Below are 60,948 nucleotides of genomic sequence, written 5' to 3' on the forward strand. Positions count from 1 at the left end.
TATTAAAATTTAATTCTTTGTTGATCCTCAAATTTTAATCAAATTAAATTCACTTCTAATGATTCTGTGAATATCTGCAGGTGGTTGAGTGCTCCAATTATGGTGTAATGTCCCCATTTCTGCTGTCTTAGCTATTTTATGGGTGAGGAGATTTTTGTTTTCAGGAGTCCAAGTTAACCCCCTTTTTCGGTAATTGCTTCATTAGTATATCAATGTCTTGAAAAATTGCTGAAATTTTTTCTATTGAACCCTTGAATTTAATTGCTTTAATGAGTTTCAAATTATCAGATTCTATTAGAGTCTTTTCCATTTGGAGATTATTAACTATGACTATGACTTGTTTAACTACTGTTGCTTCTGTTGGGATGCTTGAATTTGCTTGAATTTTTTCTGTGAAGCTTAACACAATTCTTTCTCAGTTATCTCTGACTACCACAGATATTGCACCAACAATTCTTTCTCTGTTATCTCTGACTACCACAGATATTGCACCAAAACTCTTTTCTTTCCATAATGCTGCATCAACATTTGCCTTCAGCCATCTAGTTGGAGGAGGTCTCCATCTTACCAGGTTTGTTCTGTTTTCTTTTTCTTTAGGCATTGTTCCTGCTTAATTTTCTTTTGATTTCCAGTAAAGATTTTCTATAATATTTGCTTTCTTTATTGTCCACATTGGATTTATTTCTAGATGTTGAAATAGTTTGTCGTTTCTGGTCTTTCATATTTTTCACATCAAGAACCCAAAATTGCTTATTCTCTTCTCTTGTTCTTCACCTCTCACTGCTCTAATTTTTCTTATATTTTTCAACAATCAATTTTTAATAGATGTGATTGTCTTTTTAGTTGGAATATTTTGACATTCAGTCCAAACCATGTTGCTCTTACCTAATCGCATAGCAAGAAAGTGTGTTCCACTGTTTCCACTTCTTTAGAACAAACTTGGCAAATTAAGTTTTGTATTATCTTCCTCTTATACAGGTTGTGACCCACTGACAATACATCCTGGCTTGCTCTCCATAGCAGCATTTTGATTTTTTGATGGGACATCCATTTTTCATATTTCTTTCCATAGGTCCCTTCTATCTTCACTTGTTGACGAATTTCTTTAGTTCAATTCTTGACTTGCCGTTTTAGCCATATGATATCCTGTTCTGAGTTTTGACTATGTAACTCTTATTTTTTTTTCATGACCAATACAACAGATTTCTATTTTTTTTTGGGGATATTTTAGGACTAAATCCAAACCCTATTAGAACCCATAATTCAAACCGCCCAAACTCTAATCTGATCTTCTCTCTCAAAGCGTTGAATTCTAGCATCAAGAGACAAACTCCCATGGCCTCCACGACATGATGATGTTTTATTTCACTTTTCGATTGATTCTTAGGTTTAGAATCAAGGCGCGATCTGGTTTATGAAGTCCACATTAAATTTCTCTGTTGGCATCACCTCTAGTTCCTGTTTGGGGTTCATGAAGTACATGCATAGTTCAAATGAAATGAGTCAATCTTTAGCCTGTTAGCCTATTACTTTTTTGTCTTTTGGTATTGGTCATGAGCCCAATTTGTAAAGCATAGTTATGTATTTTCCAGTTTTGGTTTTCTCCAAATTTACAATTTTCCTTGCTAAATAGTTTTACTTCAAATAAAAGCCCAAATTAAAGTCCAAACATTGGATCGTGATGAGTCAGAGAACAAATTTATCATGGGCTCGTAGCCCATACCCTATACCCTACAGAAACCTGTTCATTTTAGTATCTTCCCTCTCTTCCACAAAAATGAACTTCTAGGCTGGTGCATATAGATTTGTGCAGAAGTAACTAATAAGACGTGTGTAACACACTTCAAAGCTACAAAGACTTGTGCAACATTTCAACATCGTTGAACAGAATTTGGCAGAAGATTATAAATGACGTTGACTACCTGACTTCTTGTGGAGCTTGAGTGGAGCCAAAAAAACAATGAAAGTTACAGGAAGATGGAGATTGGGGTGAGATAAAGAATTTAATTATTGTGGGAAGGACTAGAAAATAATATTATGATTATACTATGTATATATTAAAATTAATTATTTATTAAAGTCAACTATTAATATAAAATAAATATAAAAATATAAATACATATAAAAAAATTATACTATATATATATTTATATATAAATACATAACTAACTTTAGTAAACGAATATTATTTTTGATAAAAGTGTAAAAAAAATTATAATTTGATTAGAAAAATGATTATTGTAATATAGTTATTGGATTGACGCAAAAGGTAGAGGAATTTGTTATAGAGGAGTGCTACACATACAAGTCATTTTTGTTTACAAGTCTTACAAGTTGGGCCTAACACGCGCGTTACAGAAGAAGAATAAGAAGAAGAAGAAGCAGAAGAAGAAAAGAAGAAGAAGAAGAAGAAGTTGGGCCTAACACGTGCGTTACAGAAGAAGAAGCGTGAATATAAATGACTTGTATGATTTGTATGGAAAAACGTTCTCTCTTTGCCTTCGATCTCCTTCTGTTTTTTTCGATTTTCATGGTTTCTGAAATCAAGTTTTGAAATTGTTTTGAAGATGATAGAACTTTAGAAATACACCCGAACGATTACAAAAATACACCCAAACGATTATAGAAATACGTCCAAAGGATTACAGAAATACACCCAAACAGTTACAGAAATAAACTAAACAATTACAGAAATACACTCAAAGAATTACAAAAATACACCCAAGGATTTAAGAAATACACCTAAAGGATTTAAGAAATACACCAAATATAGGGAGAGACAGTATATTTCTTCTTGAAATCAATACACCCAAAGAATTATAGAAATACACCCAAAGGATTACAAAAATACACCCAAAGAATTTAAGAAATACACCCAAAATTTGTTGAAGTACACCTTATGCATAATTCAGAACTCTTTCTCTTTTTTCTCCTCATCTTCTGCTGCTGCTTCTTCTTCTTCTTCAAAAACGATTTCAGAGCTTGATGTCAAAAAACAATGGAAACCGAGAATAACGAAAAAAGAAAACAAAGAGAAAAGCACGTAAATAAAAAAAAGAACAGGAAGAGGAAGAAAAACGTGTAGCAAGAAGAAGAAGAAGGAGAAAGAGAAGGCAAGAAACATACCTTGAATAATGTTTCTTCATTTTTTCTGGTGATTTTGATGAAGGAGAAAGAGAAAACGAAAAGAGGAGAAGAAATTTCAATAAAAAAAGAGGGAGGAAGAGAAGAAAAAGAGACACGAGAAAGAAGAAGAAGAGGAAGAGGAAAAGGAAGCACGGAGAAAGAAGAAGAAGAAAAAGAGGTACAAAAAAAAACGTGAAACGGTGTGTTTATAAATGACTTGTATGAAAAATCACTTATATGTGGAGAATTACTCTTTGTTATATTATAGCAGCCGCGGTAGTTGCGATTTTGAAGAAGCTTGTTTCCAACATTAATATTAGGGGTGAGTATGCACAGTGGTTATTTAATTATTTGTCTAAATTCGAACAGAATTAATTAAATTGGTTCTAGAACTAATAGGTAATTGAATTAGATCCGAATTAAACTAATGACTCTCTCTAATAATTAGTTCGAATAATGGTTTTGGAAGTGTAGAATTCAAACCAATCCACAGACTTGATTATGTATTAATTAAATAAAAAAATAAAAATTTAAAATATATATGTTTTTTAATATGTTAAAATTTTAATATTTTTTAGTGTTTAATATATTTAAATTTTAATGTGTTTAATTTTTAATATATTTAATGTTGAATATGTTTGAATTATTTTTATTAATTTTACATGTTTATTGTATTTATAGAATATTTAAAATAAAAATTTCATTTTTTTATTTTTTTTTGTTTTATAAATTTTTCATCGAATACTCAATTGTTTGAACCGAATTAATTCGTTTTTAATCGGTTCAATTTGGTTTGAATATATACAGAAAAAAATATAAATTCGAACCAAACTAAATTCATTATTATTCAATTGATTCGATTTTAATTTTATTCTAAATTCAAACCAACTCAACCCGTGCTCAATCTTAATTAATGTATTGACTAAAAGAGTGAAAGGAAAAATTTGCTTGCAAACACTTAGGTCATTAATGACCAACATAAATTTGGAGTTATGGATAACAATACCTAGGTCATTAATGACCAACATATTTGGAGTTATGCATAACAATACCTAGTTAAAAATTATTAGATAATTTAAATATAATATTTAATATTATAAACATTTAAATTATTATCTTTATACAAGGGGCAAGGGTGCAAGTTCTCACATTCATTTAAAGCGGCAATTAGCTATTATTAGCGCGTTTTTCCAACAAAAGAATTTCATTGTTATGCTTTAGCCTGCTGGGAAAGACCAGTTCTGATGAGACCTTGAACTTATATTTTCTTAGGGGTTGACTAAAAAAAACTAAATTTTATTCTTAAAAAATATATCTTATTCGTATTAAGTTGAACAAGGGGGGTTGACGACATTTTTCGCATAATTTCTTTAATCCAAACAGTGCACAGTCTCTGTTTTGAGACATACAGGCTTAATTTTAAGGAAAAAAACACACACAAACAGACATAGTGAAGTGTTATTTAATTTGTAGTGTCGGGAAAAATTAATAATTTAACATCATTCTAAACTCTTATAATCTTTTTTGTTTAGACTTGATTGAATTTCATGCTATATTCTTTTTACGTATTTATTTATATGGTAGTTTTGCTATCGATATTTATTTGGCAAAAAAATATTATTTGTATACTAAAATCAGCCATTAAAACCAGCCAAACAATGTATATAAATACATATATGACTTTAGTGGTGTACACTTAGCATATGGCTGAAAATCAACGGGTAGAATGAGTCTTGTCTACACACAAATTCATCTTTCCAAACAGTCATCATCATCAGCTATAAATTAAGCTCTAATCAATTAAGCTAAGCAATAACGAACGTTCCATCTCTTGTGAATTATCCTATACACAAAAATGGACTTTGTAAGTTGCACAATGATCTTTGTATTGGCATGTGTGACCATGCATGCACTTTGTTTACTCTTTACAAAATCCACAAAACATAACTACAAGCTTCCTCCGGGACCCTCCCGGCTTCCGATAATTGGAAGCCTCCTTGACATGGGGGAAAAGCCTCACTTGTCTTTGTCCAAGCTGACGAAGATTCATGGTCCAATAATGAGTCTGCAGCTTGGACAAAAGACATCAGTAGTGGTCTCTTCAGCCGAAATGGCGAAAGAGATACTTCTAACCCATGACCACCTCTTGTCAAACCGACCAATTCCACAATCCGTGTCGGTTCTCAACCATGAACACTACAGCTTTGCATTTATTCCCATTTCGCCCCTTTGGCGCGAAATGAGAAAAATATGCAACACTCAACTATTATCCCACAAGAATCTTGATGATAGCCAACACGTTAGGCGTAAGAAAATGCAACAACTCCTTAATGATGTTCACCATAGCAGCCAAATCGGTGAAGCTGTCGATATTGGAACACTAGGGTTCAAGGCTACCATAAATCTGTTATCTAACACCATTTTCTCCATAGATTTGATTGACTCTACAGATGCAGCGGGAGAGTTCAAGGATCTGGTTACCAACATCACAAACCTTGTTGGAACACCAAACTTGGCTGATTTCTTCCCCGTGTTGAAGATGATTGACCCACAAGGCATTAACCGAAGGCAGGCTAAGAACGTAACAAAGGTTCTTGATATCTTCGACCGTTTGATTAACCAACGATTGAAGCTAAGAGAAGATGGTTTTCATAGCAAAAATGACATGTTGGATTCTCTACTCACCATTTCCAAGGACAACAAGTTGATTGATAAAACACTCATTGCACATCTATTCCATGTAAGTATGCTACTTTTGTTTTCGAAATTTAAGGACATTTAGTTTAGTTCTATGTGAAGTTATAGCTAAGATTCACTAAATAATTTCACAGTTTAACTAAATTATTATCTAACAATTTTCGACTGTCAACTTCACCTAAAGCTATTGTTTTGATAGGATATATTCGTTGCCGGAACAGACACAACGGTATCTACCTTGGAATGGGCAATGAGTGAATTAGTTCGTAACCCACAAGTTATGGAAAAGGCTAAAGAGGAATTAGGAGAAATGGTTGGCAACAATGGTAGTGTCCCTGTTGAGGAGTCAGATATTTCGAAACTACCATACTTACAAGCAGTAATAAAAGAGACGCTACGCCTGCACCCACCAGTTCCATTCTTGTTGCCACGAAAAGCTGAAATTGATGTGGACATTGGTGGCTACACCATCCCAAAAGATGCTCAAGTCATGGTTAATGTGTGGAACATTGGAAGGGATCCAAGCTTGTGGGACAATCCAACATTGTTTTCTCCGGAGAGGTTCATAGGTTCGGATATTGAAGTTAAAGGAACGAACTTTGAACTGGTTCCGTTTGGTGCTGGAAGAAGAATATGTCCCGGATTACAATTGGCTAATAGGATGTTGTATTTGATGTTGGGTTCATTGATCAACTCCTTTGATTGGAAGCTTCAACATGGAATGAGATTAGAAGATATTGACATGACTGAGAAATTTGGAATTACCCTCCAAAAAGCTCAACCACTTAAAGTTTTTCCAATCAAAATAAGCAACTGATCAGTAATGTTTGTGCTGTGATGCTTGCATGTGGTGTGTTATTATTCTTAAAATTATATTCTTTTGATTATATATATATATATGAAGAAGGATAAAGTCAGAATTATTCGCTAATTTTAATTATATTTCCTTCTACTTGATCTTAACCATTATTTCTTGATAGAGATGATAATTCAGTTGTTATAAGTTGGAAATGTAAAAGAATGATTTCAAACTTCAAAGTAGTATCTCGGGTTTTCATTAGAGCAACTCCAATGCTAAGAAATAGAGTTCCTCTTGTGACATATGGGGACTCAATTACCATTGGAGTGAAAAGAAAAGGAGAGCTCTTCACGTGGATCAAAGTTGAGAGTTCTTCTAAACAGGGACTTGCAACAACCAATAAAATCATGCCATATGGTAAATTAATAAAAAATATAAAAAAATATATTAAATATATATTAAATAATTAAATTATAATTAATTTATTAATAATTATAATAATTTATTATATTAAATACTTATATATCTATTTAATTAATTATTTAATAATTAGTTATATTAAATTATAATTAATATAAATAATTATGTTAAATCAATATCAAATATTATTTATATTGTTATATTAAATCATAATTAATTAAATTTATTTTACATAAAAAATAAATTTAATTTTTACATATTATAAAATAATTTTTAGTTAGATTATTTATTTTTATTTATAAAATTTAAAATACTAACCAAATTTAAGTTATTTATTTTAATATTTTATAATATTAAATTATTTTAAATTTATAGATTTAAATAATATTATTATAAAAAATAATAATTATATTAATTTTAATTACTTTAATTAATTAATTAAGTGGGACCACAATAGGAACTAAAGTTAGTTCCTTCTAATGGAAAAGAGAGAAATTTTTTGAGTTCCTATTTACTGGTAATGATGCAAAAGCTGATATAGAGTTACTTTTTGTGACAAGTGGGCCATAAATAAGGACTAGAATGAGTTCTCTACTGGAGATAGTCTTTTAAGTCTTGGTCAATAAAAATCCACCAACTTTAATTTACTATACAGGATTACATGCCCATGGGGCTACTCAATAAAAATCCTAAATTGGATTTAAGATAAACTGCTGAAATATTTCATTACCTGTTACAGCATGGACACTAAAATAATAATTGACTAGAGGTCCAGCTGTACCTATCTACATATACTAGTATGTCATTGTTGAATAAAACAGTGATGTTGGCCGGCCATGTATTGACTAATAAAATGAGCATGTGTTTGGATTAGTAGTTGCAAATGGATGTTAGTGTTTTATTAAACTTAGATTAATGTCAATATAATTTGTGTTTAGATCATTTTTACCTATTTTTGACAAAAATGAATAATATTGTTAGTCAAAAATATGTTTATATGGGTAATTATTACTAAAAAGGATATAATGGATATTTATTTCTTTTAATATTACTTTTATATTTTATTTTTATGAGTTTTAAATAAAATTAGCGTTATTAAAAAAATTACATAAATATTTATATATATAAAAGAGTAAGAACAGACTAAGAAAAAGAAATGGTATAACAAAGACAAAATGTACCCAAAGTAATGCAAAGGGTTGACAAATTGCAAGGAAGGGATATATAAGGCTTGACTAGTGAAATAAAGTTGACAAAAGATGAATGTAGAAGTAATATTTTGGTTGCTTTTGGAGAATGTGGATTTACACAATGGAATAGCAACCCAAACACATACTAACTAGTTTACTGAGAAAAGTAGTTTGCTTTCTTGCTTCTGTATCTATAATTACGGCTCATTAACTTCGTTCTTAGTTTTTTCATCTAAATACATTAAGAGAAATAAAATGATCAAACCAATATGCAAACATAACTACTTGCAATACATTATGGGAAAAAAAAAATTAAGGGCAAGACAGAGATATCGGATATGGTTTAATGACATTGCCCCTAAAGAAGTAAAGTAAAATCTATTGAGATAGGGGTAACTTGCCATAGCAGTGAATGGAAGATTTCCTTGAGAAAGAAGCATATTGGTGTGGATTATATCGGAAAAGGTTAAAAATCAGCCCACCAATTAAGCAGCACCACACATGTGATATGTCACGCCTCACCCCATATTGGAAAACATTTCAATTCACACCATTCAAAGTGGTTGATGAGCACAATCAAGGTTCAAGGCCAGGTCCACGGACAAGATGTTCCAATTTCAAATGCTTTGAATTATGGGACTTGTGTATGTATTAAAACATTTACAGTTTTACACGAACCTTATTCCCATGTAATTCTCTTCACATTAATATGATGTCAATATCAATGATATATGAAGCTATCGTTGTTGTTTTTCTCCCTAGCTTGGGGTATAAGTTACGCATGAATGAATATGAGATCATGAGGTTTGAAGCAACCACTTATGATTTATCAACATATTAAAGCAAGCACAAAATAAGGCTTTTGAAATCTAAAGTGAAGAAAACTGGAATGGCTATTTGGGTGTAAGTGCAACACTCGCTTCCGTCACTTGTGAGACTTGATCAGCTTTAGGAAGTTTCTTGTATTTGAAAGTATTCGCCTATTTGCGACCTCAGCACTTTCGTCTCTTGTCTTTTTTCTTTTAGATGATTTCATTCCGAGAGATTTGGAATTTCAAATTTTTAAAACACGGAATACTAACTAGAACATGGAATTACCATATAATCTAGTAAATCTACGACCAAAAAGCTACTTCAATGCAAGGATTCAAGGAACAAGATTTGCTCCTGATGCCAGCCGCTTCCCTTTCGAAGGGGGATTAAAAGTCAGAGTAATTGCTAAAAAAAAGATGAGGCCACCATTAAGGTTTTGATTAGCGTAGACTTTTAGGCACGACACATTATATTATGTTCACCAAACCTAAGCCCCTCATTGATTCCTTTTGATTGGAGTTGTTGGAATAGTTAAATTCCTGAAAAATAAAATATGTTTCTGGTGTGAATCAAGTGTGAGATACTAAATTCGTTTTCCACCATAATACTCATTCCCGCAAATTCTTTACCCGATATTTAAAAAAGACACATCCTGTTCTGACAACCACTATAAATTACATACTGGATTTAGCTGGCAAGTTTCTCCGAACTTTTGTTCCCTAGCCTTTGTTACACAGGGTTCTCATCCCACATCATCATCACCCTTCATTTGGAAGAACGCCAAAAAGTAGCAAGTAAAATCAAATAACAGTGCTAGAGGAAGAAGAGTATGATTGTAGGGCCAACCCGAAATTAAAAAACAAACTCGGACGAGATTTCACCATTTATCTCCTTCACAGATCTTTATACCTTAGTCAACAGCTGCCAAGAAACATATTGAACGTTCTACTCTCCTCCTTTTCATTTTTTTTTTTCTCCTTTTCTCTTCAAGTTCGATCACAGGATAAAAATATATAATTGTAAACATAGTAACAGTAAGTCTTTCTACAACTAAACCGAACATTGGTAGATGAGTTTTCTGATGTTTCTTGGCCGTCCTAGTTACCTTCCACAATCGCCTAGTACTACGGGATCAACATTAGAAATACAACTTCTCGCCATGCAGAGCAGGAAGTGGGACAGTAGTTATAATTAACACACAGAACTTCTACCGTTAAAACGGTTAGTGATTACAAACAACATTGAGAAAGTAAATGGGATCAAGGTCGTCATATCAGTGGTTACCATCTTTGGGGATGTCATGTCTATCGGTAGTAAGCCTGCTGATAAGTTGGTGCCATAACATTTCCATAGCCACCATATGCAGGGTAGTTCATTGATGCAGCTGGGTATGAACCTGCCATAGCTGGTGCTGGCTCCGGTGAGTAAGCAGCATAGGGGGGGCTTCTGCTTCCGTACATGTGTGGTGGGGAAGGATATGCTGGAAGAGCAGCTGGGTATTGCCCGTGTGATGGAGACCTAACAAATGCCGGAGCAGCAGGGAAAGATGACACATATGCGTTGGTCAAACGGCCAGCCTTGGCAGGAGGCATTGGGCCACCATTGCTGTTGCTTGCTCTTGTTCTTTTGTTGGCAGGGACAACAACTGGTTTCCTCTTGTCCGTCTTGACCTTCTCCAACTGATCAAGTCGCTTCTTCAGATTTTCGGGAGGGAACTCATCCTCAAGTTTGTACTCCTCAATGCATTTAATCACAGCCCTGAGGGCAGATTGCTCTTTTCTTGCAGCTAGGGTCTGGGAAATTTATGAAGCACAGAGAAAGAAGTCAATTTAAATAGTGAACCTGCTTCAAATAAGTATAGAAAATATAACAAGGCATTTTTACCACTTGGAGCCCTTTCTTCCAACTAAATAAGAAAAAGCAGCACAAATGAATGAGAAGAATCAGAAATTAAATCAATACTGAATAAAAATATTAACACACTGAACTCTGAAGGATTTAACAGTCCCTTCCCTTTTCTAAGATATGCATCTAATGCCGTCTTTCTAAACTTCATACTATATGCATAAAAGAAAAGGAAAAATTCTGGACCTCTATCAATAACACCAGTGATCCAAAATCAAAAGATGTTGAAATCAGCAGAAAATTCAATGAGGAAAAAGACATGCTATTAACAGTGTACTAAACGACAGTTTGGTTTCAACTACATCAAACAAGCAGACTACAAAAAGAAAAAATATCAGTAGGTTACTTAAGAACATAAAAGTAAATTACCGCAGCTCGGCCTGCATTATTAGGATCTTCCAATATAGATGATGCAACTTTCTTTGCATCCTTCAAATAAGATTTGAGTAGCGGAACAGGAGGGAACTTGTCCACAAGACCTACTTCATATGTAAAGTGCACTGCATCAAGCTGCTGGCCTTTGCTGATTAACTCTTCAATCATATCTGCAGTGCATATATCAACAAACATTAGAACTCAGTACCACATGCACTACAGACTATAGTTATGACCAATTGCCATTATGCACAAAACACAAGAGGCAGAAATTGAATAAGCTTAACCACTAGATAGCTTAACTAACAGCACCTTTTTATTTGTTCCCTTGCACACTGATTTAAACATCCTATGGCTAAAATCCGTGAGTCACTCCAAAAGTGAAAGAAAAAGGTTAACAATACTTAAAATCATGTTATTTAAAGACCTCCTAAATTAATATGGCGCCAAAACGAAAGAGATCAGCTACATGTCTTTCCCCTGAATGAGGAAGGAAGACCAGAAATCTGTGACAGAATAGTGGAGACACGCTGTAACTATCTTCTGAAAATCAAACTCAACTAAACAAATACAATATTGCTCACTGTGTAGTATCACTTGACATTTCTCTAGTCATCTTTCATCGAGAGAGAGAGAGAGAGAGAGAGAGAGAGTACCAGGCATTTCATCAGCAAGACCGAGGGAAAGAGCGAGCTTAGGCATCTGTTTCCTCCAGGCGGAGCCAATGACAAGCTTCCTGTACAAATCTAAATCATCCTTCTTGACAATCCCAAAGGTAACAAGGTGCTGCAAGAACGTGTGCACGTCAGGGGTCTTCACGTTCTCGATCCCTCCCCTCTCCTCAAGGCTCGCCTTCCAAGTCTCAGCGATCTCCTTCGCCCTCTCCTTCACTGCCGGCGTCACCATCAACCTCGACTTCCCTATCACAGGGTCCACCACCACCGGGATCAGCGACTCCAGCACCAGCACGCACGCCCAACCTAGGTCCCCGCTACCTACCTTCTCCCCTCCTCTCTTGTCCACAGGAAACACTTCCGATATCGCCTCCAGCACGAACTTCGCCGGATCCACACACTCCGACAGCGCCACCGGCATCTCCGACCTCAGCGCCTCCAGTTCCTTTTTCTTCCCGATCACGAACATCCAAAACCCTACCGCATCCATTCTCAGGCAGAATGACTTCAGCTTCAGCACTAGGCCCTCGCCATTGTCCACCTCACCATCGCCGGCGGCGGAGTCGCCACAGTCAGAGTCGGTAAGAGCGGAGAGCGCAGCGGTCCGGTTGTTGTCGAGTTTGCGGAGGGCGATCTGGACGCTTCCCTCGATGGAGGACTCGCGGTGGTCAAGGAGTTTTAGGGACTGAGCGGTGTGGTTGTCGAAGGTGCGAATCTTGAGCTTGAGTGCTTCTGATTTGCTGACTAGGTCCTTCTCAAGTGAGGAGAAGTGGTCGGAGAGCTCCTTCCAGAGGAGTGTGCAGCTGGTCATAAGTGAGGTCTGACGCTGGAACTCGTCGAAGCTCGGCGGAGGAGCAACCTCGCTCAGCTCGCCGGGATCGGGGATGGACCCCATGGCCGTGGTAGTTGTTTCTGCGCTTTGTGACTTACTGTGGAAACCCTAATTGGAGTCGCTGAAACAGGAAGAAGGAGAAGAAGAAGAAGAAGAAGAAGAGAAGACGAGCGACGAAAGAGAAAAGAAGTGACAGAGAGAGAAAGAGTAAAGGTATGAATTAGAGAGAGAGAGAGAAATAGGGGAACAACGAAGGTTGGTGACGTGGACGGAAGAGACGGGGACACGTGGTTATGTGTCCTGAGAAAGGTAGTTGAGGGGCGGTGCTAGAATGCGCGGCTAGTGCGCAGTGGAGACCTTGGTGTACAGTCCGAGTCTAGGTAAGTAGAGGGGTGGTGCATCAGGGGTGTTCGGTTTGCGATTTTTGGTTTGGTTCGGAATCTTGATAAAAACTCATTCGATCTAATGATATTTTTATTATGCGGTTTAGTTTGATCCGGTTTTCTAACGAGATTATTCGAATCAATTCAAGTCTATTAATATCGGTTCGATTTTTCGATTTTTCAATTAATTTAAAAAAAAAGTTTAAAAATTACAAGAAGTGTTAGAGCCAACACTGAAGTAGAAAAAAATAGTAAAGTACTAAAGTGTAAGCCACTAACAGATACTTATCTGTACACTTCCATTAAATATTCCTAATTTCATGTACTAATTGGAATTAGAATTCAGTTCCAAAAGAAACTAATAACACATAAAAATATAATATTTTTAAATGTAGTACTTATGATTTATTAGTAGTTATTATTTATGTATTTTATAGTCTTTCAAATTGCAGTATTTTATATCATTTAAAAATAAAATATAAAAATTTTTGTTGAAAATTGTATAATTTTTCATTTTTATCATTAGTAATAAAATATTGTGAAGGCTGTGATATTCATGACAAATCAGTATCTTTTTCGGTCAAAATCAAGTTCATTTAATCTTAAAAATGAGTAACGACTGAAAGCTGATGGTGAAGTAAAATACATTTTAGAAGGAGAGAAGAGATAAGAGCCAAAATCATTCCTCTAAAAAATTTATAAAAAAATAGTATAATAATACATAATCAAAATATATAACATCTTAATAATACAAAAAGAAAAATGTTAATCCATTAATGCCAGCATAAAAATAATAACAAACAATCAACTAAAAGGTGAAAATATATGATCTAACATTCTCTGTCGATATATATACTTTATGAGAACCAAGTATATTGGTCCGTGTCTAACCAATAACCAGCAGAAGCAGAAGCAAAAATATCAATACGTTGAACAGAAAAAATCAAGAAAAAAAATGAGGAAAAAAGTATTGTCTAAGAAAAATACTTGACCATGAGTTATCCTGTTTATCATTGCAATATAAACTTAGTGATGGCCTGATGGGATCAGGGATTTATCAATATAAAATGAGTTAATAGTCAAAATCGTTCCTAAAAGATACCTTGATCTCCATATGAATCCTCGAATGATAAAGTTAATTAAAATCGTCCCCGAAAGATGACGGACATGACCACGTTAGTCCTTCCATCAATTTGTCCGCTGAGCTGGCTAACGTTGGGTGATGTGTTATGTTAAGTGCCCGCGTGGCACAATAACAAAACGACGCCGTTTTAAATCAATAGCCTCCAGATGTTGAGACGACGTCGTTTGGTGTCCAGGAGATATTCAAAACGTTGCAACCCATCAAGAAGCTCAGCGGCGGAGGAGGGGCTTCGAACGATTCAATTCAGGGCAGAAATGGATCGGATCAGAGCGGTTATGGCGGCGCCGGAACAAGCGGAACAACGAGGAAGATAAGAGTCCTGGTGGAAATGGTAGCGCTGGCGCCAGAGGAGCTAGGCCGAGGCACCTGCATAGTAACTCCGTCGACGGTTCTACGACAGGCGTGTTCGGAGAGATCATGGAGGCGAAGAAAGCAATGCCTCCTGATAAGCTCGCTGAGCTATGGACCATTGATCCGAAACGCGCCAAGAGGTCTAAACATGATACTCACTTCATTTTTCATTTAAATTTTCTATTTTTTTTATTTTTTATTTTGATTTTGAGTACATGTTTTTGTTTTTGCATTTCGGAATTCGAACAGCGAAATTAGGTTTTTTATGCTTTTACATTGCTGCATGAAGTTTACGAATTTCGTCTTGTTGAGTTAGCTATTGAAAATGAAAATTTCTTGCGTTAGTTTGTGGTGGATAATTGCACTTTTTAAGGTAATGCAATGATTTGTATGCGTGGACTTTTACCGTTGATCTTAATGTTATTTACAAATAATTCCTTTTGGAAAATCTCTGATTCTTGATGTTGGAATGCTGAATTTTGGCAATGATATTTGATTCTTGCCATGTTTTTTCTTAATTTGATGCCTGAATGGATTTTGGCATTCTAGCTCTATTGTAGCGTTGGTTTGTTAACCCTGGAAGTAATTGAAGCATTGGAATTCAGAATCAGATGAGTTGTTATAGCAATTGATAGGTAGTTTTTGAATAGGCACCTTGAAAGTTTTTAAGGTTACATGGCTGATGCAGCTACAATTGTGAATTTATAGCAGAACCTTCAAAACCAATACAAATGCTGTGCAGGCTACAGTTCAAAACCATTTGTCATGAAGACTCTTCCTTTTTAACATGAATTATGCTCAATCTAGTGACATTACAATAGATAATTTATTATTTATGAAAAACAGAGATCATCATGTATCCTCCCATTTTGTGTGTGCTTTGATTTCAAATTGAGATGGGAGAAACAAAAGTGAGGGAAAGTGAGATTCAAGGGACGCTGCTCTTTTGTTTCATGTCGTTTTGTGCTTTCATATCTTAATACTTTCTGTGGATTAGTATTCTGACGAATATTGTTGTATCTTGTACGTACAGAATACTTGCTAATCGGCAATTTACTGCACGTTCAAAAAAGAGAAAAGCCCGCTATATACAAGAACTCGAGCGTAAAATTCAGACCCTTCAGACCGAAGCTACAACTCTTTCTACCCAATTGACCCTATACTAGGTTCGTGCTATCCATCTGAAACCACTTGCATGATTTTTCCATGAAATAGATGAAGCACTCAAGTGTTAAGTTCATCTTTGCTGCAACAAACTGGAAATTCCTTGTACAATATCTCATTTTGTTTATTGAGGACTGTATTTTTCTTGGCTTATATTGAGGACTGTATTTATCATCGCATTTAGGATTAGGGTTCATCATCCAAGGGGCTGATTTGATTTCTTTTAACGAACTTACCTTGTTAGCAAACCCAGCGTACACGTAGGCATCATCGTACACGTCACCCAACGTTAGCCAACTCAGCGAACGAATTGACGGAAGGACTGACGTGGTCATATCCGTCATCTTTTGAGGACTATTTTGATTAACTTTATCATTCGAGAACTCATATGGAGATCGAGGTATCTTTTCGGGATGATTTTTAATATTAACTCAATCTAAAATAAACAAACTAGGTTTAGTCAATTATATAACTATTTTTATGCAAATAGACTGAGCATTAACAACACAATAAAGATTGAAATTATAATAAAATAGAAGATCACATAATCTGCTATTTGGTAAGTTTTTCATAGCATTGGACCCAAATCCTCGATCCAAGCCAATAAATCTATTCCGTGCCGCAATCCTTGCATCAATGAAACAAACTTTCAAAAATCAGAAGCTTACTAGCAATTTCAAAAAATCAACAAATGCATTAAACAATGAACAACAATAAACAACAAATACATTGAACAAATACACTGAATAAATACATTGAATAGAAATTGAATACCTAACTCGGAGGCTCCATATCTGACTCGGCAAAGACGATGGCAGCTACTGCCTCATGGAGGAGATGGCGAGGGAAGCGCGACAACCGAGGAGGAAAGGAGGGAGAGAGAACTGCCCTGACAAGAAGGAAACGCGGCGACGAAAACGGTGTTGTGGCCTGTGGGTGCTATCCTCGAGGTGCGTCCACGAGGTGCTATCTGGCAAGTCATCAACAGTGCTGTGGACGGTGGAGGAATACAGTGTTGTGGCCTGTGGGTGGCTGGGTGCTGTCTAGCAAGTCGGCGACAATGATGTGGACAATGGAAGAAGACGGTGTTGACCGTTGGGAGGAAGGAGTTCTGCAGCTGAGACTTGGGACTTCGTTAAAGAAAGACTGTGAGAGACTGAGAACGGTGCTACTAGGTTTAGATTATCTAGACTTGGGCCTTTGAAAGGTTAGCTTTGGTAAGGTTAGATGAACCAATTTGATTCGGTTCGATTAAAATTTTCAGTGTCAAAATTAAAAACTAAATCGAACTGTAGAAAAAATAGTAAAATGTGATTATTTTTATTTTTTTTAGTTTTTGGTTTATTCAGCTTTTTAGTTTTTCGGTTCAGTTAGTCAATTTTATTCGGTTTGGATTGATTTTGAACACTCATTTATTACATATGAATAGGATACGGAGGGTGGGGTTAATTTGGTAAAAGCACAATATGGGACGAGGATAAACCTGTGTTTCCACTTTGGCAGTATTATCATATCTATCATATGCCATCACCTCAGATTTTTAATCATCTTGTATCATATCATAGACATACTATACTCAACTCAACTATGTAACTAATTATACATCTGCTTTGCTATTTTCTTTAGTTTTGACTACATTGATTAACTCTTGAAAACTGGTATTAATAATTTTTAACCATGTACGATAATCAATTTTAGTTACGTAATAGTCAAGCTAATGCGTCTTTTATACTTTTTAAAATAAAAAATGTGTGATTTTAATATTAAGATGTTTAACAAGATAAAAAGGCTACACTCTCTTTTCTATTAATTCCTTCCATTAACTCTTGAAACCTGGAATTAAGATTTTCATCAGGCATGGATAACATGTATAATTAGTTAATTACGTAAGAGTCCAGCTAATTCGAGTTGTATCAACTTATTGGTGATTTATGGATATACTTGTGTCGTACTAAAATAATAAAAAATGTCATAATAGCAAAGAATGTAGTGCAAATAAAATATATGGAAAAAATGTGCGATAACCTTAAAAGAGGCAAGATTAGATTAGAACAGAATGGAATAACGAATAAAGAATTAAGAGAAATAGAAGATACACACAAAATACAATGATTAGTAGCAGCGTGTAACGAGTAGCGTATACAAGAATATGGAATAGTATAATGTGGAAGGGTAGTACGAGGGTATTGCAAAGGAGTGGTAATAGAACTTTCGCGGAAATCGAAGAGAGATGAAGAGAGAGAATGGGTGGGTGGGGAGTGTGTGGGACAAGACAAGAGTGGTGAGCGCCACATGGGAAGAGTCAGAAAAAGAAAAAGTAAAAATAAAAGAGAGGTGCAAGTGTAGTGAAACAGCATCTAAAGCAGTTAATCTGAAAGGGTTAAAAAAACAAAACACATTGTGCTGGAAGTCAGTGCCTGCAACCTGCAACCAGACACAGGCATGCGTACAAATGCAATGTTCCTGTTTCAGATAAGCCACTATCATTCACCACCTCTCACACTGTCACTGTGTGAGATTCACAAGTCAGAATCATCTCTCTCTACATTTTACATTTTCTTTTTATTTTTTTTGAAAAATCAACGTAACATACATATATATTTTTTAAAAGCTAAAAAGTGCCGCATATTATTCCGATTTACAGACTTGTTTATATGACATCATCTAAAATTTTTTCTTCTTCTGGTGAATTACAGTCATTTTAATTGATAAAATAATCTCTTCATTTAACATAGATAGATGGGAATAACGAATTCATGGGCACCGGATCATGTTAGTGGGGAGAACCCAAGTCCATAATTGGTTAAAACATATTTGCATAATAGCCCAAGTCCATCTCCGATGTAGGGGAACAAGTAACCCAGATTGGCTAATTGGACTCCTTAGGAATATAAATTACAAACAGTAGTGAGATATTAAAATGCTGTTTCGTCTTTCATCCACAAAAAACAATAACCCTTCTCTTGTGGTGATGATCCTTCTCTACACCAATCACTGTTGTTCATAGACTAAAATAATCTTCCTACCCATTATCTACGTGTGTGTAATTTGCTGTTCCATAAGCACCATGTGGCAATAATTGGGTTACACGGAAAACCAATAAAAACCACTCAAGCTTTTCGCACACCACTTGATGTAGACGAGTAATAAGCATGCATGGAACACCACAACATGCAGTGATCTTGGTATAATCCTTTAACACATTTGAACAGATTATATAAAGGCGACTCTAATAACAGCCACAGAATCCAAAAAAAAAAAAAAAGAAAGAAAAATCCTTTTATACATTGGATTCATCTAGGGAAAGCTTAGAATGCAAAACTAGACTACAAGTATCATTTATCATCATCATCATCATCATCATCATCGCCAGTGTATACTCCCAATGCCACGTCCAAGAATTTGAAGGAAAAATTAAAATTAAATTATAAATCAACTAGGGTTAAGGTGATTAGAGGGATTCATGCAAGCAAATCAACTAGAAATTGGCTGGGAAATCATAGCTAATAATTTCCATGACATTATGACCAAAAAGGGTAACAAACGAAAGCAAACAGTTCCCGTCCAACATGGGGAAAAGATAGGACAATACTAAGTCTAAAAATTCCGAACATTTGACTTAAATTTGAGTGCATTCCACGGTGTCAAATGGTGAAAAGGCAAACACATCTTCCTAAATCCTAATGCTTCAATAGTATTAAGAATATACCACCGGGAACTAAATAAAAAATGATGGCAACTTGGCATCCTATTGCAGCCTTGAAGCCTTGAAAAACGATCAATACAACATAACATAACATTCAGCTTTTATCATCTTCAAGAATCAGGACTAATTATCATTCAACTGGAAAGACTTTTTCCAGAAGAAGCCACAATTCTTTCATTCAAGTGCACTGCTATTCCATGTATAATTCATAGAAACTACACGGATTGTTTGTATTCTCTCCTGCTCTCTATGACTGCCTTCTTCCTTGTGTCAAAATCAACTTTGTCAAGATCAAAAGCAGTTCCTAGATAGCCATACAACACCCTCCTTTTATCTCCTTTTTTCTCATCCACCTTTACAAGGTTTGGATTGTTCTCATCCTCCTTCCCAAATGTTATGACAGGCTGTACACGGGCCCAATCTTTGCGCCCATGCTTTTCCTTCTCAAAGTGTTCTGCAAGCTGCGTGGCCCCCTTAAGGCCTGATTGATCCCCAGTAAATTTAACCAGTGTTATGCCCAAATGACCATCTCTTCCGTATAATGACTTTGATTTGCCACTCACACATCCAAGCTCTGGAAAATTATGCATGAATATCAGATGGAAGATATATATTTTCAAAAGTTCACTATCAAATATTTGACTGATGATTCCCACAACCCAATGATTCAGCTAGCTTTTCCTAAGTTATTGGCGGTTACATCAAACCGAAAGTTGAAAGAATGACAACAGCAATGGCCAAAAAATGTTGCTATTCCAAGCAACTTGCATCATTGAGTAGACTTTAGCCCAACATAATGGTCTGTTTATTAAGGAAAACTATCGGAGAGACGCTGGTGGAAGGAATAAACGAGGGAAGCAAAAGGAGTAAAGGAGGAAAACTGTGGGAGATACTAAATCATGCTATGACTAGATGATAAAGAGAATGTACTACAACTTACAAGGAAAATGCAGATTTTTTTCTACCTTCAACAAATTTCCATCCACCAGTGTCCCCATTAGGACAAATATCAAGATATATAACATGACTAAAACATAGGACTGTAAACAGGTATAAACCAATTATAGCTCGCATGCTACTCAAAACATCTAAATAATACCAGGTAAGCACTACGATAAAATTAGGTCAGAGTCACTAAAATCAGCTGAAATCAAAAGCTACTGGTATGTAGAGGGTTTAACAGATCCCAGATCCCATGATTAGGGGATTTAATAAAGGGAATAACTAAATAAGAAATCAACAATCCCCCAAGAGGGAGAAAACAAATATGCAAAAGACAAAATTCCCATTTCACTCATCAAAGAGGAGAAAATTAATTTAATACAGTCAGGTCAGGCAGAATGCAAGAATGAGCAAAACAATACCTGCTCTACTTGCATTATTAGGATTCACGACAATCACAAGAATTAAAAAAAAAAAAACAGGTCAGAAAGCCTATAATTCAGATCACTTCCTTCTTGCCATTAATTAAAATCAAGGCAAGAGTATGATATTGAATAGATATAAAATTCACAAAATATATAGCCTCAATGCTATGAATCAACTGGAATAATGTATTAAATACTACCACATTATCGCCAATGTTCACCAACTTGGTTGGATGTAATATCAACGTCATCAAAATGTCTGTCCACTTTTAATTTATTGACGATCATCTATAATCCAAATAAGGGATCAGGTAGTTCCTTCAATTATTATATATCACTCCATTTTCTTTCCACCATCCATATCTATTGTAAAAGCCACACTGTCTACAAATTTTACATCAGATTCGGCCACATGCCACTGATGCCAGAAGTCATCTGCTTAAAATTCAAGGGCAGCAAATTGCAGATGACACAAGTGGACACTGCTATTCTGGAAATTTATATAAACATTTTACAAAAAGGCTTGCACAATTGTACAATTCTTAATCATCAAATGAGCAAATCAAATCCAGCTAAGCACCATCTGGAGGACTGGCATAGTCGTATTGCTTCTACATCTCTCATTTCAAGATTGATCTTATTGAGGAGCTTAATCCTAAATTTCTAACAGTGCAAGGACTACTGTCAAAGTGCCCAATAAAAGGACTATCATTCTATTGAGATGCATTCATCCTATCAGTGCAAAATCAACATTTCTGACTACAACCCCCATAAAGTTAGTATTTTGATTAATTATAGAGAAATTGAGCTATTACCTAATGTACTAAAATGATTCTAATGACTACAATCCATCTACTCTACTAAAAGTGAAATGTATGAACAAATCATCATATATGTCAAATTTTCCAAATACTTATCAAAGTAAATAAGGGGTAAAGTAGAATGAAACTTCAAAATTGTAAAAGCCAGTACACAAATACTGCTAGAGGTCACAAGTTAGTGTTTGTGTAAATTATGCTTCAGTCATTGAGACTGTAAGAGCATATAATTAAAGGAAAGCATGTCAAGAAGACATTGAAACTTGCAAAATCAAGATCAACTCTTACAGAGTAGTTCAAAGAAGTAATAAACGAAAATTGGACAATATAAACAGCTTCAAAAAAGCTGATTTACATTATTGTATTCTAAACCTAAATCAGTCCCTTGACTTGTAACCGTGAATGCAGATGAGTAGCACAATGAAAGAGAATTGATGAAAGGTCAAACAAAATGAACCAGCCTTTCATAAGAATAAATGGGACATAAAAGAGTATTAATGAAAGGTCAAACAAAATGATCCATCCTTGCATAAGAACAAATTGGTTACCTCAACAACAAAACCAGAGCAAGAACGCAAAACGTATAATACAGGTCAACTCCATCCAAAGTGAAAAAATAGTAATCAAATGAAAGAAATAAGCTTGGAGAAATAACTCCAAGAACTCTTAAAAGAACAGAAACTATTTTGGACTCACAATTCCTCATAATCTGGAAGTTGCACGCATGAACAAAACAAAAAATATAAAGTGAAAAGCAGAAAATATTAAAACAACTATACTAGTCAAGTTATAAAGCAACCATAACAAGTAATTACACCAGAGTCGTAACAATCACCACCAGGCTTTATACCACTAGATGGGAAAGAAGGTTATATGCACAGAATTCCAGCTACACCGGACTTCCTATCAAATATTGAAATGGACGGATATACAAAGCCAATATTGGCTTACCAGCTACATAATGCAACAAACAAACAAATAAGACAGTTTAAGAATATAGTCCAAGCAACAAGGGGGCATAGATAAACAAAAAGTAAATCTTAGCCCTCTGAAGACGCTGATTGGCAACCATTTCAAAAGCTAGATGTAACTCTACTCTCTATTGTGTCAAAGATGGTTTAAGTGGTCTAATTTCAAAGCTAGATGTAACTTTCTCAAAGTTGGTCTAATTTCAACTTAAAGCAACTACCAAATCAAACTGATCTCTTATCTCATTAGTCTATAATGAGATAATGCCATAAGAGTCTTTTAATAAAGATCTGGCTAACCAAGACATATTGGGGAAGATCACGGAGGATTTCTAGCAGAAACTGCTATAAGTGAGCATGCATGCATGCAAGGCAGATTTATCTGAACTACTCAGGCTTTTTAAGAGAGTAATTATAAGAGAAGATAAAAAAAGAATGGAGGGGAACAATCTACCTCTAATTATATTGTCCATTGTTTTGTTTCCCAAACCCTCCATACGACCTTCTTTATTTTTTCCAGTATTTGTGTTATGAATAATCACCAGTGGCGGCCACATGATCAGATCATCCTGATTTGCTGCTGCTTCATCAGCAGAAAGAAACTGATATGCTTTTGAGTTATCAGGAGGCTTTGAGTAGTTCCAACCCATTAAGACACACAGAGCTTTGTGTAACCCCAAATGATCAACACGCAAATCAGCAGTATCTGAGTTGTAAGTGTGCATAATGAGAGCATGAGTATCTGGAAAATCTTTAGCTGACCTGAAAGTTGGCATATCAAGGGCATTGAAGAATATATTTCAGGTTTCATACCATAACCTGTAACTTACAAAAGGAAAACTAATACAGAACCATTGAACACCTAAAATTTACAGCTAACAAAGATCTAGTTGTGCTAAGGCAAACAGAGAATCTACGTCCTAAGTTACATTAGGGCATCATGGAACCAAAACAATTGTGTTGAAATCTCCGCAATTCGGTATCATAACATGGTCAAGTAATGAACTATTATAGGTACCTAAGTTTCGTTTGTCAAGGATATATAGCCCAAAATACAGATGACCTTAAAATTGAAAACATTTTATGGCATCCATTGTCCTTCCCAAATCATGAGTTGCAAAGGCATAGTATGTATACAAAAATAATAAGTATTTTATTGTAGATGATTATACAGATATTCATACTCTAATGAAGCTCTCACTTTAAGGATATCGAATGAGGTTTCTAATCTGTAACAAATTATCCACAATTCAGAGGTATTCACAAAACACAACAATAGAGAAGTAATGTGCTTAAGCCCATTAACAGGAAGGAGGTAAGCTTCACACGGAACAGAAAGTCTAAAAGGGACTTCAAATATGCAGATCAATTATCGGTTTTGAAACAAATAAAAGGTGAGCAACTCCATAACTCTCATCTGAGATATCCGTGATCCCTTTTTTTTTTTTCCGCGCGCGCGCGCCGGGGGGGGGGGGGGTAGAGCAGACATAGTCACAAGAGCTGGTAACCAACACAACAGTTCTCATATCATAACGACACCCAACTACATTGAACAAGGAAGGCTACACTACTTCTATAGGTTAGAAATTGATGGCAGGGTCAGCAAATTCATAAATCAAGGAAAAAGTACAACATTAGAAGAAAAAAGAAAAGGTGAACATAGCAGCATTGCTATATTAGAAGCCATAAAGGGCTGCAACCATTGCTAAGAGGCATTGAATAAGAGATCCAATGCAAAACAACTCCTCAAAAAGTTTTGCAAGGCCAGGTTAGAAAACATAAAAACTCTAGCCATGGCAGAACACAAAAGAGCTCCAATGAATGACGACTCTAGCAAAAGATAGCCAGTCACCAAAAGCATTAAATTACATAAAAATCATCAGTGTGGCATATAAACTACAGACAGACAGCAACCATAACATTAATAGTATATCTCTTGAAAGAATCGAGTTCTTCGATCCATTAATCCTACAGAATCATCAACTAACTACATATGAACTAAGTAAGGTTTGCAAACACTGCTTGCCTGACAAAACCCAATATTTTTAATGCAGAGGCTATAGCAACAGCAGAAAAATATAAGCTCTAGTTCAACATGGATGCTACTGCTTACTTATGGAAATAACTCCCTATAAAGATTAAACAAAACTGAAATGCTGTTAACCTGAAGAAAGGCAATTAAATCCCACTACATAGCTAAGCGGACTAAGCTGAAAAACGTTACAGAGCAAGCAAAGCTGCTTTTTCTACAACTAAAGGTGATTCATTTCTTAAGAAGTTAGAACTTAGAACTAATGACATCCCAAAAAATCAATACTTCCTTTGTTTTCTCCTATGCCTAAGCTAAAAGGGTAGTCAAAGTTGGCTTAAGACATAGAGGTGAGGCATCAGAAGGGGTCAGAATCTCTTGCTAGCTTAAAGGCATGCCTTTCTACTTCAGGCAAGGCATACCACTGGAGCCTTGGTAATATAATCTACCAAAACAACCCATATGCTGATCAATTTTCTAACTTGCTAAGCATGCTAAAAAAATTATTGAAAAAAAAAAGACATAAAAGAAAAAGACCTTTAACATACTTTTTGCATCCTAGCATCAGTCTTTGGCCTTGATGCTATCTTAATTTGCTTTTAATGCTATAAACAAATTGCAAGCATAAAAGTATATAAGTAACAAGCAAAATCTCAGCTAAATCATTTCTACGAAACCTGCCACAAGCAATGCACTGAATTCGCCCTTGCTTTCCATCTTCCAAGTAAGACTTCTTCTGGCTGGGGTTCTCGTTAATCAATCTAACGAAATGAAGAAACGCCTTCTTCAAATTTTCCTGACCAACCTGCTGGTGGTGCTTCACACCCAAACCACCACCACCAGCAACAACCCCATCAACCCTTATCTGCTTATTAGGCCTCAATTCACTGGGACCAGCAGCAGAAAACCCATTATTGAGATTCGCGTTCCGCAAGAGCTGCTCCCTTTGCCTGGCGAGCTCGTCCCGTCCGCCGCCACCATCCTCGTCACCAAACTTCCTCTTCCCGGAAGCTTCTGGGGGCAGGTTCCGGTAATCAGGGTGCCTAGGGCGGTCGAATCGAGAGGAGGGGCTAGGGAACCGGTTATCAAATGGAGCTCCGCCGGCGGAAGGGAGGTCAATGGGGGGCCGAGCTGGAGGGAGGTGGTGGTAATCGGGTGGGAGGGCGAAGTAGGATCGGACGCTGCCGTCGGCAAGGACGATGGTACGGCGCTCCAGCATGTGGAATCCGTAGGCCGGGGGAGGGGGCGGAGGGAGGGCGGGAGGCTCCGGGAAAGGGATTAGGAGTGGGTGATCAGAGGAAGGGCGTTTGTTAGGGCTAGGATTATGATTATGGTTAGGGTTAGGGTTGCTTGGTTTGGTTTTAGGGGAGGGTTTGGGATTCTTGGGATCGTTATTCGGTTGGGGATCCGCCGGAGATTTAACATTGTTGGCGTTGGATTCCCAACGGGATTTGCGGTGGGAGGAGGAGGAGGGCGGAGGCTTGGGGTGGTTACCGCCGGCCATCCCTATCCGGCTGTCGCTATCGACACTAGTCTTTGTTGCCAAGAGCAGATGCAAGCCAAGTATTTGCCGTTAAAGTCAGGATTCTTGCATCAACTTTTCTGAGTCTCTGTATTTAAAGGAAGAAGGAAACAATGGTGAGTGGTGAAAACCGAAAAGTAAAAAGGTAAAATTTGTTATTAAGAAAAGGTTTGGGTACGTTATGTAAAATTGGAAACATATGATGTAATGACCATTTTGACCTTGTCGCTTTGGATAAGCCATCTGTTATGGTTAGTGCAAAGTGCAAACCAATGAAGTTGAGGCAGAGAGATTTTGGGTAAGACATTCTCGTTTCTTCCAAATCCAAAGTTGTAGGCTTCATTCTTTTTACGTCAACATCTCGTGTTCCATTCTCCCTTTCAATTTTTTGCTGTCAATTCAGATGGGCTTCTGTTTTCAGTTCCTCTCTAATGTTTTCATTTTTTCAGCATTATAAGTTCTACTTAATGTCTTAAAATACATGATTATCAATCATTTAGTGTAGTACAAAGTAGATGAAACTTATGAATTTCATTGTCATGACTCAACCAAGGTGAAATGCTATGCTTCGCTAGCAAGATTGTAAGATACCATTGCAGCCTTGTGTATTCGGTGGATGTAGCTTAACATTTCTGAGATTTATTTACAAAGGAGGATGGCAATTATCCTTGCAGCAACCATGTGTTCCATTACAAGTTTCAAACCAGCTCAAGGAATCAAAACATTTGATTTTGAGGGTATGTGTGTGCTAAAAATTCAACAACATAATTGCACTTAGCAATAGGTCATTCATTTATTGACAGCTTCTACAATATAACAGATAAAGTGCAATCCAGGTCTAATATTGCACTGCCTCCTTCAGAACCTTTGTCGAGTCGCAGGCAGCTTATAGTCGGTGCTGGCGCTTCATTGGTTCCCACGGCGTGTTGTTATGGTTTATCTCCATCAATGGGGTGGGCAGAAGAGAAATCATCTGACAAAGAGGATGATGATAACAAAGGGATTGTTGGGGACATCACATCATTATTTGATCCTAATGAGAAAACAAAGAAAGGGAAGGTGTTGCCAAAGGCTTACTTAAAGTCAGCAAGAGAGGTTGTGAAAACACTGCGTGAATCTTTGAATGAACCACCTGATGACATTGCCAAATTTAGAAGAACTGCAGACTCAGCAAAAGAGTCAATTAGAGAGTATTTGGGGAGTTGGAGGGGGAAGCAGACTGTTGTTCAAGAAGTATATACTTTCTTTCAACTCTAAGTACATTTTATTACATGTCTTGTATAAAAGTAGATCCTTCGTTAATAAGATTATGCATCCCAAATTATTACACAAAAAACAAGTTATTCTATTACTGCTTGTTATCAAATATATCATCATGTTTTGGGTTGATTGCTTGCAGGAATCATACGTTATGCTGGAGAAGGCAATTAGATCTTTGGCGAATTTTTACTCAAAGGCAGGGCCATCTGCACCATTGCCGGAGGAGGTTAAGTCTGAGATATTGGACTACCTAAACATTGCTGAGGAATTTTTGTAGACCATTGTTCAACAAATCACACCGTTTCGAGGCACAGCATCTTATGATATATAGTATTTACTTTGAGAATCACTAGATGATAATATAGTCAAACATAAAAAAAATTATCTAATTATCAATTTCATATAAGATAACTGCAATCTGCATGTAAATTGTCACTTTAATTTTATACCTTTATGAGAGGTGTTATTTAGATATCTGATGATTGTTATTGTTCTTTGTTAAGATTAACATTTACAGTTACTAAGGTAGGGGAAAAAATAGAATCAATTTCATGTCCCTTTTTGTTTCCTTATACCTAGACCTTGTCTTTAGCACGACATGCTTGATTTCTTAGATTCAAATCAAAAGGTTTTTCAATGGATACAGAATGACAGACAAAGGAGTATGCTGCAAGCACTAGTTAAGAAAAGCAATACAAGAAGAATTTTATTTCTATCTCCAAGAGTAAATGGGTGCTACAATATGGTTTACAGAGGCCAGTAACTTTTATGACAAATACAGGCACACAGCACTGGTGCTTATCATCTCTGACATCTATTCTAAGCACCTTCATTTTGGATGAAAGTGTGTGAAGAACTATGGAAGTCCGCTTATGTAGATAGTAGGAGCTCAATCCAATTAACTTCTTGACAAAACTCCTTTTGAACTGCATATATAAAAAGGAGGCATAATGAAATATTTAACAAGTAAATTTGATATAATCTCATTTAGATATAAAACATAAACTGTACGATTGATCAGAGAACTGAGAACATATTTTTAATTAGACCCTTAATACTTTACCAACTTTCTCGCTTTAGAGGAGTATGATCATTTTATGAAAGGACGAGGCAAAAAAATGTGAACAATTTCTAAATTCCAGCAGAGTTATATAGTGGATAAATAAGATATTCATAGAATAAAATTAGGTTCAAAGATATCAGACCTTGGTATTGTTCCACGGCGACGTGGATCGTACTCTGTTGCTTGTCGAAGAGCCCTAGCAAAAGCTTTGAAGGTTGCCTCAATAATATGATGGGAGTTTTTTCCAGCAAGCTGTTCACAGAGGAATACATATGTATTCTGTTAACAGGTTGTTAGACTTGTAATAAAAGAACACCAACTAGAAAAAGAATAAAACCAGAGAAATTTGAAGTTTGAAAATGTACTCAACAAACGAAGATTATAGAAAGAGCCATGAGGCAAAAAGAACCTATATTTTCTAACCCATGTAGCTAAGGACTAATTGAGAGGCCTAGCCGCCTAGTACAACATCTATAATAATTATACTTCTGTGACAATATGCAGAACTATACTTCCAAATGCAATTTCTATAGCTGATTAAAATGACCAAGAGCCGAGGTCTCAATACCTGCCGAATGTGAAGTGTCATGCCAGAAGTATTCACCAAGGACTGGAAGAAATGCTCCACCAACTACATACAGGATACCAAGAGTACTCATCAATAAAGAATAGAAATAAAGGGAAAAGTATGGCCAACAGCAAATACAATAAGAGTGTCACATTAAAATAGATCTATGCTGGAAAAATTAGGGGCTCAGCAGTCTAAAGCTTATTCAATAAAATTCTAAGCTCTGATGAAATAATCAAATGAAAGTGCACTACCTGAGCATCATATGTCCCAACCCTCTGGGTAGGGATATCCAAATTATAACTTAAATGTGGCCGGCCAGATAAATCCTGGACAAGGTTAGGAAGAAGGATGTAAGTATTAAGAACAAGCAAAATTTTTTGAGAAAAATAAGCTTACAACAAATGGGAACATAATTCACACTTGAAATTTCTAATTACAATTCAGTAGCCTTGTATGCATTTATTGCTTGAGAATGCATGAGCCTCAATACAAAAACTAACTGAACTTCAATAGTCCCAAATTATTTTTATGTACATTAATCAGCATAATAATATCGGATCATTGAATTTGCAAATGTAATACCAAACCTACTCCAATTATCATATGCCTAAGCAAGGAAAAAATCACACCTTCTCCCCTAATAATAAGAAACAACTAAGCATTGTCCCACTATATGGGATCGATACATGGATTAACATCAATGTGTTCTATAATGAAATCCTATTCACACCATTTAAATTTAAACTTTGACTAATGTCTAATGATCATTTCTGCAATTGGTATGCGAATTACCAGTGAAACGTGTATTAATGCTTCATCAAGTGGTGCAGAGAAGTCACCAAACCGATTAATACCCTTCCTATCACCAAGAGCCTGTAGCAAAGCCTGAAGATGGAGTAATAGACAACACTTAGATTAAACATAATAGTTAAATGCAACTATCATTTTTTTTTTAAAAGTGCATAATTATAAACTAACTATTATAAGGTAAGAAACTGAGAACTAACATCTATACTGTTGCCAAATATCATATAATGAAGCATGTTACAGTTTCTAGGAACAGACCAAAAAAAATGAAAACACAGTTCATGTAGCTGGTGTTTGCAGTACCGTTCCAATAGCAAGAGCAACATCTTCATTTGTGTGATGATCATCAATATGTGTGTCACCTGTAGCCTTGACATGAACGTCGAACAACCCATGTGAAGCAAGTTGCTGAAAAAGCACAAGTCATAACCATGTTTAGTTCATGTGACTCATTTTTAGCAGCCATGATTTTTATTTCCAAGTTAGAAGGATGCCAACTTGCATCTGGATAAAATCAATTATGAAATTTAGAACAAAACTTTATCAACAGTTCTTGAAGCTGTGAGCTAACAAGAAGTGTGCTAGAGCAGTAACTGAAACTTCAAATAACATTCTACCAAAGAAGCAAACATAAATTCAAATTACTGACATCTAGCATATGATCAAGGAAGGGAATTCCAGTACTACTATCAGCAACTCCACAACCATCCAGGTTTATTTTGACTGAGACATTAGTCTCCTTAGTGACCCTTTTCACCTCACCTGTTCTAGCACCTGAAAATGATGAATTAAGACATTCAAACTCATTGGAAAGCCACCATTTGAGGAGAGAAAAAGGTAAAAGGAAGAAAGCTTGAGGTTTTGCGTTGACCTGAGTCAACTGGCAAAGCTGATGTAGCTGGAGAGTTGTTGTCTCTCACCAAAGCAGCACAAGAGACGTTTATGAGAGGGTCCATTCGGGTGAGACTGCGGTGATTCACTGAAAAGATTGAAGCTTTGGAATGTAGGGATGTTGGGTTCAGCGTCCTCTGAAAAAACCTAACCCTAGATTTGAGAAACAGGGATGATGGGCATTTTGGAAGACATGGAGGTGCAGACAGCTCCATTCAGATTTCAGAGGACGGAGAAAATCGCAATTTTCAAATCGTGATTTTTCATTTTTCAATATTTATTCACTGAGTTCCTCTGTATGCAAGAGGATTTCCAGTTTTCCACTTGTCATCATTACAGTATCCTATATCAATTAATTATGCATTGAATGATTTATTCATTAAAATAAGAGTTCTACTAAATAGCGTCCTTAATAATTTATTGGGAATTTTAATTTTAAAAGAAAGAATTAAAATTTCTAATTCATATATATCCATTTTAATCCTCAAAGAATTTTAGATTGGATACTTTAGTCCTCAACTAAAATTAATTATTCGATTGGTCTTTAATAATTAATTCCGTAAGACACTTAGGTCATTTATTCCGTTAACTCTAATAGAAGACAAAATAGTCCATGACACTGTTCTCTCTCAATTTCCATCATATCTCGCATAACACTAGCAGTCTAACATTGTAACTTCAAATTACACAATGCACACTCTATAAATTTAATGTTCACAAAAAAAAATCATCAACTTATTCTCAACTAATTTGAAACTAATGCCTATGTCTCTCAACTAGCTATCGTCTTCGATGGATTCCATGAATCTAGACAGCAAGTCTGATTTGTTAAAGACCCGTCCTAGTCGTTGCTATCTCCCTCCTCCTCTACCCTATCATCTCCATGACCACATTGTTCACCACTCTGATCGCTTCCTTCAGCTTCTTCTCCGAACCAATGTTCAGTAATCGCTTCAGTTTCCATATGAGCGGCAACGACGACATTGCTCGTTGTACTGATAGTTTGGATGCGAGGTCGAAACTGTCTGCCAACTTGGATTCTGGAAAAGAAGAAATGAAGCACTTGGTGTCTAATTCAAATGAGAATCTGTATATGATGTCGAAGGAGAATCTTCTCATAATGTCATAATGTCCAATAATCTATATTACTTGCCGGAGAATGGAGAAAGGCGTGCCCTTTGACTAGTTGTGGAACTTGGTCTTGAGGATGTTGTGGACGTGTCGGGGTTGGAGGTGATGTTATCGAAGACATGGAAGTGGATGCTTTTGTTGGATGAAGTGCAGAGGAGGTGAATTTTCCAGTCACAAAGATTTAGGAAGTGTGTGGTCCATGACATGTTGAGGTAGGTGCGACACGTATGACAATTACACCATAGCTTAATCTTAGAGCTAAAAAGGAGGAAGGAAAAGATGGAAAAGAAGACTCTGAAGGTGAAGAAGGAGAGTATGAATGTTAGGGTTATGCGAGATATGATAAAAATTGGGGAAAAACAGTGTCATTTTCGAATGAAGGAATCAGAGATCATTTTGGCCATTATTAGAGTTGACAGGGACCATTTTGTCCCCTGTTAGAGTTGTCAAGGACTATTTTATCCTCCGTTAAAATTAACGGAGTAAAGAACCTAAGTGACTGACGGAATTAATTGTTAAGGACCAATCGAGTAATTAATTTTAGTTAGGGACTAAAGTGTCCGGTCTAAAATTTTTTGAGGATCAAAATGGATATATACTCTTAAAAATATTTTAGATTATTCCTTACAAACATAGATTAGGTAAAGCCTTAAAATGACAAATTTATTTGTGTCATTATAGTATTTTAAGACTTTTTTAATTTTTTTTTTTGAGAAAATAATAAATAAGTCTTTGACTTTCCATACTTATCTATAAAGTTGCATATTTGAATCCTATTTTTGGTAAAAAAAAAAAAATTTTGACCTTCTAGTCTATGAATATTTAGGTCTCAAAAATTTGAAAATACATTTAAGTGTCTGACCTTCTCAAAATATGGACACATTAATTTCTACTGTTCACTTGAGTTTGTCATATCTAAGATCCGATACAAATGCCTACATGGGAGAGTTTTCAAAATGAAACAAATTTAATCTAGAAAATCAATGTGTCCAAATTTTAAAGAAGTAAAAAACTTACATGTATTTTCAAATTCTCAGAAATTTAAATGTACAAAAAATCATTGATCAATTTGCCATTTTTTTTAAATGCGAATATACTCTTGAAAGTTAAAACCATTATACCAGATCCAAACAAATGAAAAAGAGAAAAAAAAGGAAAAGTCAGAGAATCCTATTTGTGAATCTATCAATAAACATTGTGCGTCCATACCACAAAATTGGCACTTGCAGCTGCAGCATTTTCATTTCAAAATTCCGCCAGCTTTTGAGCAACAAAAATATACATAAAAGCTCTCAAAATGAGGAAGGAGCCACTATCCTAAACGACCATAAAAGTGTTACAACAATATAATTCTACATCAAACATCAACCTTACATTAGTTACAGAAAGAAAAAAGAACAAAAAACAAAACCTTCCCAACCCATCCAAACATCCCCTTTGCTAAGAAACTTCTTAACATCATACAGTCAGAGGATGTTATCTACAGCAACACAGTACACCAAAGGATAAAGTTCGTGTTTTATACGAAAATCCCATTTAAGTCTTCATTTTGAATTGCACAGACCTTTTGAGGAACATATATAGACAAAATTTCTGGATGAGGAACTTGGGCAGACATGGATCAAACAAATGAGCAGAAGGTGCTGCGGATTGGAAAAAGAACTTTTGGTGTCTTGCTTTCAGTAAATGGCCCATCAAAATGTAGACAAGTCAATAAAAAATGCTGCCAACCAAAACCAAAACCTGGTCTAGGTATCTCCAACTGATAATGTCATGTGAGCAAATTGTGAATGCCACACAAAGGTTGAGAAGGAAGACTAATCGACTCCTATGGATTCAGACATCAGATATAAATGTTGTGAATCATAATCATCTACAAAGGATCTGCAGGTGTACAGAGGATCATCGCATATTACAGGTCGGCAACCTCAACCATTTGATTGACACCCCTCTTCAGCCAAAAGCACACATCCTGTGCAAACAGCTCCTTGAAGCATTATGGCAAAAGGATAATTGACATGAGATGAAGTCAACTTGGAACCTTAATTAATTCGTACTTGTTGATACAAGGGATCAATTTATTTTATCTGTCCCTTGAATCAATAGAGAAGCTATTCAGCCTTGAAAACTGATTGCTTACAAGGCATTGAATCTTTTGAAGAAAACCTGTAAGAATAGTGGCATGGGCAGTAGATTCAAAACATCAGCAGCACCAGACTAGATCAATGTTTTAAGCTGGATCAGTTTAAGAACTAGCACCAGATGCCCTAAGGCCAGTTTCATCCACACACATTTCACGTGATGCAACCTCTTTGTCCAAATTCTTTTCTCCCTCCAATACAATTTCATCCATCAAATCAGATTTCACTTGCAAAGAACTCTCATCAGCATGATTGGGAACAGAACCAGAGACATCCACAACTTCATTTTTCTCCTTCGTAATTTTACCCTGAGATAAATTCACTGATTCAAGAACCTCATCACGGGCATCATTCATATCAACCTCTTTAGAAAACAAAGCATTATCTCCCACTTGAGAATCCAACCCTGGATTAACGTCATCAGTGTGCATGTGACATTTCCCATCAGAAACAGGTTGTGCCAGATTTTTCGCAGAATCAGGGTCCGAACATACACTCACCGAATGCAAAGCAGTAAGTTCATGGCAATCTGGAGATGGAGAAACTAATGGAGGACTGCTCAAAGAAGTGTGATTTTGACATTTCACAGAGGGATGCAATTTATTATTACCAGGAAAAGCTGTCACTGCTTTATTGTTTGTTTCTAGCACATCATCCCTGGTACTAGAAGGAGAAACACATTTATTTGAAACAAAATCAGATGATCTATCTGCAGAATGAGACTTGGTGCTGTCAACCAAAATGTGATTATCCTGTTCTTGAGAAGCATCACTAGAGTCGTCGTTTATCTCATTGTCAGGATTTGAATTAGCATGATCACTCCGTTCAGGATCTTCCAGAGCTGAGGAATTCATATCCAACTTACCAGCCATATTAGGCATAGTAACAAATTCATCTCTAGTTTCCATTTTCTCAACACCTGATGGGAAAGATAAGTGAAACATGGGTACCATCAAATAAAAGTAATTAGCTGAAATTAGAGTTCAAAAGAAAATGCAGTGGTTATAATACCATCAAGTTTTCCTTGTTTGGTTAGCACTTTCTCCAACATATCTATACCGGGGAAGACCAACATATTCAATGACCTCATTTCCTGTCTGAGTGATTCCTCAAGATGCATGAAGCCAAAAACTGTTGTCCATGTATGAATCAGTTCAGAGATTGCTGGAATAACCAATTTCTCAACCTTCAGAGAGCAAAGGGCCTTCAAATAGGGAAATAGAGAGGGGAAAAGAAGAATGTAAGTCAAACTTTTGTATAGACATTGGATAAAAGGAAAATCACAGAAATTTTCCATGTTTACCAATTCAATGGCAGAAAAAAGCCTGCGCAACATCCCCTGATGCCTATACATATGGCGAGTTCCAATGAATGGCATCTCTGCTAACTTGGTCCCATGGAACCTAAGACAGCATATTAAATGGCTTATAGTTAGTTCAGCCTCCTTTTTCACAGTAATAAATAAGGACAAACTGAACACTTTTAACCGAAATCACCATAAATATGGAAAAAGTATATGCATGACGTTAGCACAAATGTTAAGGGACTAACATTTTTCCCTTGTATTTTCCTACATTGAACCAACACTAGCCAACTCCCCATTTTTTTTTTCTTTTTTGGTCCCCTAGCATTCCCCACGAGTTAATAAGGATCTAAAGTTTATCCAAATACAAAAGACAGTCTGAAGCATGCACCTGATAGAAGCTGCAGAAATTATTTCATCGCCTTGCTCCAAAATCGCAGTATAAAAGCCAGTGTAATTCAACCGGCTGAAGTTTGACCTACAAGAAATAAGACAGCAAACAAGTCTATTAAGTAAACTGGAAAAGTGAGCATGTTGCAGCAAACAATTATGAACTCAGATAGAGGGTACAAAGCAAGCTATGGTCAATGGTAAAATGGGATATAGAGATTGTAGTGACCAATCCACTTGGTAAAATCATTTTTGTAGATTGACCAACCCCTTCCTATTTGAAGTTTTAGAAACTGTATGAAAATAATTTTTTTCTTAAAGAAAAAATCACGTCAGAAGAATGAAGTGCTCACAAATCAAAACTATATGCATATTATATAAAAAAGAATATGCATATTATTTCTTACCCACTATTATATAAAACATTATGTATTAAATTGACCCCACTTCTCCTATCAATAACTGGCAAAAAGCATTCATTCATCACAGTCAGTGCAACAGCTAACTTGGAGTTCCATTCAACCCTCTGCATAATTCCCCTACTAGATGCCTCTGAGTCGTCTTCTGTTCTATGAATGAGAGACCATGTGAAGCCTCCATCTATTTCATGCCTAGTACCAAGGTATTTCTTCAAGTGCTCAGAAAGCTGTCAAAGCATTAAAAGTATACTTCAGAATCAAGCCATAGTGCTACCTGAGTTATTTCTGTCAGTTTCACTGCTTCTTTGCTGTTAAAACCTAAAATATATAAATTCCTAGAAAGAAGAGTTCTGCGACACTTAAAATGTAAAGTCTTATAAACTGCTGCACGACAAACTGTAAAGGGTACCTCTTTGCAGTCCCTTCCGCAAAAGGAAGGGCTTGACATATCGGAGTTAGTAGGAAGGGTTTTCATCTCCTTAGCACAACATTCATGAACTACAGAATTGTAAACAAGTATATTAAACCTTTAAAAAAATGACAAGAGCACAGAGCATATCAAAAGGAACTTCCAATCCAAACAAAGAAAGAGCAATTGTATACATTTTTTATCGCATAAGTTGCATCTATGTAGGGCATTTAAAGTTGATTCATCTTCTTTGTTTACAGGACCACGGACTACTCCACAAAATTTGCATGTGCAATTTGGACAATGCCATTCACCAGGGGGGAGCATCTGCAACAATTATAGAAGTTGCTCAGAATGGTAAAGAAGCTATCTGTGATGCCAAACTAAGCTATCTGAAGTTTTCTTTTCTTTTCTTTCTTCTTCCTTTTTTTTGGAAGGAACAGGGTTGTAGGGGACATTTTAAGATATATCTTCTTTGGTGGAAGAGTGTCCATGAAATCCAATTATTGGGATCTTTGATGAAGTGGAAGAAGAAGGGGAAAGAAAGAAGGAAAGCATAAACTGTACAGAGAACGATAGATTTGGCAATAAAGAAGAACATTGACATGACATATTACCTGTATATTCAAGCAACTCAGATGAAACGTTGATGGACAACCATCACAACAGATCAAATCCCCTCCATCTCCACATATACCACAAGTATCATCATTTGGATCATTACCATCAATATCTACTGCATGGAAAGCAATTTTCTCAGAATTCTCTTGTTTATTCCATGCATCTATCTGGCACTGTAGAAGAGAATCTCCAGAATCCAAATATATGTTTTGATATGGCTGGCGCAATTTACTTCCTGCATGAAGCCCAAACTTGGAAACAGTGAGTATTTTACTACAGCAACTACAATGAATCCCATCCCTGGTGACCCATCCCTCCTGCATTACACGTTTCCTTCTACGATACTGAACCTTTTGGCTTAACTGTACAGCTCCAGAGTCAACCAACCAGGAAAGCACCGTTCGTTTGCCCATATATGGAACATAGTCATCAGAATCTGAATTTGACCCTATGTTGGAATTACGAACCAATAAAGTGCACCTTCCATGTTTCTTACTTTTCCTCCCATGTAGTTGATGAGGATCATTTCCTAAAAGTGATTTTTCAGTTCCTTCATCTGTGTGAAGGTCAGCTTTCTTGCTTGTAGATCTACAACTGTTAACAGTATTTTCAATCATTTTATTTTTCATTGACTTACGCTCCCGCTTTAAAAAGGAGCTTAATTTCTCTTCATCACTATCACTTTCCATGCCATTCATATCACGCTTGTTGCTTAAAGATCTCTTAATGCGAGGTTCTTTTCCACTATCACTCTCACTATCATCTCTTTCCTTCTTCTGTTTCTTCTTCTTCTTCTTCTTTAATTCTCTCTCCATCTTCTTCTGAGTATTCCTTGTTAACTGACTAAGCACATCATCTGTGATACGAGCAAAAGAAGAGCACTCCCCATTGGGCTTGGCCCCAGGGTCGTCAGCACTCAATTGCTTCTGAAACGCCTCATAGGCCTTGATGATGGACCAATAGGCTGTACCCCCAGGATTAATGTAAACTGCATCAAGATAGTCTCTCTTCCTCCGAGGGCGATAGTCTATGGTCCAACCTGCATTAAGAAGCATCTCCCGTATCTGTTCTCGTAGCTTCTGCTTTTCTGTGCCACTACCACGCCTTATTTTCTCCTTTTTAGTTCCTGCTGTGGTTGGGGTCTTTTCATGCTTAGGAGTCTGTTCATCGTCCGAGGTCCCCCTCTTTAAAGACTTGAAAGCTTTAATGCACTTCACTCCCACATTCAATGATGTGCCACTGTTATCTGAATCCTGGTCATCACCCTTAGTGTCGTTACTTGACAAAGATTTTCTTCTTGCTACCAATTTCTTCTCTGTCCTAGCATGTAAACCTTGTTTCTTAACAGGTTTTTTTTCCAAGCAAGATGAAGGATGGATCAGAACATTCTTCTTGGCAATGCCCTCAGCCCTCAAACTTCGTTGCCCTTCTACATGTTTGCGATTATCAACGTGCTTTGATGGCTTACACATCTTCTTATTAACCATCACCTTTAAAACACCATTTTTCCCTTGAACCCTAATGGATTCATCAGAATTAAACTTCTCCTTCGGCACGGGCTGAGGATGCTGAGCTGCATCCCACTTCTTTAATTTACTATCTCTTGGGTGCAAGTGACTTGCCTTATCACAATGGGAGTTCTTTCTCTTATTAAGGGTGTGTCTGCTTGAACCAGTTTTGAATTCCCTATCAGTGCCACCTCTAGCAGCATGCATTGCTCCCCCAAGCCTTTCCCCTCCAAAGCCGCCCCCATTGCTATCTACATGGCTCCTTCTCATCATGTCTGCATCCATAGCATCGTATTCGTCGAAATCAAACACATCAATCTTGCTAAGTTTCTTTTCCCTCCTCTCTGAACCATTTCCCTCCCCCATCTCATCACCGTTATGACTAATGTCCTCAAACCTCTCCCGCTTCCTTCCAGTTCCACCATCACCAGCCTCGTCCCGCTTAACAGCTGTCAAACCATTGCATACTCGAATGGTCTCAGGACCAAGCCCTCTAGAAGATGGCATCAATAGCTCCTGACTCGATTCCGAATCGCTACTACTTAACTCAACCTTGGGCCTCTTCTTCCCTTTCTTTGATGCATTCAGCTTCCTGGAGCTGAAAGAACTACCAACCCCACCACTCAATCCATCACCTTTCTTCCTAACAACCAAACACCCTGAAGATCTCCTGTTCTTCACCAAAGCCCCAGAAGGGCCATCGGATCTCATGCCCGGTTCCATCCAACCAAGAGAATAAAAGCCCTAAATTCCAAAACGCATCATCCCTCGTAATTCACCGCAAAATCCTAACTGGAGAACCCTAAATCAAAGGAAAAACAGATGCCTCAGCACAGAGCCCCAGATCCGAAGGGAGAAAGCCCTAAACCCGGCCAAAATGGTAGAATTGGAAATTTTTTTGGGGAGGGGGGTGTTTGGGCGAGAGTCTTACCTCGCCGGAAACGAACCGAGAAAAAAGGAAAGCCTTGCCGGATGATGCTAAACGATGACGCAATTCGCCAGATCGATACAAAGACGAGGACAGAAAGATTTTTATTTTTCTAGATTGGGATTTGCACTGCTGCTTTTATGGAAAACAAAAAGGGCAAATACGAAGCTACGTTCTTTACAGTGTTTTTTTTTTTTTCCTTGCATTCGATGTAAGTGGAATATGGGAAATTACCGCTGCTTATGATGGCGCCACGTTAACTGAGTTGCAGTGTTTTGGTCTTTTGGACTTTTATGCTGACGTGACATGCAGTTTGGTTTAGATTGGTTCGGCCGTACAAGCACAGTACTTCTGAGTTCTTATGAGAATTCCAGGAGTACTTCGTACGTACTGCTCCATTTTTTTTTCACATGATATTTTTTTTTGGAGCATAGACAAAATAAATTAATTTTTTTCCACAGATTATCTTTAATTTGCTAACATAAATACATAATAACAATAACAAAACTTCAAATATGATATAATATATGATTAGAAGGCACTGTAAAAAAAAATGAGAGAAGAATGAAATAGAAGTATTACAAGAAAGGACAAAGGAGCTATAATTGTAAACAAGGATAGAAAGTACTACAAGAATAATATTTATTGGAGACGGCATCTAGTGCCATTTCGACATCAAACACCAACTCTACCTCCACCTTAACTTAATTACAGAGGGAAACAGAACAAAACCAACACTTTCCCCACCCCATACAACATCCCTTTACATCAGAGGCAAACAAAGTGCACCGGAAGATAAGGTTCCGGTTTCTATCCGAGAATCTTATTTCAATGCCTTCAATTTTGGTAGGAGGAACTGGGGCAGACAGATCACACGGATGGATAGAAAAGATGCTGATCTTCCAATAACAATTACATAAAAATAAAACATAAAAACTAAGTTTCTTGCCTCCGTCAAAATGTAGACAAGCCAATAAAACAATTCTGCCAATCAAAACCGAAAATTGATCTAACCATCTCCGATTGCTGATGTCATGTGATGAATTGATTTGGCCAAATAGTGAATGGCACACAGCTTGAGAAGAAAGCCAAATCCATATCATGAAGACTCGTATGAATGAAGAGCATCAGCAATATTCTTCTAATGTCAGTAAAAAGGGTCTACTGAATTGTTGCAAGTAAAGGACAGCAACTTGAACCATTTGATTGAGACCCATCCTAAGCAAAAAGGCAAAATGGACCAATTTATACTTCATTTGAATCAATAGAAACTATTCATACTATCCAGATTAAGCCATGACCAAAAAAGCCTTGAGATTGATTGCACACAAGGCGATTGAATCATTGGAAGAAAGCTTGTGAGGAAAGTAGTATGAGCAGAAGAAAATAAATCATCAGCAGGACCGGATTCGGCCATTTTTTTATGCTGGATCAGTCTCAGAACTATCACCAGATGCACTTAGCTCAGTATCATTCATATGCATTTCCCGTGAAGTAAATCCTTTGTCGTAATTTTGTTCATCCTCACGAGCATTTTCATCATTCAAATCATATCTTACTCGCAAAGAACTCTCACCACCTTGATTAAGAATAGAACAAGAGATATCCACGTGTTTATTATTCTCCTCGAGCAAATTCACTGATGGATCAGCTTCAAAAGCCTCATCATGGGCATCATTCATATCAAACTCTCTAAAAGACAAAGCATTACCCCCCACACGCAAATCCAATGCTGGATTGATACCATGCTCCGAGGGATCACAATTCATATCAGTGTATGAGTGACATTTCCTATTAGAAACAGGTTCAACCATATTTTCTGCAGAATCAGGGTCAGAAAAAGCATTCTCGGAACCCAAAGCTGGATTTCCATGGCAATTTGAAGCATCTATTGGAGGAGTACTCATACAATTGTCCTTTTGAAACTTCGCAGAAGGATGCAATTTATCATTACCAGGAGAGGCTGTCACTATTTTATTGTTCGATTCTAGCACATCATCACTGGTACTAGAAGATGAAACGCATTTATCTGAAGCAGAATCAGATAACCTATCCTCAGAATGAGATTTTGACCACACATTCCTGTCAACCAAGATTTTGTTGCTTTGTTCTTGAGAAGCATCACTAGATTCATTGCTTATGTCATTGTCAGGATTTGAACTAGCATCATCGTTTCCATGAGGAGTTTGCAGGGCTGAGGAATTCATGTCCAACCTACTAGCCATACTGGGATTAGTATTAACCTCATCTCTATTTTTAATTCTCTCAAAACCTGTTCGAAAAGAAAAGTCAAACATGTGGATAGTAAAATAAATAATTTGCTGAATGTAGAAAAAGAAAACAAAAAAAGCATTTTCCAAGGTTATAATATAATACCCTCAAGTTTTCCTTGCTCCACTAGCAGCTTCTGCAACATATCTATACCAGGGAAGACCAACATACTCAATGACCTCATTTCTTGTCTGAGTGATTTCTCAAGATGCGTGAAGCCAAAAACTGTTGTCCATGTATGAATGAGTTCAGAAATCGCTGGAATAACCAGTTTCTCAACCTTCAAAGAGCAAAGAACCTTCCAACAGGAAAGTAGAGAGGTAAAGAGAAGAATGTAAGACAATTTTATATAGATATTGAAAGTAAGTCACATAGTAAACATCAAGTTTTACCAATTCAATTGCACAAAAGAGCCGGCGGCACATCCCCTGATTCCTATACATATGGCGAGTTCCAATGAATGGCATCTCAGCTAACTTGGTCCCACGGAACCTAAGACAGTACAAGAAATAGCCCACGGGTAACTTCAGTCTGATTATTTTTTTCGCAGTAATGAATAAGAAAACTCAACATATTAACCCCTAGACTATATATAAAAAAAGGAAAAGTATTCAATGTACGAGTATAAGGCTCTGTAAAGTTTCATAGATAATGAAAGGCAGGGTCTGAAGCATAATACCTGATTGATGCGGCGGAAATCATTTCATCCCCTCGCTCCAAAATAGCAGTATAAAAACCAGTATAATTCAACCGACTGAAGTTTGACCTACAACAGAAAAGAAGGCAGAAACTCTCTTTAGGCTAAGAAGTATGCATGTTGCAAGAAAGAAATCATACAAACTATGCCATGGAATATAAACAAAATTAATGGAAATCTGTAACACAGTGAAGAAATGTTTACACAAATACAATGTTATCCCTTAAAGTGTGTCACGATGACTGTCTTGAGCACAGATTGAAGGTTGCGATTGCAGTAGCATGTCCCAGCTATCTAGGTTTCAGCATAAGACATATTTCACTGGCCCTGGCAATAGGTTACACCCTATCAAAAGCCAACATTGTACTGCTGATACTGTATTCCATGCCCTATTAAGCAGTATCTAATTCACCATACATTTGCTTTAAAGAAGGCTTATGTTCAAGGCTTCTGCATTCTCGGCTTAAAGCCATTCCAAGTGGGCTTGTCTTTCTTATTCAGAGATTTGCTCATCTTTCTACGCCTTGACAACATCTTATCCTCCCACTTTCTGTTCTTTCTAACGATTTATTTTATCATGAGAAAACTAATTCTAACAGAACAGAGTGTAAATCATTTCCTACTGTTTGTACTGCGGCAAGAGTTAATATTTAAAGTTCAGCAACGGATGGTATATTTAAGCAATTCTGAAATTTTGTGAAACAATATGCATCTGGTAAAACCATTTTATGTATCTATCAATCCTCTTTCTAACTAATTAAATTTGCAACCAAGTAACTCAGATATGGAAAAGAAGGAAAAAGGAAGCACTAGGTGCATTCCTGATGCTCACTAGTTCTTACCCAGTATTATATAAAACATTATGTAGTATATTGATCCCACTCCTCCTATCAACAACTGGTAAAAAGCATTCATCCATCACAGCGAGTGCAACAGCTAGCTTGGAATTGCATTCCACCCTCTGGCTAATCCCCCTATTAGCTGCATCTGAGTCTTCATCTGTTCTACGAATGAGAGACCAAGTGAGGCCTGCATCTAATTCATGCTTGGTACCAAGGTATTTTTTCAAATGCTCAAAGAGCTGCAAAAGGATAAACATAAACCTCAGAATCAAGTCTCAGTGCTACCTGAATAATTTCTATTGTGCTGCTGCTTCCTTTTTCAAGTTTTGATGTAAGAATTTAAAAAACATATTTCCTAGAAAGAAGGGCCCTGCAACTCATAAAATGTACTTATAAACTACTGCACAAGAAACTGTAAAGGTACCTCTTTGCAGCCCTTTCCGCAAAAGGAAGGCCCTGAGAAATCAGAGTTAGTAGGAAGGGTGTCCATCTCCTTTGTACAACGTTCATGAACTACGAATTCAGAAACACATATACTAAACCAATTAAAAAAAGAAGTGCCAAAAGCACATCATAGCATATTGAAAGAAACTATAAAACTAAACAAACAAATAGAAATTACATACATTTTTTCTCGCATAAGTTGCAAATATGCAGCGCATTTATAGTTAATTCATCTTTGTTCACAGGTCCACTGACAACTCCACAAAATTTGCAGGTGCAATTTGGACAATGCCATTCACCAGGGGGAAGCATCTGCAACAAATATACGGGTTCCTCAGAATGGGAACAATTTTCCAGGATAAACTTATTATGCAGCCAAATTAAGCTACCAATAGAACCACTATCAATAAAAAAAAATACAGTTGTTTCATCTTTTATCAATTATAAATAAAACTTTCATCCAAACATTTGAGAAAGAATGATGATCCCAACAATGAGATCACACTGTCTCTCTTCCACTAAAACCATGATTCACACAATATATTTTAAAATTCCCTACTGCTCCCACTGAGAGACAGAGAGACTTGTACAATCAGAATTTAAAGAATCAGGCCATCACAAATGGCAAATAGCTGGATAAATGTATGTATACCTGAATGTCTAAGCAACTCAGATGAAATGTTGATGGACAACTATCACAACAGATCAAATCCCCTCCATCTCCACATATACCACAAGTATCATCATTTGGATCATTACCATCAATATCTACTGAATGGAAACTGATTTTCTCAGACTTCTCTTGTCTACTCCATGCATCAATCTGGCACTGTAGAAGAGAATCTCCAGAGTCTAAATAAATGTTTTGATATGGCTGGCGCAATTTACTTCCTGCATGAAGCTCAAACTTTGAAACTGTGAGGATTTTACTACAGCAGCCACAATGAATGCCATCTCTTGTGATCCATCCCTCCAGCATCACTCGCTTCTTTCTACGATACTGAACCTTTTGGCTTAACTGTACAGCCCCTGAGTCAACCAACCAGGAAAGCACTGTTCTTTTCCCAGTATATGGAACAAAGTCATCAGATTCTGAACCTGAACCTATGTTAGAATTACGAATTAACAAAGTGCATCTTCCGTCTTTTCTACTTTTCCTCCCATGTAAGACATGGGGATTGTTTCCTGGAAATGATTTCTCAGTCCCATCATTCGGTTGAGAGACAACGTTCTGGCTTTTAGAGCTACCACTGTTGACAGCATTTTCAATCATTTTAGTTTTCATTGACTTACTTCCTTGCTTTAAAAAGGAGCTTAGTTTCTCTGGATTGATTTCACTATTCGTGCCATTCATGTCATGCTTGATGCTGGAAGATATTTTAAATTGACGCTCTTTTTCACTGTCACTCTCAATATTATCTCTTTCCTTCTTCTTCTTCTTTAACTCTTTCTCCATCTTCTTCCGAGTTTTCCTTGTCAACTGACTAAGCACATCATCTGCAATAGGAGCAAAAGAAGAGCTCTCCCCTTTGAGCTTGGCCCCAGGGTCGTCATCATTCAATTGCTTCTGAAGTGCCTCATAGGCCTTGATGATAGACCAATAGGCCGTACCAGCGGGATTGATGTAAACTGCATCAAGATAGTCTCTATTCCTCCGAGGGCGATAGTCTATGGTCCAACCTGAATTAAGAAGCATCTCCCGGATTTTTTCTCGAAGCTTCTGCTTTTCTGTGCCACTACCACGCCTTATTTTTCCTTCTTTAATTGCTGTAGTTTGGAGTTTTTCATGCTTAGGAATCTGTTCATCTTCAGATGCTACTCTCTTTGAAGACTTGGGAGCTTCACTGCCTTTTACGCCTACATTCAATGAAGTGTCACTGTTATCTGAATCCTGCTCATCACCCTTACTGTCCTTACTCGATGATTTTCTTGTTGCTAACAGTTTCTTCTCTGGCCTAACATTTAAATCTTGTTTCTCAATAGGTTTTGCTTCCAAGTAAGATGAAGGGTGTATCAGAACATTCTTCTTGGCAATCCCCTCTGCCCTCATACTTTGTCTGCTTTCTACAGGTTTGCGATTATCATAGTGTTCCAGTGGCCCACCCATCTTATCCTTCTTAACCATCACCTTCAAAACCCCATTTTTCCCCTGAATCCTGATAGTTTCTCCACAGTTAAACTTTTCCCTCAGCAATGGCAGAGGGCGCTGAGCTGCATCCCTGTTCATCTTGAACCTATTATGGTCAACATTATCTCCTCGGTATGAGCCAGTTGCCCTGCTGTGGTAGGAGTTTTTCCTCTTATCAATGGTGTGTCTGCTTGACCCAGATTCAAACTCCCTATCAATGCCAGTTCTAGCAGTATGCATTGCCCCAGCAAACCTTCCTCCTCCTAAACCACCCCCATTATTTTCAAAGTGCCTCCTTCTCATAATGTCCACGTCCATAGCATCATCATATTGATCAGAACCAAACGCATCAATCTTACTGCGCTTCCTTTCCATCCTCTCCAACCCATCCTCCTCAGATAAATCATCCCCATTACGCCTAATCTGCTCAAACCTGTCCCTCTTCCTGACAATTTCACTGCCACCAGCCACGCCTCGCTCGAATGCGTTCAAACCATTGCATACTCGAATGGTTTCAGGACCAAGCCTTCTAGCAGGCGGCATCGGTAGATCACCACTTGATCCCGAATCTCTACTCAGCTCAACTTTGGGCCTCTTCTTCACTTTCTTCGATTCATACATCTTCCTGGAGCTCGAAGAGCTGCCAACCCCACCACTCAGCCCATCACCTTTCTTCCTAACAATCAAACATCCTGAAGAACTCCTGTTCTTCACAAAAACCCCAGGAGGGCCACCGGATCTCATGCCCGGTTCCATCAAACCAAGCGGAAAATATACGAATTAAGCAAAACAAAAAAAAGGCTTAAATCCCCCAAAATATCATCCTCAATAATTCACCACAAAATCTTAAAGGGAAAACCCTAAATCAAAGTCACCAGCAATCCCTCAGCACACAGTAGCAGATCTGAATCGTAACCAATCAAAATGCAACCAAGCCTCCCACACGCCAGAAAGAAAACCCCAAACCCTACCAAAATGGAAAAAAAAAAAGAAAACAAAAATGCGAGTTCTCTTTTTTTTTTGTTGGGGAGGCGAGGCGCCGAGAATCTTACCTCGGCAGAAAATTGAACCGAGAAAATAAACCTCGCTCGGTGACGCCGATCAGCAGCGTAATTCAAGAACAATGCGACCCACAGAGAAGGAAAGATGGGAAAAAACCCAATAGAGAATTTCAGGTGCGGATTTGCAGTGTGATCGCTCTTCTGTAAAAAAAAAGTTTGGCAATTACCGAACTACGCTGCTCTCTCTCTATCTATCTATCTCTGTCTCTCTCTCCTTCCTCCTTTTTCTTTACAGTGGTTTTGTTTTTCTCTTTTATTTTACGTTTCTTTTTCTTTCTTTGCATTCGGTGGAATTGAAATTTGGAAAATAAACAGAAAATACGCGCAGTACGTAGAATTCTATTTTCCCCTCCAATTTTCCAAGTTTGCTTCAGTGGTTACTGGCGCTGTTGACGCTCTTGATGGCACCACGTCATGTAGACCCTGCATGTTGGACTTTTTGCGTGACGTGGCATGATCGGAGCGGTCCTGATATGGAGTTGGAGGCAGTTATTACACGAACAGTTTGGCCGATGGGAAATCCGATGCTGGGTACTATGATGATGAATTTTCAAAGAAGGAAGAAAAGGAAATAAAATAAAATTATTTCAAATTATTTTTTTACCAAAAATTCACTTACAATTATTTTTATATAAATTTAATAATTAATAATTATTAAATAATTTAATAAATTTAATTAATTTATTATTTAATAATTTTTAATTATTAATTTTATGTAAAAATGACTACATATGCATTTTTATTATCTTTTAATATTAATAAAGTCTGATTGTAAAATGAATCATAAATAATTAAATGAAAAATTTTGGTGTGTTTAAATTTAGCTAATTCATCCACACAATCATTCGTTTTTCTACATACATGAACATGATAGTGCATTACACTCATTTGTTAGCAAAGTTTGGATCACCGCTACAAATAAACAAGTTGCATAAGAGTCATGCAAAATGATTTTAGCAAAAATTTAAGATTATTCTAGAATATACTTCTACTTGGATGTTACTATATCTTTATTGGAAAGAAAAAAACAACAATAACAAAGTCTTGTCCTACTAAATGGGGTCGACTATATGAATCAAACAACGTTATTGAACTCTATTATTTTATAAAGAGACAATTTACATGTAGATTTCGTTTGACCACCTCATAGATGGTCTTCTTAAATCTTCTTCTGCCTTTTACCCTTATCCACCTTCTATCTCATCCACCATCCTAATTAGGTGTTCTGTCGGTCTTCTTCTTACATGTCCGAACCACTTAAGACACGATTCTACCATCTTTTCCACAATAGATACTACTCCAACTCTCTATCTTATATATTTATTCCTTATTCTATCCAATCGCGTATGGTCCCTCATCCATCTGAACATCTTCATCTCTATCACACTTAACTTATGTTCGTACTCTTCTTTGGCTACCCAACACTTTGTACCATAAAGCATAGCCAGTCTGATAGCAATGCGATAGAATTTACCTTTAAGTTTTAAAGGCATTTTTTTTGTCACATATAAAACCAGACGCACTCCGCCATTTTGACCAACCAACTTGGATCTTATGATTTATATAATGTTCAATCTCTCCATTATCGTGTATGATGTACCCAAGATACTTAAAACTCTTAATTTTTTGTATGATGTTATCTCCAATCTTTACCTCTATGTTAAGATTTTTCCTTCGCAAGTTGAACTTACATTCCATATATTCCGTCTTGCTACGACTTATGCATACCATATACTTCTAGAGCTTCTCTTCATAACTTCAACTTCTTATTTAGGTCTTTTCTTGACTATTCCATAAGGACGATATCATTGGCAAAAAGCATGCACATGATACAGACTCTTGAATATGCTCTGTGATGATTTTCAGTGGCTAAGAGAAGGGGGTTGAATCTTAGCCCCCTTTTTTGCTTGATTACACTTGCTAGTCTTTGAGGAGATTTTTTTATTTTTGTCTCGTCTCTAGCCACGAGACTTTTATTTTTGTCTCGTCACTTGGCACGAGATATTTTTCAGTTTTAGCTCCTGTGCAGTAGAAACAGAAATGGAGTAGAAGAGAGAGAAAATTACACCCATATATATCCTGATTCAGCTGCTAAGTGCAGTGCAGCCTACATCCAGTCTCCATCACAACAATGATAGAATTTCACTATAATCTTCTTGATTACAGAATGTAAAGTGCTAACCCAACTTACAAGGGGATTCCCACAGAATCATGAAACACAACACAGATGTACAAAGGAACTCTAAGGACATCTATGGCTTTTTCTTTTAATTTTGCACTCTCTACCTTTTTCCGTTCTATGGTTTTTTTCATACAAACCTCACTGTTTGCCTTTTTCCATGAGACTTAAGACATGATAAAATTAAACAGAAAAATACAAAACAGAATACATTGAAGGAGAAAAAAATCTGTAAGCTTAGGTAGCTCTGAGAATCCTGTGCCTTGCACTCTCATTGCTTACTTCTAACTCCTTGAATCAAACCGTGGTTGTTCACCCTTTTTATAGAAGGGGGAAGCCTCCACAGTTGAAATAAAAACCAAGCTTAACTTCTTTTTCTTCACACATAACCGGTTCGGCCAGAGAAAGAGAAGAGGTAACCCATGCAAAACCCAACATGCAAATACCTTTAGTCCTTCATTGGTCATCATCCTACATCAATCCGAGCGCTCCATCCTTGGCTTGCTCTCCAAGATAAAATTTTGGCCCTTGATGCTTCATGATGATGATAGCTTCATCTGCTATAATCTTTGCCTATTCCATCACGTAGCCACCCTAGCTACTTCCTGTGGTGGTTGAGCAGAATCAGAGACAAGTCATCCCTCCAAGGATCTTCACCTTACTGGCCGAATCTCCTTCAACCATTTTTGGTATGAAGAAGCCAATATCTCATCACCATATCTTACTATAAGTGATAAGAATCTCAGCCACTACATTTTTTTATATTTTCTTGCCATCATTGTGATAGTCTTTTTACTAGCTCCTTCTTCTTGTTGTTGGTAGCTTACTAATTCTTCCATGTTTCCTGATGGAAAATGAGAGAGAGAGAGAGAGAGAGAGAGAGAGAGAGAGAGAGAGAGAGAGAGAGAGAGAGAGAGAGAGAGGAAAAGCAAAGCTATGAGTATTATCAAAGATAAATTAATTAGGTGCAATTCTTCATGCTTTGTGTAGCAACGTGTAGACTTCCATCAATGCCATCAAATCACTTTGCTTTTTTCTCTTTCATGTTTCCAAGATAATTAACACAAGTTAAATAAATTTTGAAATCCAGCATGTGATGAAAATAGGTATCCGTTGCAAGCATTGCAACCTTTGCTTTCTTTTCTTTTAATTTTCGGACCAAGCATTGGATTGTGTAGCAACAATTATTAATATGGGCTTGTAGCAATAATAGTTTAATTTTGGCCCAAGTAATGTAATCATTAATTCATCCATGTGGATCAAAGGATTTGCTGAATGTTAACTTTAATTTGGGCTTGCACCAGAATTCTTTTATTTTCGGCCCACTTAAAAACCTGCATCACAAAATTATTAATTTAACAAATAAGAGTTAGAATCAATTTAATAATTTTGCAATTAATAAAATTAATAATGTTTAGTCATCACAAATTTAGAATTTTCCAAACTCATCAATCTCTCCCTTGATGACAAACATTATTAAAATTGAAATGGAAAGAAATTTAAGATTTTGAGTAAAGAATACTCCCTTTGAAGATTTGTATTTCTCCCCATTTCTAATTGTCACATGACTCCCCCTTAATATATACTTTTTTTTACCAAGGGAATATCCTTTTAACAAGGGTGATCATGAACTCTCACAAAGAGAATTTCATCATCTGTTTTCCAATTTCAATTTTCAGCACTTTCTCCCCCTTTTGTCATCAAAGGGGCACCTGCAAAAAGATTTTGACATAGGAAATAGAGTATGCAAAATATAATCCAAAAGTATCCACAAAGTATCACAGAGTTATAGTACTAACAATATCCATCCCAACAAAATAGAGTATCAAATTGAGCCTAAGAATGCCAATATCAAAGAGAACAGTAATTAATCATCAGAGAGATTACAATCAGAATTTTCAGCGCCTTTTTCGCTACCAACTCCAAGATCCTTCTCCAAGTTTTCCAGAATCAAACTCACTCTATCTTTACATCTCCCCCAAGCCCTTTCATTTTCATAAGCTAGCTTGCGAGCCGCCCTATGAGATTGAACCATTAGCTCAGACATATTTGAGAATTTAGTAAGAATTTTCTTTATTGATTTGGCTGCTTTGGAGGATTCAGGCTGACTCTCAAAGTCGCTATCCGAAGGCATGGATTTCTTACCCTTGGTTCCTTTAACAGTTCCACCTCCTTTGATCATAAAAACTTTGTTTTCTACATCCTCATTTGTTAAATCTACCTTAATAAAGTACTCAAAAATATACGTGAGAAATATTCCATAAGGTAAATTAGCCTTTTTGGTACTTTTTACAGACTCTCACATATGTCTAATCATGAGATAACTAAAGGAAATAGGAGATGAAGTAACAAGAGCAAATATTATGAGAGAATCAGATATTGTTACCCTGTTGTGAGAACCACTCTATGGGGTCAAAATGTGAGTTATGATATGGTGCAGCAGTGAGTTGGTTGGTCCAAGAGCTTTGTGAGTAGGAATAGTGCCGTCTAATCCAGACAGATTTGCACAAATATGAGAAAGAACTTGCTTGTATGTAATCCCAACGTGTGCATCCCATTTGTCAGTCATGTATACCCTCGGTCCTTCATCCGTGTAGCCAAGTGCAGCGCCGATGGTCTCAGCGTTCAGAGTGATATGCACACACTTCACATAGGAGTGAAAACTACCATCAATCAGTCTCAGATTAGCATAAAATTGCCTCACCAACCCTGGATAAACCATTTTGTGAATGAGGAGCAATGGGGACCATTTGAGATTGTCAAACAGAAGATGTAAGTTGATCCCTTTGACAGCCAGAGAATTGAGATTCACCAAGTATGAGAGACACAGATGCCTCTTTTCCAATACCTCCTGGTGAAATTCATAAAATGCACATGTAGAGAACCTTGAAGTATCATAGTGAGAATGTGGCTTGTGAAATCTGTTCTTGAATTCCAATGATTCAATATTTGTGGTTTCCCTGGTCTCGTGCAACACATAACTTTTGGTCTTTTGAGAACTCCTTCCAAAAGTGGCTCTCTTCGGTGGAGAATGTGGCGGTGATGGAATCAGTAAGGTGTGCGATTCTTCCTCTTGTTCAATGCTGGGTTCCTTGTTCTTTTCATTTTTCCTCCTTCCAGAGGATTTCTGGGTTATTGCTTTGCGCCTCATGGATTCGGGTTGCTTGGTGGAAGGTAAGGGAGAAGATGAAGAAGTGGAATGAATATGTATGTGGGTGTGAGTTTGGGGAGTGGAAGGTTTTTGAGAGAGACGAATTCTTTCACTCTTTCTAGGTGCAGTTTTCTTTTTCATTATGTGAAGATGAATGGAGATGGGGGTTGAAGAGAAGGCCGAAGGGTGAGGTGAGTGAAGGGAGGTTAGAGAGGCATTAAATGCTGATTGGAAAAGAGATAGTGGAGGAAGTTAATGACCATCAAGGGCGCGGTTATTAACCAGAGTGGTTTCCAAGAGTTTGAAAAAGTGGTTTCCTTAAATCAAGGGATTAGTTGAAAGGAAAGATTTGATTTGACACTATGCTTCTTTCAACAAGATTTGATAAGACCATAAAAGATTGTGATTTTCAAAAAAATGAGGAACTAACAAAACGGTCATGGTGGGGTCAAAGAGATTTGGTATGGCCCACGAAAATTAAGTTCTGCGCAGCCTCCCCCTTGATCACATCCCTTCCATCATTCTTATTTTTATCTCGTCCATTCCTACGAGACAAAACTGGGCAAAATCATAATTTCACAAATTATCAACAGAAACAAGATCAATCATTCCCAAGCTTTTTCTTAATGAGCAGAATTTGTCTTCACAAAGGGATTTTGTAAAAATGTCAGCAAGTTGATCTTCATATTTTACAAATTGAATATCAATAGTACCCTTTTGCACATGTTCTCTAATAAAATGATATTTGATCTCAATGTGCTTTGTTCTTGAGTACAAAACAGGATTTTTTGAAATATTTATAGCACTCATGTTATCACAAAATAATGGTATACTATTGATCTTTAATTTGTAATCTTCCAACTGCGTTTTTAACCAAATTAATTATAAACAACATGCATATGCAGATATGTATTCAGCTTCAGCTGTGGATAGAGCTACCGTGACTTGTTTTTTGCTTGACCACATGTTGAGTGAGCTTCTAAGGAAGCAACACATGCCAGATGTACTTCGTCTATCCACTCTATCTCCCGCATAATCCGCATCACAAAACTCTACTGCACAAAAGTCATCAGATTTTGGATACCACAAGCCATAATCACTAGTTCCCTTAATATATCTAATGATGCGCTTAACAGCCGAAAGATGGGACTCCTTTGGGTGAGATTGAAACCTTGAACATACACCCACACTTTGAACGATATCCAGTCTAGAGGAGGTAAGATACATTAGTGAACCAATCATTCCTCTATACCGTGTTTCATCCACATCTTTGCCATCATCGTCCTTTTCAAGTTTAGTGTTTGGATGCATTGGCGTTCCCATTGGTTTAGAGTTTTCTAGGCCAAACTTTTTGATAAGTTCTTTTGCAAACTTTTCTTGGTGAATAAAGGTACCACTAGGAGTTTGTTTAATTTGGAGGTCAAGAAAGAAAGTGAGCTCTCCCATTAAACTCATCTCAAACCCACTAGTCATAAATTTTCCAAATTCTTCACACAAGGACTTATTGGCCGATCCAAACACAATGTTATCCACATAAACTTGAACTAGGAGAATATTATCATTAGATGCTTTAATGAATAAAGTTGTGTCCGTGGCACCCCTTTGAAATTGATTTTCTAATAGGAAGGCACTAAACCTTTCATACCAAGCTCTTGGATCTTGTCTGAGACCATAAAGAGCCTTAGAGAGTTTGAAAACATGATTTGGAAAATCCTTATGTTCAAAACCGGGGGTTGAGCCACATATGCTTCTCTATCAATAAAGCCATTAAGAAAAGCACATTTAACATCCATTTGAAACATTTTAAAACCTTTATGGGCAGCATAGGTAAGAATCAACCTAATTGCTTCCATTCTAGCTACCGGAGCAAAAGATTCATCAAAATCTATACCCTCTTCTTGATCGTAACATTGGGCCACTAATCTAGCCTTGTTACGAACAACTTGTCCATCCTCACCAAGTTTATTTTTAAACATCCACTTAGTACCCGTAACTTTATTACCATCCAAATGAGGTACTAGTGTCCAAACCTCATTCTTGTCGAATTGGGCAAGCTCCTCTTGCATAGCTTTCACCCATGATGGATCTTCAAGAGCTTGTTTGACATTGTTAGGCTCCAATTGTGACAAGAGTGCAAAATTGCTTGGTTCGGATTGCCTTTTGGTTGAGGATCTTGTTGTCACACCTTGAGAAGGATCTCCAATGATAAAGTCATGAGGGTAACCCCTCATAGACTTCTATTCTCTAGGTTTCCTTTGTGGTGTTGAGCTTTGATGAATTTCTGTGGGTCTTACTGTTTCAGTTTCTCTTGCTGGCTCAGGAGACAAAATGGAAAGGTCTCCTCCATTCTGACGAGACAAAACTTGACTGGCAAATTCTTCATTTTGAGTAGACTTGGGATTTTCTTTGCTTGTTCTAGCTTATTCACAATCTGAATTATTATCTATCACAGTACTGAGAATTAAATTAGAATCATAAAAATTAACATGTATGGATTTCTCTATAGTTCTATGATCTTTGAGGTAAAATCTATAGGCTTTGCTAGTAGTGGAATATCCAACAAACATGCCCTCATATGATTTTGGATCAAATTTGCCAATATTTTCTTTGTTATTAAGCACAAAACACTTACATCCAAAAACATGGAAATACTTAAGATTTGGAGGGGCTCCTTTCCATAGCTCATAAGGAGTTTTCTTTAACCCTTTTTTAATAATAGTCCTATTCAAAATATAACATGTTGTATTTACAGTTTCAGCCCATAGAAACTTTGGAACCTCATTCTCACATAACATAGCCTTAGTCATCTCTTGAAAGCTTCTATTCCTTCTTTCAATAACCCCATTTTGTTGAGGTGTTCTAGGGCATGAAAAATTATGAGTAATTCCAAAGTCATCACAGAATTTTTCAAAGTCTTGGTTTTCAAATTCTTTTCCATGATTACTTCTCAAATGAGCCACTTTTAAATCTTTTTCATTTTGAATTTTCTTGTAAAAAGTTGAGAAAGCATGAAATGCATCATTTTTATGAGCAAGAAAAAGTACCCAACTAAATCTAGAGTAATCATCTACCATTACCAAACCATAGTGTTTACCTCCTAGACTTTGAGTTCTTATTGGACCAAAAAGATCAATGTGTAACATCTCTAATGGCCTTTTGGTTGAAATTCCATCTTTTGGTTTAAAAGAGGATTTAACTTGTTTGCCTAATTGACAAGCATCACAAGTAAGATCCTTATCAAATTTGATTTTAGGAATTCCTTTAACCAGATTTTTCTTTACTAGTTTAGAAATTTGATACATGCTAGCATGACCCAACTCTATGCCATAGCCATTTTTCAGATTTAAGAGAAGTGAAACATGTTATATTTTGTTCTTTCAAGTCCTCAAGAGTTAATCCATACACATTGTTGCATCTTTTAGCTTCAAATAAAATATCTCCAGTTTTTTCACAAACAACCAAACACACAAATTTTCTAAAACAACTTCAAAACCTAAATCACACAATTGGCTTACACTAAGTAGGCTATGTTTCAAACCATTTACAAGAAGAACATCATTTATACAAGATGAAAAGCTTTTACCAACTTTTTCAACGGCCACTATCTTTCCTTTACCATCATCACTGAAAGTGACAAATCCTCCATCATATTCATCAAGCTTTATGAAGAAGGTTGTCTTTCCGGTCATGTGCCTAGAACATCCGCTATCCATGTACCACATATTTTCCTTCCTCTTGGATGCTAGGCATACATACAAAATGAGCTTAAGTGACCTTAGGTATCCAAATCTTCTTGGATCCTTTCACGTTAAACCATCTCCTATGTCCCAAACCATTGTAATAAAAAACAACTTTGTAAACTTTACCACCAATCATTCTTTCACCAAAAAAATATTGAATGGGAAAATGACCGTTTCGGTTGCATAGCCTACAAAATCTTGGAGTTGCTGTTTTGTTAAAGTAGGTGGATCTTGAAACTTTGTGTCATTAGAAGACGAGGCTCTATTTTTAAAAGAAGGTTTCTCATCAGATTTATAAAACCCCAAACCAGCTTTATCAAAGAGTGGTTTTTGACTAGCCAATATTTGATTTAAACTTTCAGAACTTTGAGTAAACTTGGCTTAGTCATTTTCAAGACATATAACCTTTTTTAGCAACTCTTCATTTTTCTTAAAACAGTTTACATATGCAACTACAGAATGATCACTTTCACAACTTCTAAGTTGAGTTTTAACTGCTTATTTTCTTCCACAATATCACAAGCAGTTTCGGCCTCCCTTAGCTTTTCTTTGAGAAAACTATTTTCAGCTTTAAGAATGATAATTTGTTGTACAAGATCTTGAATTTCAAGTAAAAAACATCTTATTTTTTCAGAAAGGTGATCTATCATAAGATGAAAGTCTTCAGTGTTAGGGTTATGAAAGACTACCTGATCTATATGATCTGCCATGAGACAAGGCTATGACTTGGTCTCGGATTTTTCATCACTGTTTGAGTCATTTTCCAAGTCTTCCCATGATGCCATCAGACCATTCTTCTTTCCCCCTTTTTTGCTTTTCCTCCTTCTTTAACTTGGGCCAATCAGATTTGAAGTGCCCCATTTCCTTGCAGTTGTAACAAGTTACTTTGCTAAGGTCTTTCTTCATTTTCCTTGAGCTGCTGCCTTTGCCTTTGAACTTCACTATTTTTCTAAATTTTTTGGCAAACAACACAAATTCATTTTCAGAGGAATTATCACTGGATTCATCATCTAGGGGGTTAGTTACAGAAGAAAAAGCAATTCTTTTCTTTTTTGAATCTTTTTTCAAATAAGTGTTTTCAAAAACAAGAAGGTTTCCTCTCAAATCATCACATGTCATGGAATCAAGGCTACTGCTCTCAGAAATAATTAAGGCTTTTGTTTCCCACTCTTTAGTGAGACATCTCAACACTCTTCTCACAAGCACAGAATCAGAATGTGTTATTCCCATAGCATCCAAGCCAACAACGATGGTGTTGAACCGTTCGAACAGTTCATCAATAGATTCTCCTTCCTTCATTGTAAACATTTCATACTTTCTGTTTAACATGTCTATCCGAGTCTTTTTCACAATGGTGGTTCCTTCATGAGTGATTTGCAATTTGTCCCAAATTTTCTTTGCCGTTGTGCATCGTGATACCCGTCGGTATTCCTTAAAGCTGATAGCACAGTTGAGTAGATTTACAGCCTTGGCATTTAACTATACTTTCTTTCTATCTTCTTCGGTCCAGGTTGCTTCAGGTTTGAGAGACACTACTCCTTCTGCACTTGTGGTGGTTGAAAATTAAGGACCCTTCAGGATAATCTTCCATAGTCTGTAGTCTACTGCTTGCACAAATATCTTCATTCTCACCTTCCAATAGGTGTAGTTTTTTCCATTGAAAAGAGGCGGTCTATTGCTTGACTGTCCTTCTGTAAGGTTGTAGGATACTAGGTTTGAGCCACTACTTTCTGCCATCTGGATCTTTTCTCTAAGCTGCAAAGCTTGATCTCTTTGAGACCAAGCTCTGATACCAATTGATGGTTTTCAGTGGCTAAGAGAAGGGGGGTTGAATCTTAGCCCCTTTTTTGCTTGATTACACTTGCTGGTCTTTGAGGAGATTTTTTTATTTTTGTCTCGTCTCTAGCCACGAGACTTTTATTTTTTTATCTCGTCACTTGGCACCAGATATTTTTCAGTTTTAGCTCATGTGCAGTAGAAACAGAAATGGAGTAGAAGAGAGAGAAAATTACACCCAGATATATCCTGATTTAGCTGCTAAGTGCAGTGCAGCCTACATCCAGTCTCCATCACAACAATTATGGAATTTCACTATAATCTTCTTGATTACAGACTATAAAGTGCTAACCCAACTTACAAGGGGATTCCCACAGAATCATGAAACACAACACAAATGTACAAAGGAACTCTAAGGACATCTATGGCTTTTTCTTTTAATTTTGCACTCTCTGCCTTTTTTCGCTCTATGACTTTTTTATACAAACCTCACTGTTTGCCTTTTTTCATGAGACTCAAGACATGGCAAAATTAAATAGAAAAATATAAAACAGAATACATTGAAGGAGAAGAAAATCTGTAAGCTTAGGTAGCTCTAAGAATCCTGTGCCTTGCACTCTCACTGCTTACTTCTAACTCCTTGAATCAAACCGTGGCTGTTCACCCTTTTTATAGAAGGGGGAAGCCTCCACAGTTAAAACAAAAACCAAGCTTAACTTCTTTTCCTTCACACATAACCGGTTCGGCCAGAGAAAGAGAAGAGGTAACCCATGCAAAACCCAACATGCAAATACCTCTAGTCCTTCCTTGGTCATCATTCTACATCAATCAGCGCGCTCCATCTTGGCTTGCTCTCCAAGATGAAATTCTGGCCCTTGATGCTTCATGATGATGATAGCTTTATCTGCTCTAATCTCTGCCTCTTCCATTTCGTAGTCACCCTAGCTACTTCCTGTGGTGGTTGAGCAGAATCAGAGACAAGCCATCCCTCCAAGGATCTTCAACTTGCTGGCCGAATCTCCTTGCAGGTACCAGTTTTCTAAAAGTGTATCAAAGTGTCTTTAATTAGACGGATAATGGGATAAAAGATAAATTAAAATTTGTAAATCAATGAAAAAATGAAGGAATAAAGTTTTTGAAAAGAAAATATGCTGAGATCAGAAAGGATTGCGTTAAAATTAAAAGAAAGCAGTAAAGTGCCTTCGACTGAGTCAAAGGGCTTTGACATGAAAATTAACAGTGCAGAAATGTAAATTAGACATTGAAAGTAAACAATACTTGAAAGATAAACTTGCTTGAAAAATAAAGTTTACAAGAAGATAAATTAAAAGAATAAAAACATGGAAAGAACCCTACAGAAAAGTAACTCGATCGCAAACTCAGGAATTCTCTAATGATGTGAGTGTGCTTGAGTGTTTTCTGAGTTAAAGTTCCAACCCCTATTCCCTAAAACTTTCTAGTATTTATAATCTACTTTTGGTAACTGACAATTAATTACAAAATCATAGCCTTGAATGCATACTCCTTGGTAACCGTTCCCGCCTTTTGGCTAATAAATGTTTACACATAAATTCTTCATGTGACAAAGGCCTTCAATTTCTCCACGTATGTAACTGCTCAATCTGCTATTTGAATAACTTATTCGATTACCTGTCTCGAATATCTTGTTCGATTAGACTTGTTCGATTTAATAAAGTGTTTTGAAATCGAATCCGCGTCGAATACCTCCAGTCCATGCTTGCACGTGTATCTTTTTGAAAACTGCTTATGTCTTCGACCTCTTTATTACTTTGAATCAACTTACCCTTATCGAAAATATTTTTTCGATCAACAAATTGCCCCCTTAGATTAATGTGATTGCCTTCGATAACACTATTGGAAGATGAAACACTTAATCCAAATTCAAATCTCAATCTCTTAAATCAGTAATAATTACCATTTAACTCCCCATTAATACTGATCCACTCGACACGTTTCTTGAGACTTGTGCTTTCTCCTTCTACCATTTCGCCTTCTTCGCAAAGTTACCTCTTTTTGCATTTCTTCTGCAATAACGGCTACAGTACCACATTAATTTAAATTCAACATTCTCGCCCTTGTTCAATTTTTCTCGAACCCTTGCTCTCTGAATCCCTCTTGCATTAAGCTTTCTTGCATTACCCTTAACCTTTCAAACTTCCTTTTTCTCTTTTCTACAATGGCCACTTCTTCTTCTCATGCTGCTACCCAAGACAAGGGTAAAGGTCACATTGTAGTGCCACCAGCTCCACCAACCATTCATATACTGAATCAAGTCAATGATGAAGTCATTAACGACCCACAGCTTCAAACTAATGATACCAGAATCTTGATCCCTTTCACAATGGGTGTAGATACTCATTGTTTCCTTGGGCCTGTCGAATCCCTAGAAAGGGCAAACAAGAAATCACCTTTCTTCCCTAGTGCTCAGGGGAAAGATTTACTGATCAACCAAGCCCGCAATATCTATTTTTCCATTAATAAAAAACTTTCAGGAATAATCCAAAGATTAATCCTCGAGGATCCAATTTAACGGCCTGGTATCAGCACCTTGCTCCCACAAAAAATGCTGACTGTGGGGCTTTAGGGATCCATGAACTACTGAGGCTTTTCCATTTTTCACCCTCAACGCTCCCTTGGATGATTAGAGCTGTGACTTATTTTTGGAACAAGACAACTAACAACTTCCACCTCCCTTGTGGAATGATTGGTATGTTTCTTTTAAATGTAGCCGCTATTACAGGGTTTCTGATAAATTCTCTAGACTGTACTCCTGACATGTAGCCTGAGCGCCAATACAACCTTGTCTTAACCAATTCTTGTAGTGATTTCATCGCTCGTAACATGGGAGCAGAGGGCATTGATGTTACAGATGATGAGCATGTAGCTTTCCTATTTTATTGGTTGAATGTGATC

The 60,948-nt window shown here is 36.7% G+C and overlaps 7 protein-coding genes across 12 annotated transcripts; 2 read left to right on the forward strand and 5 right to left on the reverse strand.

Moving 5' to 3' along the window:
• The first annotated feature begins 4,894 nt into the window (after positions 1 to 4,894).
• Positions 4,895 to 6,792, forward strand: LOC112711785 (geraniol 8-hydroxylase). Its single transcript, XM_025764500.3, has 2 exons — positions 4,895 to 5,866; positions 6,023 to 6,792. Exons 1-2 carry the CDS (start codon positions 4,982 to 4,984, stop codon positions 6,638 to 6,640), a joined length of 1,503 nt encoding a protein of 500 aa, XP_025620285.1. The 5' UTR covers positions 4,895 to 4,981; the 3' UTR covers positions 6,641 to 6,792.
• A 3,105-nt stretch (positions 6,793 to 9,897) lies between these two features.
• LOC112711786 (FRIGIDA-like protein 4a) lies at positions 9,898 to 13,267 on the reverse strand. The gene is made up of 3 exons (XM_025764501.3): positions 11,982 to 13,267; positions 11,320 to 11,495; positions 9,898 to 10,838 (listed from the first exon to the last, which is right to left on the reverse strand). Exons 1-3 carry the CDS (start codon positions 12,892 to 12,894, stop codon positions 10,350 to 10,352), a joined length of 1,578 nt encoding a protein of 525 aa, XP_025620286.1. The 5' UTR covers positions 12,895 to 13,267; the 3' UTR covers positions 9,898 to 10,349.
• A 6,106-nt stretch (positions 13,268 to 19,373) lies between these two features.
• Positions 19,374 to 26,533, reverse strand: LOC112711787 (uncharacterized). Its single transcript, XM_025764502.3, has 3 exons — positions 25,439 to 26,533; positions 23,187 to 23,494; positions 19,374 to 20,153 (listed from the first exon to the last, which is right to left on the reverse strand). The coding sequence occupies exons 1-3, from the start codon at positions 26,263 to 26,265 to the stop codon at positions 19,795 to 19,797; spliced, it is 1,494 nt and encodes a 497-aa protein (XP_025620287.1). The 5' UTR covers positions 26,266 to 26,533; the 3' UTR covers positions 19,374 to 19,794.
• Positions 26,464 to 28,017, forward strand: LOC112711790 (photosystem II D1 precursor processing protein PSB27-H2, chloroplastic). 4 transcript variants are annotated; one of them, XM_025764505.3, is made up of 4 exons: positions 26,464 to 26,581; positions 26,837 to 27,020; positions 27,104 to 27,516; positions 27,683 to 28,017. In XM_025764505.3, the coding sequence occupies exons 2-4, from the start codon at positions 26,939 to 26,941 to the stop codon at positions 27,818 to 27,820; spliced, it is 633 nt and encodes a 210-aa protein (XP_025620290.1). In that variant the 5' UTR covers positions 26,464 to 26,581; positions 26,837 to 26,938; the 3' UTR covers positions 27,821 to 28,017. The 4 variants fall into 4 exon arrangements, with proteins under 4 accessions (XP_025620290.1, XP_025620291.1, XP_025620292.1 ...); XM_025764506.3 differs by having other exon boundaries at positions 27,146 to 27,516; XM_025764507.3 differs by having other exon boundaries at positions 26,476 to 26,581; positions 27,120 to 27,516.
• A 206-nt stretch (positions 28,018 to 28,223) lies between these two features.
• LOC112711789 (imidazoleglycerol-phosphate dehydratase, chloroplastic) lies at positions 28,224 to 31,256 on the reverse strand. Of its 2 annotated transcripts, none has more exons than XM_025764504.3 (8): positions 30,856 to 31,256; positions 30,634 to 30,758; positions 30,288 to 30,392; positions 29,970 to 30,062; positions 29,429 to 29,503; positions 29,175 to 29,237; positions 28,749 to 28,858; positions 28,224 to 28,469 (listed from the first exon to the last, which is right to left on the reverse strand). In XM_025764504.3, exons 1-8 carry the CDS (start codon positions 31,088 to 31,090, stop codon positions 28,442 to 28,444), a joined length of 834 nt encoding a protein of 277 aa, XP_025620289.1. In that variant the 5' UTR covers positions 31,091 to 31,256; the 3' UTR covers positions 28,224 to 28,441. The 2 variants fall into 2 exon arrangements, with proteins under 2 accessions (XP_025620289.1, XP_025620288.1); XM_025764503.3 differs by having other exon boundaries at positions 28,749 to 28,885; positions 30,856 to 31,246.
• Positions 31,257 to 33,212: 1,956 nt separating this feature from the next.
• Positions 33,213 to 40,242, reverse strand: LOC112711791 (uncharacterized). Of its 2 annotated transcripts, XM_025764508.3 has the most exons (9): positions 39,729 to 40,242; positions 37,286 to 39,599; positions 36,863 to 36,995; positions 36,669 to 36,757; positions 36,248 to 36,486; positions 35,842 to 35,928; positions 35,451 to 35,550; positions 35,159 to 35,351; positions 33,213 to 35,066 (listed from the first exon to the last, which is right to left on the reverse strand). In XM_025764508.3, the coding sequence occupies exons 2-9, from the start codon at positions 39,518 to 39,520 to the stop codon at positions 34,252 to 34,254; spliced, it is 3,891 nt and encodes a 1,296-aa protein (XP_025620293.1). In that variant the 5' UTR covers positions 39,521 to 39,599; positions 39,729 to 40,242; the 3' UTR covers positions 33,213 to 34,251. The 2 variants fall into 2 exon arrangements, with proteins under 2 accessions (XP_025620293.1, XP_072059589.1); XM_072203488.1 differs by having other exon boundaries at positions 37,286 to 40,050.
• A 61-nt stretch (positions 40,243 to 40,303) lies between these two features.
• LOC112711792 (uncharacterized) lies at positions 40,304 to 47,720 on the reverse strand. Its single transcript, XM_025764509.3, has 8 exons — positions 44,632 to 47,720; positions 44,162 to 44,291; positions 43,960 to 44,048; positions 43,536 to 43,774; positions 42,676 to 42,762; positions 42,389 to 42,488; positions 42,102 to 42,294; positions 40,304 to 41,997 (listed from the first exon to the last, which is right to left on the reverse strand). Exons 1-8 carry the CDS (start codon positions 46,861 to 46,863, stop codon positions 41,147 to 41,149), a joined length of 3,921 nt encoding a protein of 1,306 aa, XP_025620294.1. The 5' UTR covers positions 46,864 to 47,720; the 3' UTR covers positions 40,304 to 41,146.
• Between the last annotated feature and the right edge of the window lie 13,228 nt (positions 47,721 to 60,948).

This window comes from Arachis hypogaea, chromosome 9 (genome assembly GCF_003086295.3).
Source record: "Arachis hypogaea cultivar Tifrunner chromosome 9, arahy.Tifrunner.gnm2.J5K5, whole genome shotgun sequence".
Taxonomy (NCBI): Eukaryota; Viridiplantae; Streptophyta; class Magnoliopsida; order Fabales; family Fabaceae; genus Arachis; species Arachis hypogaea.

What these genes read in the sequence shown, in the direction of transcription:
- LOC112711791 (XM_025764508.3), bottom strand. Translation starts at nt 39,520, where the DNA reads ATGGAACCGGGCATGAGATCCGATGGCCCTTCTGGGGCTTTGGTGAAG. An exon ending in AATGTTTTATATAATAGTGG is followed by an intron (nt 35,929 to 36,247) that starts GTAAGAAATAAT and finishes TATTTCTTGTAG; the next exon opens with GTCAAACTTCAGCCGGTTGA. An exon ending in TTTTTTCTGCCATTGAATTG is followed by an intron (nt 35,352 to 35,450) that starts GTAAACATGGAA and finishes CCCTATTTGAAG; the next exon opens with GCCCTTTGCTCTCTGAAGGT.
- LOC112711792 (XM_025764509.3), bottom strand. Translation starts at nt 46,863, where the DNA reads ATGGAACCGGGCATGAGATCCGGTGGCCCTCCTGGGGTTTTTGTGAAG. An exon ending in TGAGTTGCTTAGACATTCAG is followed by an intron (nt 44,292 to 44,631) that starts GTATACATACAT and finishes TATTTGTTGCAG; the next exon opens with ATGCTTCCCCCTGGTGAATG. An exon ending in CAACTTATGCGAGAAAAAAT is followed by an intron (nt 44,049 to 44,161) that starts GTATGTAATTTC and finishes CTGAATTCGTAG; the next exon opens with TTCATGAACGTTGTACAAAG.
- LOC112711790 (XM_025764505.3), top strand. Translation starts at nt 26,939, where the DNA reads ATGGCAATTATCCTTGCAGCAACCATGTGTTCCATTACAAGTTTCAAA. An exon ending in CAAAACATTTGATTTTGAGG is followed by an intron (nt 27,021 to 27,103) that starts GTATGTGTGTGC and finishes ACAATATAACAG; the next exon opens with ATAAAGTGCAATCCAGGTCT. An exon ending in AGCAGACTGTTGTTCAAGAA is followed by an intron (nt 27,517 to 27,682) that starts GTATATACTTTC and finishes GATTGCTTGCAG; the next exon opens with GAATCATACGTTATGCTGGA.
- LOC112711787 (XM_025764502.3), bottom strand. Translation starts at nt 26,265, where the DNA reads ATGGCCGGCGGTAACCACCCCAAGCCTCCGCCCTCCTCCTCCTCCCAC. An exon ending in CAGTGCATTGCTTGTGGCAG is followed by an intron (nt 23,495 to 25,438) that starts GTTTCGTAGAAA and finishes GCCAACTTTCAG; the next exon opens with GTCAGCTAAAGATTTTCCAG. An exon ending in AATGGACAATATAATTAGAG is followed by an intron (nt 20,154 to 23,186) that starts GTAGATTGTTCC and finishes ATAATTTTCCAG; the next exon opens with AGCTTGGATGTGTGAGTGGC.
- LOC112711785 (XM_025764500.3), top strand. Translation starts at nt 4,982, where the DNA reads ATGGACTTTGTAAGTTGCACAATGATCTTTGTATTGGCATGTGTGACC. An exon ending in TCATTGCACATCTATTCCAT is followed by an intron (nt 5,867 to 6,022) that starts GTAAGTATGCTA and finishes TTGTTTTGATAG; the next exon opens with GATATATTCGTTGCCGGAAC.
- LOC112711786 (XM_025764501.3), bottom strand. Translation starts at nt 12,894, where the DNA reads ATGGGGTCCATCCCCGATCCCGGCGAGCTGAGCGAGGTTGCTCCTCCG. An exon ending in TCTTGCTGATGAAATGCCTG is followed by an intron (nt 11,496 to 11,981) that starts GTACTCTCTCTC and finishes TATGCACTGCAG; the next exon opens with ATATGATTGAAGAGTTAATC. An exon ending in ATAATGCAGGCCGAGCTGCG is followed by an intron (nt 10,839 to 11,319) that starts GTAATTTACTTT and finishes TAAATTTCCCAG; the next exon opens with ACCCTAGCTGCAAGAAAAGA.
- LOC112711789 (XM_025764503.3), bottom strand. Translation starts at nt 31,090, where the DNA reads ATGGAGCTGTCTGCACCTCCATGTCTTCCAAAATGCCCATCATCCCTG. An exon ending in TCCTTGATCATATGCTAGAT is followed by an intron (nt 30,393 to 30,633) that starts GTCAGTAATTTG and finishes GTGCTTTTTCAG; the next exon opens with CAACTTGCTTCACATGGGTT. An exon ending in TTGCTCTTGCTATTGGAACG is followed by an intron (nt 30,063 to 30,287) that starts GTACTGCAAACA and finishes CTCCATCTTCAG; the next exon opens with GCTTTGCTACAGGCTCTTGG.